This window comes from Antechinus flavipes, chromosome 3 (assembly GCF_016432865.1).
Source record: "Antechinus flavipes isolate AdamAnt ecotype Samford, QLD, Australia chromosome 3, AdamAnt_v2, whole genome shotgun sequence".
In the NCBI taxonomy this organism is placed as follows: Eukaryota; Metazoa; Chordata; class Mammalia; order Dasyuromorphia; family Dasyuridae; genus Antechinus; species Antechinus flavipes.
In genome coordinates, this window is record NC_067400.1 from 575779850 (window position 1) to 575851367 (window position 71518).

The 71518-nt window shown below is 40.7% G+C and overlaps 3 protein-coding genes across 3 annotated transcripts in view; 2 read left to right on the forward strand and 1 right to left on the reverse strand.

The window, feature by feature from the left end:
- Positions 1-4817: 4817 nt before the first annotated feature.
- On the reverse strand, positions 4818-8195 carry ATP5IF1 (ATP synthase inhibitory factor subunit 1). Its single transcript, XM_051988047.1, has 3 exons — positions 8033-8195; positions 7839-7945; positions 4818-5100 (listed from the first exon to the last, which is right to left on the reverse strand). Exons 1-3 carry the CDS (start codon positions 8129-8131, stop codon positions 4962-4964), a joined length of 345 nt encoding a protein of 114 aa, XP_051844007.1. The 5' UTR covers positions 8132-8195; the 3' UTR covers positions 4818-4961.
- A 7883-nt stretch (positions 8196-16078) lies between these two features.
- Positions 16079-45899, forward strand: DNAJC8 (DnaJ heat shock protein family (Hsp40) member C8). Its single transcript, XM_051988048.1, has 9 exons — positions 16079-16195; positions 20320-20421; positions 30878-30934; positions 36035-36101; positions 37031-37125; positions 38444-38515; positions 39988-40079; positions 42992-43067; positions 45095-45899. Exons 1-9 carry the CDS (start codon positions 16121-16123, stop codon positions 45215-45217), a joined length of 759 nt encoding a protein of 252 aa, XP_051844008.1. The 5' UTR covers positions 16079-16120; the 3' UTR covers positions 45218-45899.
- Positions 45900-56227: 10328 nt separating this feature from the next.
- The window catches only part of PTAFR (platelet activating factor receptor), a 21254-nt gene continuing 5963 nt past the window's right edge, over positions 56228-71518 (forward strand). The window contains exon 1 of the mRNA XM_051991374.1: positions 56228-56425. The gene's annotated coding sequence lies outside the window, so the exon portion shown is untranslated. The remainder of the gene's footprint in view (positions 56426-71518) is intronic.

Below are 71518 nucleotides of genomic sequence, written 5' to 3' on the forward strand. Positions count from 1 at the left end.
TTCTGGGTACCAGTTGCTTCCTTTATCCTAACATTCCCTTCCTTATTCTATCTTACTCTTCTAGCTTGGGGCCTTCAGTTCCTAGCATTGGCAGGATTATTCACCTGGGGATCACTTACACTTGTTTTCACTTACAATAACTTTTGAGCTTTAACAAGGCTGGGACTGATTTTGACAAGATAGAAAAAAAGGTAAAGGAAATGAAACAGAGGAAAGGGAGAATTGAACAGAACAGAATCACTCTTTAAGTGATTCTACCTATCTTGCCAATTGTCTTACTATGATACATTATGGCATACCTCACTAATTGGACTATTCACTTTTCCTAAATTCAGTTTGTCAACTAGCATTTATCAAGTGCCTACCTGTGTCAGATATTGTTCTAAGTGTTGGGGAGGCAAAGAAATGCAAACAAATACAGAATACAGTCAAATGGCAAAAACAGCTTGTAAACAATTATGTACAAAGTATATATAAGATGAAGTGAGAGTAGTCTCAGAAGAAGGAGGGCTGGAAAAGTCTTCTTGAAAAGGGGGGAAGGCCTTTAGCTAAGACTTGAACAATGTCAGAGTAGGTGGAAAGGTTTCTAGGCATGGGAGACAGTAACGTTTCTTAGGGTAAGGAGATGGAGTGTCTTGTTTAAGAACCACAAGGTGGCCAGTGTCATTGGATATAAGGCATATATGGCTGGGAGTAGTAATAATGGTGAGAAAGAGACTAGGATGTAGGAAGAAACCAGGTTACAAAGAGTTTTTAAAACCAAATGAAGGAGGAAGGGTTACTGAATAAGAGGGTGAGTCAGAACTACACTTGAAAGATGACTTTGACAATAGAATGGACGATGGCTTGAAGTGTGAAGAGTGTGAAGAGAGACCAACCAGTAGTGATGAGAGCCTGCACTATCTACAGTGATGACTGTCAGAGAAGGGGACATGTCATATATTTTACAAAGGCAGAACTTTTAAAAGATCTTTAATAACAGATTGGATGGGGCAGCTAGGTGGCGCAGTGGATAGAGCACCAGCCCTGAAGTCAGGAGGACCTGAGTTCAAATCTGGTCTCAGACACTGTCTAACTGTGTGACCCTGGGCAAGTCACTTAACCCCAATTGCCTAAAAAAAAAAAAAAAAATAACAGATTGGATGAGGGCTCTGTCTATGTGTGTGAAAATGACAACTCCAGGAAGAGAATTAATTTGGAACTTGGATAAGTCAAGAGAATAATAATACACTCAAAAGAATTTGGAAGTTAGGAGAGAGTTTAGAGGGAAAGAAAATTAGTCCAACTTTTGACATAATGTTTACTTAATATCCAATTCAAGATGTCCAAAAGGCTATTAGAGATGTGTGTCAGGGAAGCTTAGGGCTATACAAGTAGAACTGATATCTTGTCAGCACAGAAAGTCACCAAGGAAATAGTCTAGTTGGAGAAAAGGGCCCCAGACAAAGTCTTGAAGGACACTGACAGTTAGAAAGCATGACTTGGATGAAGATGCATAGGATACAGAAGAGAAGTATCAGGATAGTTACATCATAAAAACCCAGAGTATAACATTAAGAAGCAAAGGATGAATGATATCAGTGACTATAGTGGTCAGGAAGGATAAACATTGGCAATTAAGAAATCATTAGTGATTTTGGAGAAAAGTTTTGATTGAATACTGAGGTAGGAACAAATACTACAAAGAGGAAAGGACCTAAGCCAGGAGTCCTCAAACTCCGGCCTGCAGGCCAGATGCAGCAGCTGAGAACGATTATCCCCCTCACCCAGGGTTATGAAGTTTTTTTATTTAAAGGCCCACAAAACAAAGTTTTTGTTTTTACTCTAGTCCGGCCCTCCAACAGTCTGAGGGACAGTGAACTGGCCCCCTATTTAAAAAGTTTGAGTACCCCTGACTTAGGCCATCTCAATAAGGGCGATATGGGATAATAGAGCACATTACTGAGGATTTTTGGAGAATGGAGGGAGACATAAGCCTATTTGTATATAGCGGAAAAGCAGTCAGTACGACAGAGATATTGAATAATTGGAGAAGTAGAGTTTATAAAAGGTGTGATCTACTAAAAACTAGATGGGATGTGATCACTCAAATATGTAGAATTTTCCATGGTAAGAGGGACTACCTCTTTGCATTTTTTTTTTTTTAAGATATTTGATAAGAAAATGGAAGGAATGATTTATGAATGGCTTCAACAGTAAAATGAGTCAAGTTCTTAGCTCAGAGGGTGGAAATTCTGGAAGTCAAGATTTGAAAAGCCATTGTAGGAGTGGGATAGTGGTAATTAGGGAGATGTAAAAAGACTGCTTTGTCCTGTGAGGGCTCAGCAGCCCAGATTATGTAACATAATTTGTAATGAAACCAGCCAGTATCAGTTTCGTGATTTTCTCCAAATTTATTCAGTAAGTAGGAGTGAAGGCAGCAGATGGTGTAAGTAATCCAGGTTAGGGTTTGGCAGGCCAAGATCTTTGACAGCATAAAAAGGGACAAGGGATTTAAGAGGACAATGTAGAGATCAACTACTTCATAAAGGATCGAAAGGGCAAAAGAGAGGGGAAACAGTGCAAAGTCAATAGTTGGAGAACTGAGGTGGTAGATTACTTGGGGATCAATGAAGATGAAAAACAGGTAAGGAAGAGGAAGATGATGAATGATAAAAGGAAAATGTGATCAGTTAAGATAATTAAGAGTTCATAAATATGCACATGGAACACATTAGTAAGATCAAGGGTATGATAATTTTCTATGTGTGGCTATCTGAAGCACAATAGGCCACCATGGGAAATGAGTTATTGAGTTGAGAAGTTAAGGTTAATTTATTGGAATAGCACTATGTATATTGTAGCCCTCTAGTTTAAGGGTAAATCAACTCTGATATGAGGGCTAAAAGTACCTCAGACCTTGAGTTCACTGGCTCCTTGGTACTCTGGTAAATAAGGAATTGAGACATCGCAGAAAACCATTTTGTGGTTTGTGGTAAGACTGTTGACTTGGGCAAACTTTTATTATCCAATGACACAAAAGGACCTTGTTTGTACTAGAAACAAGTCAGGTGACTTAAGTGTTTGAAGTAATTTTGGGGTATTCTAATGACTTGCCTAAAAGATAAACCATTCCATCATTTTTACTGGCCATCAATTAGAAAACAGGATTCTTCTATTCCATGTCCTACTTTGCCTTCTCCAGGAGTTAGTAAATTGAGATTGTAGAGGACTGGGCAATCAAAGATTTAGAGGATTTAAATATAGTATGATTCTGGAAATGGCCCAAAAAAGAAAAATCCTCTTTCCTTAGCTAAATTCCTTGAAAAAAAGCTTGTCTCTGCACTTGTACTTTCTCAGACACTCTGAAAAATCAAATGATTTCTCAGTTGTAAACATGGTCTTTTTTTGGTCCTCTTTGATCTGGCTCTGCCTAGTTTCTTCTCTTAAATCCATCTGTTCTCTTTTAGTCCCCTTTGTTAGTTCATTACCCCCGTCACATTCACTGACTTTGGTTGTATCCCAGTTTTATCCTGGGCCTTTTCTGTTTTGGTGATCTCATCTGTTCCCATGGGTTCCATTACCTCTATTTGGATTTTTCCCAGCTTTATCTTGTTTCCCAAACTATAGTTGCACATCATCAGGCATCTTAAAATTAATGTTCCATAAACTTCTCAAACCTGTCTTTGGATTTCTGAATTACCATCATTCTTCTAGTCACTTAGATTTTCAACGTTTCTTAGTCACACTTCTCAATTTGCATCTTGTAATTTCTACTTCCATAACATTATTAGGCATCACCCCCCTTTACCCACTGTATGGTCCAATTAATACTATACATCGAAGATTAAGGACATTTCAAATTCTTATGTTCTACAGGTATCTCAAAACATGTTTAAGACATTACCATTTCCCTAACCCATCCCTCTTCTAAATTGCTGGAGGACACCACACCCTCACAATCATCTTAGTGGTATCCTTGCATCTCCTGCCCGGTCAACTTCCAAGAGTTTTTACTGGTTTTGTTTTCTAAGGTAACCTAGTGATTGCTAGTGATTTTCCTAAAGCATAGCTTTGACCACATACCAACTCTCTTCAATAAACTCAAGTGTTTCCTACTAGGATCAAATATAATCTGCATAACCTTCTTCCATAACTTCTGTAGTCTTTAGTTTGGGTTTTAGCCCAGGCTATACTGGCCCACCTTCTCTGCTCATCTCCATTTTCTCACTAGCAGTACCTCATACTTGACACTCTTCTTCCTCATCTCCACCTCCTGGAATTCCTACTTTTAAAGGAAAGTAGATCAGAAACCAGCCACTTCCCAAAACTGTCATATTAATTTTGCATATATGTTATAAATCCTTCTACTTTTATATACAGTCTCCGCAGTCAAATCACCTCAATAAGCATATATGAAATGCCAACTAAGCACATGTCAGACACCATGCTAAAAGCTAAGCATACCAAAAAAAGGGGGCAAAAAGCATTACCTAGTCAAAAGGACTTTATAGTTCTTATAGGCAGAAAACATGAAGACAAGAAAGTTGGAGCTAATCTGTTGGAATCAAAGCTTGGGGGTAGAGACTTTTAAAACTTTTTATCATCAACACTTAGCACTGTACCAGATACACAGTAGGTGTTCAGTATTATTGCTCATTGCCCGAGTTAGCATACTTACCTTAATAGTCAATTCAAAAAGGAACGGTGGATTAAAGAATTTAGATAAGCAGGATTATTAGCACCACAGATAATTAATTCTCATCAAACCACCTAAAAGTATTTACTACCAGAGTAGCTGATCTTTCTTTGTGGTATAAGAAGGCACCTAGAAGAAATCAGTAATCATAGTTTATTACCATTTAATTGCAGTACACAGCAAAAGTATATCAAGCTAGGGAGTGTCACATCGGGCACACAAGTAGTGGACAATGATTCCATATATAGACCAAGGCTGACCACTGAACAAGAAGAAAATCAGCTTAATCATCTTTCAGCTTTTTCATCTGGTTCTTATGACGCTCAATTTCTTTCTGCAGGCGTTGTATCTCCTTCTCGTGGTGCATAATTTCCTCCTGATGATGTTTCCTCAGGGAAGCCAGTTGTTCTTTGCTCTTCTCTCTACAAGGACACACCACCTCCATGTTTGACCCAGTCTCCACCCCCATTGCCTCATCCCATAAGAGATAGCCTCAAGCACTTACACAGCAGAAGCAGGTCTGTCCCTTTTCTTGGATCTTCCTGTAGACTATTCTATTTGAAAAATCTCTCCAAACTCTAAAATACTATGGTTCTCGGATGCGGTGTTAAACACACACACAACGATTGCTATAGTTTTGGCTTGCTTTACCTTGTGATTTGAAGGACTCAAGAAATCTCAAGCATTTTCCTTATCCTGGTGTTCCCTTAAGGATCATTGATGGCATTGAAGTAATTCCTCCACCGATATAAGTTACAGTCTCTCCATGTCTTAAGAGATGGTCTTCATGAAAAGACCTCCAAAATCTTACAAAGTTTATCACTTGATGGCCAATTTTCAGTGAATGAACTAAGTTACTGGTCTTTAGGCAGTACAACCTTTAAATACTTCCCTATTTGGTTTGATCTATCCAAATGTAAGCACTGCTGAAATAGCATTCAAGAACTCATCTTATCACGACACAGAAGAGAATTATATTAACACATGGGGCATTTTTTAAAATTCTACCATAAAGGTTTCATTCTTTACACAGCCTTTATTAAGAGAGTAATAGGCCCAAGAGTGACATATCATTAAATCTTAGTGTAAGTAAATTTTGATGTAAAGAGTCTTTTAGAGGGGTAAAAGAGGAGGGATCACTGTAGTGAATAAAATAGCAACCAAAAAACACTTTAAAGTGAGATTATGAGGACTAGATCCAAAGAAGAGCAAACAAAAAATGATACAATCAGAGCTTGTGCTGTTAGAATCACTGAAGCACCCTGATAATCAGTTATCAGAGGACTTTAGTGGGAGTTATACACACATAAAAGATATATAACTTTCACAGGCCTATGGGAAAGGGATTCTCATTAATTGCCATTTTTTTTGATTTTTGATCAGTTGGTTTTTTGGTTAAAATCTGACTTTTTGTGAGTCCTGGATCCTGGAGTGGTTTGCCATTTCTTTCTTCAGTTTATTTTACAGATGAGGAAATTGAGTCAAACAGGATTGTGACCAGTCACCCTGTTAGTAAATGTCTGAGAATGAATTTGGGTTGAGAAAAATGAGCCTTCTGATTCCAAGCACAACATTCTATCTACTGTGCCACTTAGCTGCCTCACCTACGCCTCAGGATATGGAAATGTAAACCCTATTTGGACAGAAAACATTTGTGCACCTCAGTTTTGGGTGGGTTTTTTTTAGGGAGGTAAAATGGCGGTTCAGAAACTGGGGTCACTATTCTAGGAACTTCAAGTTAGGAGATTCTCTCTACCAATGTATAGTGGTAACTGTCCTGAAATTTATAGTGTTAGATCAGGGATTCTTGACCTTTTTTTGTCACGAATCCCTTTAGCAATTTGATAAAGTCTTTGGATACCTTCTCAAAATATTTTTAAATGTATGAGTTTAAAAATAGAAACCGATTTAGTCATTAAGATATTTTAAAAACACACCCATGAACCATAGATTGAAGAATCACTTCACATAGAATTGATAGGGTCACACACAGGTAGTTTATATCAGAGGCAGGACATGAAGCCCTCACTCTGAGGGTAGCTCCTTATCCATTATGTCACAAAGCTCCAGGTAAACTTTTAAAACTGTACCACTGTCTACTAGAGGCTTTAAGCTTTAATAAATTAACCCAAGAAATTTAGTTTATCACAAAATAAATACCTGCATGCTATGCAGAACAGATTCTTATGGCTATAATTAAAGAACATAGGTCTAACTCAACAGTGAGAAGGTATGATGGGACACAGCTAAAAGTAAAGATTCACTTTCCTTCTTTTGGGAAGAAAAGCTATGCACGTAAGCATGCCCGTAAGCTAGTTTAGCTTTAACCCTTAACCTACGTGGGCCTTGTTAGCAAAATAGAACGATTGGTCCAGCCCCCTCTCCATTTCTGAGTAGGCCTGCTGGAGAAGCCCTGTTTTTGTGCCTGAAGTGTTATCTTTACATAACTTATTGGGCAGTAGCTGACAGGGTGTGTAAGAAGCTAGCCAAAAGGGCCGTGGCAGAGGAGAACCACAACATCTAAAGACTAAAATCATTTGTTCAACCCTCTTAAGAAGTCTAGGGGTAATTTATTCAAGGTCACACACAGAGGAAGCAGCAGGACCAGGATTCAAAAGCTACTCTTTGGGTTCTACCTCCACTGTCCTTTCATGCTCATCAAACTGCCCCCCAAATTGAATCCATGGGCTTCCCAAGTTGGAGGACTTCATGGAGACCTGTAAAAGGGGCTTGCCACGAAAACCGGGAGGCCCCGCCCTCCAAGGAGGTTCAGCCTCTGCACGGGCGGGGCCGAGGAAGTGGAGGCCAAAGTCAGACTGCTAGAAAAGCTGAAGGGAAAGGATCGGGGGCTCATCCCCACAGGTTCTCCCACCCCCATTCAATGTTACCCCTGCAAGGCCATTACTTTGTATTCACTAGTCTGAGAACTGTTATCAATTCCACCCAGGGCAGCTTTGGGCTTCAGATCAGTCTCTTCTTTCAGGTCTGGGTCACACGAAAAACTCCCCCCGCCACCCCACCCCCTCCAGTGGCAAATTCAAAAGATGGGATAGAAGAGGCTCCTCTGGGCTACTGGCTGGGCTTGGTGATCTAGGGGGATTTGGGGGTGGCAGGTCGCCCCCGGTGGGAGGGGGAGAGGGGGTATGGGGTCTGCCCTCACCGGAAGTACCGGTCCTCCTCGGCCTTCTCCCTCTGGCCGAATGCCCCGCCAGCCTCCCGGATGGCACCGGCACTTCGGCCTACATCGTCACCAGGTTTGTTGCTGAACTGCGGAGACAAGAGGCGGAGAGAGGGGAGTGAGCTAGGCCGGCTCCAGCCGGGTCAAGCCGGACAGCTGGGGAAGGCTCGCAATACCTGGCGGGAGTACTCCAAGTTGTAGCCTCGGGCCTGCATGGTTCTCGCGCCCCACAGGCCGAGCCCGAGTCGCGTCGCTGCCACAGCCGTACACGCCATGCTCGCTGTTACAGGTAATACACCCACCGCCTCTGTACATACGCGAGACCTTCAACGAGGTCGGGCCTACGCGTTCACATCATTCTCCGGCGCGGCCGGCGTAGCCAATACCTTGCAAAGGGGTCGGAGTGCGCAGAAGAACAGCGAATCGGGATCGGGAAAGGGCGGGATCCAGGTAGGCAACAACGACTCCTAAGTGAGAGGTGGAGCCAACTTGCAGCCAATCACGAACAAGGGCCCTGCGGACAGAGCTCGGCTGGGGGGAGTTGTTGAAAAGGGGAGAGGCGGAGACCGATCGGGAGGGGAAGAACTGGGCGAGGCAGGTTGAGGCTGGGCGTTTGCACCCATCAGAACCCCGGGAGTCTTGGAGGGTGGAACCTCTGGTACTAGTTGAAAGCTGGGCATCTTTTTTTCTATTTCTTTCTTTCTTTCTTTTTTTTTTTTGTCTGAGCAATTGGGGGTTAAGTGACCTATCCAAGGTCACACAGCTAGGAAGTCTCAGATCACATTTGAACTCAAGTCCTCCTGACTTCAGAGCTGATGCTCTATCCACCGCGCCACCTAGCGGCCCCACTGGGCATCTTTATAATTTAAAAATATATATTAATAACTTTTGTGTTTATATTCTCCTTATTTCCAAACATTCCTTCCCTCTCCCCTTCCCCAGAGAGTCATCCGTGTGGAGAATAAAAGTCATCTCCCTTCCTTTCTCTAACGCATAGACCGCCAGTCCTGGAATCAGGAGTTCAAATCCAACCTCAGACACGCACTAGCTGTGTGACTGTGGACAAGTCATTTACCCCTGTTTGCTTTAATTCTCTGGGGAAGAAAATGGCAAACCATTCTAGCATCTTTGCCAAGAAAACCCATGGACAGCATTGACTTGGTAGGGTTCAGGCAGTCCCAAAGACTTGGAAATGCTGAACAAGGGGCCAGCTAGGTGGTGCAGTGGATACAGTACCAGCCCTGAAGTCAGGAGGACCTGGGTTCAAATCTTCCCGGATGTGTGACCCTGGGCAAGTCACTTAACCCTAAATGCCTCAGCAACAAATAAATAAATAAATACTGAACAACCCTCCCCCTTCTCTTTCTCTTTTATCCCTTCCTTTCCTTTCCTCTCTCTTTCCCTTCTTCCCTCTTCCTCCTCCCTCTCCCCAAATATACATAATATGGACCTCCAAATCAAAGACTTGGAAAACTCCAAATTGCTTTCCAGAATAGTTATTCCAATTCAGATACTGGTAACAGAATCATACCCATCTTTCTTCAAACTTTCCAATAGAGTTTCTCCATCTTTGGATAGTTGTTGTTCAGTTGTTTTTTGTTGTGCCACAGTTTCCCTAAATTGGTCTGCTTTGGTTTCCCTAAATTGTTCTGCCTCAGTTTCTTTAAATTGTTCTGCTTCTGTTTCCCTGAATTATCCTGCCTCAGTTTCCCCAATTGTTCTGCCTCGGTTCCTTGAATTGTTCTGCCTCAATACCCCTGGTTGCAACCCCACTTTTCTGCCCGTTAGAACAGAGATAATTTAGGCTGTGGAGATCTGGCGTTCCAAAAGATAAAACTCCAGATGTCCTATCTCAGATACCTAATTCGTATCTCTAAGTCCCAGACTTCCTGGCTCTAGTTGGACACCTCCTAAGTCCTCCCAATTTGTTAGAATTTATGGTCCTACCCTGAACCTGTCAGAACCGAGACACTGTTGATAGGAGGGCCTGATGTTCTATGATCTAAGGATCATGAAGAGTCAGACAGAACAAATGAAGAATGATTTTCTCTGTTCACCCTGCATTAGTTCATACAAGTTTCCCCAGGGTTTTTGAAACCACGTTCTTCATCATTTCTTACAGTACACTAGTAATCCATCACTAGTATACCACAACTTGTTCAGCCATTCCTCAATTAATAGGCACCCCCGTGTTTCCAATTCTTTGCAACCATTTGTTGCAGGTATGGATTATTTGCCTGTTGATCTCTGAGGTATGGAATTACTAGCAACATTGATGGGTCAAAGGCTTAATAGCTTTTTGGACATGGTACTGATGGGATGAATGTTCCTGTTAGCAATCTAATATCTATCTGAGTGGATCCCAATGAGGAGCAAGCTGACCCTGTAAACATTTCATACAGACAGAGCTATCCTGTCCTGATGTCCACAATTATCTTAGTACAATCTAGAGGCTATCTTGTATTAACAGGATGACCATGACCACCAATTGATTTACTGACATACACAATTAGCTGTTAGCATCCCCAGTTTTGGGTCCTTTCCCATAAAATATCCCTCACTGTCTTATTAATTTTGAGTTTATTAGAAACTTTGTCCTCTTTAAGGAGCCATAATAAAGCTTTGCCCCTTAACTTAGAAATGGTTTGGACCTGTGAATTCATTCCAGATGACTCCGCACCTGCATAACTTTGATGTAAACTGAGATCTTTTTGGGGAAAATGATGTAACTTCTAAGGGGGGGGGCTGGATGTAAACTGTGTGCCCTTTGGGGAGACTCTCAAACCCTGGGAAAAGCATACCTTTCCCAGACTAGTCCTTCCCAAGTTAAGTGGAGATCTTGGTATCACCCTCCATTGAAACTGAGATCTTTGTGGGTTGGGCAGATCCCCTTCAGGGAATTCCCAGACCCTGTGAAAAGCCTTCAAGCTCCCAGTTAAGTGATTTCATTCAATTGGAGGTCTGTCTGATGGTCTTCTATTGATTAGCCCAGACAGCTCCCAGCCCCAGGTCAACATTTATTCTCCCATATAACCCGGGGTCTGTTAACACACCTTTGCCAAACTCCTACTGAGGAGTTTTGCCTGCTAAGAAAGCTTCCTTCTTGGTGAACAATAAAAGTCCTCTTTTACCATACAGATTTTGGGTTTGGGAGTTATTTTGCATTGGATCTGCATGGACCAGAGGGGATTCCCCACCCCAATTTTCACACCTCTTCACTACCACTAGCCTCATCATTTACACCTCATCAACTTCTTGTACCTTATCAGTACTAAATTGTTTTCTAGAATGGCTAGACCAGTTTCATAGATTCACTAACAGCAAATTAATGTTCCTATTTACCCACAACTCCTTCAGCATTTATTTTCAGTTTTGTTAACTTTGCCAACTTGAAAGGTGTGATGTAGTATTTGAACTGATACTTCAGGGAGTCCAGGAGGTGAAGGTGAGAAGGTAGAACATTCTAGACATGGGGGACTGCCAGTGAAAATGTCCAAAGTAGGGAGATAGAATGTCTTATTTGAGGAAATCCAAATATGCCAGTGTCACCGAGTTGAAGAGTTATGTGGGAAGAGGAGGGTGTGAGGTACAAGAAGTTTAGAAAATTATCAGGGAGCAGGGGGAAGGAGAAATCAATCAAAGGATCTCTATTCTTACAAGTGCAGGAGCAGAATACATTTTATCTTTTTATTCTCAATGCCTCCTATGGGACCATCTTGTGCACTTTAGTGATTATTTTTTGGTTCTAAAACTGTAACTTTATTCATGCAGCAAACTTTTTGTGAAGAAGCTACATCACACAAATTTGTAGCTCTTCTCCTTTTTCAGTCTTCTAGAGTTGCAGGTGGATGTGGAGATAGTGGCACTGACAGAGCAAGTGATTTGTTTAGAATTGATGCGGGAAAGATTCCTATCTTTCTGATTCCCAACCCCCCCAGTTAATGTAATTACCCTTTAACTCACAAATCCTGGTCCCTTTGTATTGCAATAGAAGATCCGGACCTGTCCCAGCGCCCACCTGGATTTGAGCCAATTTTGGGGCTACATCCAAAGGCCCCTCCAGCTAAATCTTCCATTATAAAAGGGCCACACTGGGACCCCCTCTTTGCAGAGGTCCCAAACATGCTAGCCATGTCAGGACTCTCTGTCCACTGGACCCTCTGTCCAGTGTCGTCCTTATCTCTGCCTTCGCCTATTTCCTTAACTGCTTTAACCTTGCTACCAAACCCAATAATAAACCTCTTGTATCAATCTAGCTTTCGGGCCGATAAATACCTTTATTGGGGAGTCAGTGCCGCTCCTAGACCTCATTTACACCGTATCTTTGCGCCCGAGTCCAAGGGGGTTGCAGGGGAGCTCTGCTTGACTCCCTGTATCCCAAACCTGCCACTAGACCTCAATTAAACCCTAATTTCATTTGGGCACCCCAAATCTAGACCTCATCAGAGTCAAGCCAAGTGCCAGAGATGGGGCTCACTCAGGCCAGATCTTCTGGTCTCACACACAGTTTTTCAACTACTATGTTAGGTTTGGTTAAGTGCAAACTTCAGTTTCAATAACAATAATTATCAAACCAAATTCTTACTGTATATAGAGCCCTGAACCTGGGGAAGTAGAGATGCAAAGTTTAAATAAATAAAAGTCCCTCATGAAATTTACAGTATAATGGTCAACAAGACATTATTATTTATCAAGCTCCTACTGTGTCCCATGCATTTTATCCCCACTAAGTGCTGAGAATAAAGGTAAAAGACAATTTCTGCTCTCTAGAAGTACCCAATTTAATGAAGTAGAAAGCATGCATAGGTACATTTATAAACCAAGTATAGACAGAATAGATTGGAGGTATTCTCAGAGGGAAAGCATTAGCTTTAAGGGGAGATTTGCAAAATGTGAGATTTGAAGCTGGAATTTGAAGACAACCAGGAGACAGATATGAGGGAGAACATTGAAAGCATGAGGATAGCAGGAAAATCCCTGGGGAAGAAGGATGGAGTAATTTGACCAGCACAGAGGCTTGTATCATCCCAGAGTATTTGGAAGGGAAGAAGGTGTAAGAAGCCTGGAAAAGCAGGAAGGGAACAGGTTACAAAGGACTTTAAAAGCCAAACAGAGGATTTTATATTTGATCCTGGACATACTAGGGAACTATTGGACTTAACTGAATGTGTGGAAATGGATTGGGGATGAAATGGTCAGATCTGTCACTGATCACTGATAGATAAATAGAAGATGGAATGTAGTGGGGAGATACCTGAGGCAGGAAGACCAAATAAATAAGTATAGTAAGATATGAAATAAGAGATAGTAAGATGAATGATATTACATGAGAGTAATATTTCTTATGACTAAATAAAATAATACTTTCTCACAGTAGTATTTTTCATTTAAATTTAATATTTTTTATTTTTCCCTCAATTTTAGGTAACATTTTTTTTCTTCAAATTTTGAGCTCCAAATTCTTGATGTCTCATTGAGGCATTCACTTCCATTTTTCAGTTAATTATTTTTTTCAGTTGGCTTTTTTACCTCCTTTTGCATTTGACCAATTGAACTGGAGCCGTTTTGCTCACTGGATTTTTTTTCCATTTCACCAATTTTATTTTTTGAGGAGCTGTTCTCCTTTTTCATTTCAGCAATTTTATTTTTTAAGGCGTTGTTCTCTTTTTTCATTTCATCAATTCTATTTTTTAAGGCGTTGTTCTCTTTTTTCATTTCACCAATTTTATTTTTTAAGTTGTTGTTCTCTTTTTCCATTTCATCAATTTTATTCTTCAAGGAGTTGTTTTCTTTTTCCATTTCTTCAATTTTATTTTTAAAGAAGTAGTTTTCTTCAATATATTTTTTCTCCATTTCACCAAATGTATTTCTTAAGATGTTGCTTTCTTCAGACAATTTTTGTGTTTTCTTTTTCAAAGCCCTCATTTCCTTTCCCCATTTTTTTTCTAACTCTCTTTTAAGGTCCTTTTTGAATTCTTCCAAGAAAGCTTTTTGAGATGGAGACCAACTCATGTTACCCTTTGAGGCTTCATCTGGAGGCGTTTTGCCTTTAGAGTCCTCCGGGGTTGAGGTGGGCTGTTTCCCGTCTCCATTAGAGCTCTCTGGAGCTGGAGCACTTAGAGCTTTTTTGCTCATTTTGAGGTCTGCTCCTAAGGCACAGAGAGATTATGCCGAGCTTCCTCCCTGGGGCTGGTGCTGCAGGCTTTTTCCCCAAACTGAGTGGGCGTGGCCAAGTCCTGCCTGATATGCTGGGGTTCAGGGGCTCCCTATTTGCTTTCTGCAGCAGTTGAGCAGGTCTCACAGCTAGTCTGCGAATTCACTTGCTTTTGAAGGAAGGCAGAATAGCTAATGCTGCTGTATTTTGGCTAGGAGCCTCCCGCTAGATTCCCCGCAGGCTAGGCCGACTGCCCTGGGCCTCTCTGCGTCACAGCTGGACTGGCCTGCGCCCCCTCCCCCTTGCCCGATAGAGACAGACCTTTCCCGAAGTCCTTCCAAGATATCTTCTGCTGGAAATTTGTTACTCTCCGAATCTTTGTGGGTTCTGTCACTCCAAAATCCGTTCAGACTTGATGTAGTGCTGATTTTGTGGGCAGCTAGGAAGAGCTCAGCAAAGTCCCATCCGCTCTCCACTCTCCGCCATCTTAGCTCCGCCCCCAGTCCCTCTCTCTTTCCCCCTCCCTTATTGAGAAGGCAAGCAATGTGACCTAAATTACAGCTCCCTGCAAAACATTTCCCTCTGAGTGTAATTCATGCTGTGAAAGAAAACATATGTTTTAAAAAAAGAAAGAAAAAAGAAAGAAAAAGTATGCTTCCAACCCGTACTCAGACTGTTAATTCTTTCCTTGGAGATTGATGGCACACAAAATTTTTTAAAAGTGTTAAATGAGATCAATGGAAAAACTGAGAGGATGGTACAAGGCTTCAGAAACATTCACGTTCCTATTAATATCCCGAACCTAGCCTAGGGCCTTGAACATGGCACTTAAATGTGAGTCAGAGAAGATAATAAAGTCTGACTTTTATATAGCAATTAAAATTTTGCAAACACTTTATATCTCATTTGAATTTCTTAATCACTTTATGAGGTAAGTGTTGTTTAGCTGTGTTTAATTCTGTGACTCCATGTGGGGTTTTCTTGGCAAAGCTACGGGAGTGATCTGCAATCTCCTTTTCCAGCTCATTTTACAGATGAGGAAACTGAGGCAGAGTTAAATGATTTGTCCACACAGAGGCTAGATCTGATGTGTCTCCTGACTTCAGACTGATTACTATATTCATTATGCTACCTAGCTGCTTTTTAGTGATTATTTTTATTATTAATACTAATTATTACAGTAGTTCTCCTATGACAGGTGGGTTAAGTTTAGGATAGGATGGGTTAAATGACTTATCCAGGATTACTTAGTTACTAAATATCTGATGTTGGCATTCATACCCAGGACTTCCAGGCTTCATTATAGTATCATTTCCTTTCTTAGTGATAATGACAGCATTTCTACAACACTAAGATTTGCAAAGCACTTTACATGTTCTCAGTTGTTCCTCACAGTAACTTAATAATTATTGGGGTAGTCAGAGGCCATAGTTGACATCTCTGCAGCAATTTGTATTTTGCACAGTTCTACAAATATTATTCCATTTGATTCTCACAACACTGGGAGGGAGGTACGACTATTTCCCCCATTTTACATCTGAGAAAACCAGCGAGAAGAGATAAGTATGGTCTCAGAGTCACACCCTAGTAACCAAATCATAATTTGAATTCAGGTTTTCCAGCCTCCAGGTCCCATGGACCTCTCATACGCCCCTATTAGGGACGAGGAAGTAACAGGCTAGCTAGATTACACACTATTTTATGAGTCATTGATCCAAGTCCTAGCTCATCGTGTCAGCGGTACCGCATACACGGTATATAGACCTGCAGATGTGGGGGTGAGGGTGTGTGCACGTGTCCACAGCTAAGGATACAAATAAAGGACGGACTGTGATGTTTTTGCTACTGTCAGGTCCATTGGTTGTTCAACTCCTGACCAGCCTCGTCCAGGGAGAGCTCTGCGGGGAGTTTCGGGTCCATATTATCAGTCCAAGAGTCACGCTGGAGCCCCGCCTATGTTTTGAGAAATCGAAATACTAGCAGTGTGTACTGGCCCTTTAAGAGGACGCCTCGGAACGCCGGGGGGCGGAGCCTCAGTCGACGCCAAGCCGCTGTCACGTGTGTCGACGTCTGTGGCTTCGGGGGTCACGTGGTGGCTAGGTTGGGGAAAATGGCGGCTTCGGGGGAAAGTGGGGCTTCCGGCGGCGGTAGCACCGAAGAGGCGTTTATGACCTTCTACAGCGAGGTGAGTTAGACAGCGAGCCCAGAAGCGGCGATGACTGCGCCCGGAGCTAGGCCCATGGCGGCAGTGGCGGCCCTGGCTTTCCAGCGAGGGTCCGAGGCCCGGTCAGGGTGCGCTGGCTGTGCCGGGCCTGGTGTCGCCGCCTCCTTCCCGGGCCTTAGGCCCGCCCTCCCCGGCTTCCCCCTCCCCCAAGGCTCTCTTCCTGACTTGCCCCTCCCTCGTGGGTACCCCCCTTTGCCTTTCTATCCACTTCCCGGGTTTCCCTCTCGCTCTTCTCGGCTCTCTTTCCTCTAGTCTCCCTTAATGCTCTCCCCTCGGGTTCTCCACTTACTTTTCTGTCTTTGGGTTTCTGCGCCCCTCCACCCCTTTCTCCTGGTCTGCTTTCCCGCCTCTTGTTGACCCTCTCCCTCCTTCCCTATGTCTCCCCCTTCTTTCGTCCTCCTGCTGTCTGCCTCCCTGCCCTCTCCTCTTCCTGCTCCCCTCTTCCTGCTGCCCCTTTCCTCATGCTGCTGCTGTCTCCCTCCTGTTTTCCTTCTTTTCATGCTGTTTCCCTTTCCTTCTCCTTGTTATCCCCTTCTTCCTCTGCTCCCCTCTGCTATTGCTTCCGGGAGCAGCTTCTACCTTATTAGTCCCTCTCTTCCTCTGGATCTCAGAGCTCTTCCCTCTGAAAGCAGAGAGGCTAAAGAGCAATGCCTCAGGTTGAGGCTCCTGGGTTTTCCACAAGTCCTGTCTAGCGTTCGAATTCACCTTGTTTTGACAGAGAAAGTAATAGCAGACATTCCTGAAGAGCTTTTGTCAGTGAACTCTGAAGGCCTGTCCTTATAGGAAAATGTCAGTTTCTTGAAGGCTAGGACTGTCTCAATCTTGTCTATTTTCAGCCTTTAGAAATGTGCCTGGCTTGTGATAAGGCTACTTATTGGTTCATCTCATTCGATCCTCAGGTGCTTTGGATTTTATAGATGAGGAAACTTCACAGATGAGGAAACTTAAGAAATAAAGTGACTTGCCCAAGGTTGAACTAATTATCAATGGCCAGGGTGAAATTCAAACCCAGTTCTTCTTGACTATAAGTCCAGATTTCCTACTCCATTTTATGCGTTTACTTTATTTTGAGAGGGGGAGATCACAGGCTCCACCTATTTGCCCAGAGAGTCCAGACTTTAAAAAAATATTAACAGCCTCAGCATTAACAGCCTCAGCACTATATCAAGTTTGCAGAGATTGTTGGGATCTTTTTTGGTGGATTAAAAGGGGAAGGAATTTGACTTCCACTCTTTTGCCTTCTGATACATAGCAGAGATTATGTTACTGCTCTCTTTTGTAGCTGTTTTCCATGGAGGAGGGTCGTGCAGCCCCACAAACACAGTATCACAATTTTGGATCTGGAAGATACTATTTGGCCCAATCTTCTCATTTCACAATGGAGGGAACTTAATAACAAATTGTAAATTTTTTGAATTTTTCACTGTCCTAAAAGTAGAAAAGTTCATGGTCCCTTAGTTAGAGGCTCAGTCTTTTCAGAAATGAATAAGATATTTTTTAGTACTATTATCTTACAAAGTTTAAAGATTCTTTTAGAAACACAGTTCCATGTTTCAGAGAACAGAATTCTCAAAATTTGTGTAATTCAGCTTTCAAATAAATATTGTCAACATTTCTGTAAGGTTGACTATGTTATAATATTGTCCTCTTTGCCTCTCTAGTTCTGATATCATAAAGCCTTGCTTCTTGGTATACAAACACTTGCTTCTGGTATAAGGAATTTTTTTTTGTAAGGAAGAAGGGGGAAAAGGAGAGTAGAAGGAACATTCCTGCAGGAGGACAGAAGAAAAATTAGAGGTTTGGAGGCCACAGAGTGGAAACCCATTTAAAACTCCTTGGGAGAAATTATTTTTCTGGAAATTGGCATTGGTATGGTAGCATTGAATTCCAAAGGAACAGTTGAAGAGAAATGGTATTTAGAAATGGAAAAGATCTGGGCTCAAGTCCCAGTGCTTTTCTTTCCTATCTGTGTGACCTTGTTCACTTCTTTGGGTCAGATTTCTTTCTCAAAAAATGAGGGAATTGGACTAGATCTGGAGTTCTTAACAGTGGATAAATTTCAAGGGTTTTTTATACTTGGATGGGGAATATAACTACATCTGTGTTTTTATTAACCTCTGACCAAAATTATCATTTCCTTCATTAATTTTAAAAACTTTGTTAGAAAAACCTTATGAATTCGTGGTCTAGATGCTCTCTACCTTTTATATCAAAATTCTGTGAAGTGACTTAGTCTGATCTTGAATGGAAGATAGGAGAGGGTAGGGTGCTGGTCTTGGAGTGAGATGAACAGAGGTCAAATCTTAACATCATTACTTTTATAATTCAGATTACTTAACCAGCCTCTACTTCCTCACTTTCAAAAATTGGAGGGGTTTGAATAAGTGATCTTTGAAATTGATTTCAGTTCTAAATTCTATTCCTTTAAGACTTTGACTCAAGGAGTAAAATTACTCTAGAGATACTGAACATACGAGGTAGAGATGATCAATAGTGTTTTGTCTCCAAAGCTATGTTTCATAGGAGGGTTGTTTTATTGGAGGACTTGGCATTAATACTTGCCTTTAAGTTAGGGATAATAACAGTAATTATCAAAGCTGATATTTATCTGTTACTACATATATTTATGTCATTTAATCTTCACAACAACTTGGGTAAGGTAAGAATTGCAAATATTATCTCCATTTATAAATAAAGGTCCCCCAAGATGGTAAGTGACGTACAGAATTGTCACACAATGAATAAATATCATTGGGTCTTTGCACATAACTTTCTTTATTTAAAAAAATTAATTAATTAATTTTATATATAACTTTTTATTGACAGAACCCATGCCAGGTTAATTTTTTTACAACATTATCCCTTGCACTCGCTTCTGTTCCGATTTTTCCCCTCCCTCCCTCCACCCCCTCTCCTAGATGGCAAGCAGTCCTATATATGTTAAATATGTTGCAGTATATCCTAGGTATAATATATGTTTGCAGAACCGAGCATGATTAATTAAAGTCTTGTGTACTGTCTACTTCTGTCCCTCTTTTTTTTTTTTTTTTGTCTTTTTTTTCTCTTTAAAATTCTGAATTTAAACTCCAAAAAACTAACATGTCTGTTCTACAATAGAAAAGAAAGAGAATTGCCTGTGAAACCAAGAATTTATGTGCATTTTACTTCTTAAATAACAGTCATAAATCCATCATGTTCATTTCAAAGTTGTCTTGTTTTTTTCCTTTTAAGTTTGTTTCTCTTCTGTGCATTTTAAATGCTTCAATGAACTGCTCTCTCCCTTTCTTTCTTGCTTTTTGGTATCACCATTGGTAGTTTCCCTTTCTTCCCACACTAATCTTCTGTCCAGTGAGGGGAAAAAAGAAAATCACAAACTTTATAACAAATAAGCATAGTTAAGCAAAACAAAAATCCATGTTTACCATATTCAAAAATTGTATGTTCATTACCTCTCAGGAGCTGTTTCATCTGTGGTAGAGTGCTTCCTTTCAAATCCTAAATCTTTCAAAGTTGTTTTCTTTATAATGTAGTTAGTATATAAATTGTTTTGCTGATTTTACTCATTTTAGCATTTATTATTTTGCATGTCTTAACTAGGTTTCTCTGAAACTCTTATGATTTTTTTTTATTTCTAAATAATATTCCATTACATTTGTGTATAATTTGGTAATTTCTCAGTTGATGAATGCCTCTCCCCCTTTTTCTTTGCTTCAAGAAGAGGAGCAGCTAATAATTATTTTTGTACAGAGGATACGTTCTTTCTTAGTATGTTTTCATTAGCTGTGTCTTCAGTATATATTGTATTATACCACACTGTCTCTTCAGGAATACACTGGGTGCATCACTGACTTTACTCTACTTCTCCTGACTCTAGTACTTAGTCCTGTAGCTATGGAGAAATCACTTCCACTCTTTGGCTTTCAAGACCCTCCTCTGTAAAGTACAGGTTATCATATTAAACTTCTATGTTGTGTGGAAAAGACTTTTTATAAATGTTGATTCATAGTATGGATATTAATATAATAAAGGATTAAAATATATGTTTCATCCCTTGAATTTAACTTATGAAATTTCTTTTATTCCAGGTGAAACAAATAGAAAAAAGAGATTCTGTTTTAACGTCAAAAAATCAGATTGAAAGACTTACCCGGCCTGGATCATCTTATTTTAACTTGAATCCATTTGAGGTAAGTTTGTTTTTTAATAGTTAGGGTAGTCCTGGCCTATTTTTTCACCATCTCTTCATATCAGTCACTTTCATAGAAGAGCATGCAGATGATTTATTTCTAAGTGGAATTTTGAAAACCTAATTGGACTTGCTTTGAGAACAAAATGGTATTGGGGAGGAGAAGCTTGTCGTTGAACTTAGATAGTTTGGTTGAAGGCCATGCTCTGAAATCCCAGGTTTCTTTTTCTTAGTATTTACCACTATTTTTCATCAACCAGAACTTTATTTAGTTATCCCTTCCACATTGCCACTTTTCCCATCACAGTTTCAATATATCATTGATTGACATAAGAAATTAAATGGGAATTTGGGGAAAGTTTTGCAGAAGCCATAGCAAATAACACAGAAAAAGTTTAGAAATTCAGAAATTCATGTATGTATCAACATATTTAAAGGGGAGAAATCAAAAAATTTTACAAAGATTTTCTAGATCACAGGGGTGTCATACCTTTAATTCCTGTATTATGGAAGGGATAACTAGTCACCTTGCAATTGGGATGCTTCCCAGTGACTTCATTGTTCTGTTTATTCAAAAACAATTTAATGTAATTTTATAAACTAGTTAATTTTTAAAAATGTTTTTGGAGAGCTACTTCCGTGGTTATGTTTTTATTGGAATAAATGGTATTAGTAGTAGTGATTAATGTCTTTTCCTGCAGTTACTTACATGGAGATAATCTCATGGCAGGAGATGATGGAGGATCTTTAAGGGATATTGTCAGTTATATATTTAATTTAAAGAAAAGAATTATGGTGTATATTTAAAGAAATTTAATTTTAATTTCAAATTTAAAGAAATATAAAAAAAATTATAGAAATTTAAATGTAAAGAATTGCAGCTGATTTTATATATAGGGAAAGATTATAGAAGGAAACCTGGAGGAGAACCTTGGGAAATATTTGTGTTTAAGGTTTAGGAGAAAGTTGGTAAAGAGAAATTCAGGAATGGTAAAGAGAAATAGTTTGAGAATCATGAGGGACTAATATTATTGAAGCCAAATAATAAGAAAGATACCAAGAAGAGTAGGGGGATGGAATGGAAATTCACTGTGTCCTATGCTTTGGAGGATGGGAACAGGAATGGAACTACTTGATGTAGTATTATTAGTGACTTTGGTGAGAATTGTTTCTGTCCAGTGGTAGGGAAGGAAGCGGGATTGCAGGGGAGTAAGATCTTAAGATGCCTGAAATATTCAGTCTGATTTTTTTTTTTAAAGGTTAAAAATTTCTCTTTTTGTTTTCATCTGGAATAAAGGAAAGAAAATTTAGTTAAATTCATAGGTGAAACATACATTTTAATCCTTTACAATAATATCTAAGCAGCAAATCAATGTTTATAAAAAGCTGTTTCCTCACAGTTTAGGTATGATTATTTATATTTTGTAGATGAGGATCTTGATAGAGAATTAAAATGCTTTTTTATTGCCAGAGGCCTACTAAGTATCAGTCAGGTCAATTGTGATAAAGTTAGTAATATGCTTAGCCCTAGAGAAGATACAGTATAGTGTAATTATCTGTATAGCAAGAGCAGAATCTAAAGAGAGTCTGAGAGACACAGGCATGGCTGAGTCACTACTGGCATCATGGGAAGGACTCATATTAGCAAAGTATTTGATTTGTTGAACATTTGGATACTATCTTGAGTGGGAAAAGTGATATCCTTGCTGTCATTTATTTATGTCTGGATCACTGCTTACCATTCTGGGTGCCACATTTAGAGATGGTAATCAGCTGGACAACACCTAACCTGGTGGTAGTGTCTTGAGATCATGCCATAGAGTAAGTTCAGTTGGAGGAACTAGAGTTTAATTTAGAGAAAACTAAACTTTGGGTAGGGGGAAGAGACATGATAGCTTTCTTTAAATATTTGAAAGTGTTATGTAGAAGAATTATAGGGCTCTTTCTTATTGGCCCTCAAGGACAATCTGAGAAAACCAGTGGATGGAAGCTTGCCAAGAGGCAGAACCAGGATAAATAGGAGGTAAAATTCTCAGAGTTGGAAGTAGTGAGTTCCCCTTTATTAGACCTCTCTAAGAAAAAACTGGACAACAACGTGGGCATGTTATATGTGGGATTCTCTTTTAGGTATGACTGATTCTGCATGGGAACTGAAAATTCTTCCAACTCCTAAGTTATGATTATAATAAGTGATAGTTAATATAACAATAAAAATAGGTAACTTTTTCTAGGAGTTGGCAGGAGAGAAAGAGATATAAGAGTTTCTACATTTCTAGCAGATTGTTAGCGGCTTATGAGGTCAAGACCAATTACCTTTATTGTGATCTCTGATCACAATAAAAAGCTATAGACTTTATTAACTACAGTTTGTAACCTGGATCAACAGACCTTAAAATGCAGGTAGAGATTGGTCCAGAGAATTTGTCTGGTTTGTCTGGTTTGTACTTATCCATAGTTATGCCTTTAAATTTTGCTGCTGCCACTGATCTATAGAGACTCATTACTTGGGAAAACTTAGAACATACATTCTGAATGTGGTTGGGCAATGATTTTCTCTTTGTATGAAAAACATAGGATTCCTTTAATCTTTATACAGGGCTTACTGGGTGTATGGCACATTAGAGGGACTCAGATTTGACATGAGATATCCCCTTACTTCAGACAATACAAGACATTTAATTCATCTTATGAAGCTGTATTCTCTTTATTATTATTATTCTGCACTTCATAGAATTATGGAACTAAAATCTCTGGGTGGGGAGTTGAGGGGAAGGTATGATTTATGACAAATGAAGGACTTGAGGCTAGGAAAGGGATTTATCAAGATTAGAAACAATTTCTCTTTATATCTCTGACACTGAGCCCTCTGATTTCCAGTTCAGCACAGCACTTTATTTTTCACTGGTCTTCCATTGTGAAATGTTTTCTAAACATAGCTCTTCTGATATAAATTTAAAAAAGAAAGTTTTAGTGCCTTTTATTTTTATACAAGTCATTTTCAGTTATACCCTCCTGACTGATAGTTAAAAACAGTGAAGCAAAATTGATAATGTATACAATGTTCCACATGCATATTCTCTCTCTTCTTTCCACCTCACTTCCCTACCAGAAGGAATGAGGTATATTTATTGTATGTTTTTTGAGTTTAAAAAGTTTGGTTCCTCTTACTTTGTTTTAGTCAGTGATTTAGTCTTGTAGTCTTGTAATTTTGAAAATGTTTTGTTTTAAAAATGAATTTTCATTGGCATATTTAATTTTTATGTCATCTGAATTTTTCTGTTTATTCCTCTCCCTTCTGGACAGCTATCTCTTATAACAGAATTTTTTAAAAGAAAAGAAGAAAGAGGAACAAGAGGAAAAAAAGTGTAGTTAAGCCACTCAGCACAATGAAAAATACTTGACATTTTCCGTGTATTTCCCCCTTTACAAGGGAGGGAAGGGATTGGGGAAATTGTCTTCTTTGAGGACCAAGTTTGTTCTTTATAATTTTGCAACATTCAATTTTGATTGTTTTATGGTTGGTTTTTTCCATTTATGTTGTGGTAGTCATGTGTATATTGTTTTCCTGGCTCTGGTTACTTTACTTTTCATCAGTTCATATAAATTTTTTGCTGCTTCTCTGTATCACATTTGTCTTTTTCTACAGGAGAGTAATATTCCATAACATTCTTGTACCATAGTTTCTTTACCCATTCTCCAATCAATCGTTTCTGATTCTTTGCTATCACAAAAAGTTCCACTACATATAGTATATATGGAGTTTTTCTTTTTTTTTTTTTTAATCAAAAACTTCCATTCCTAGTAATATAATTTGTGTCAAAGGATATGAGCATTTTACTTTATTTATATTTATATTATTTTGTTTACTTTCCAGAATAGATTTGCCACTTCATAGTTCCCAAAAGTGCATTTGTGTACTTAGCTTTCCACAAGGACTTCAAAATTAACTTCCATTTTTTTTTTCTTTTAACCATCTTTGCCAGTTTGCTGCCAACAATCTGTTTTTAATGATTGACTTTTTCCTGGTTGGGATCATAGATGCTCCATACATTGACTTGGTTTGAAATTGAATTATCATAAGTTTATATATCTTGGATTTCATCCTGTTCATTTTAGGCATGAGTTCCCAAGTTTTAGAATCTTACAGAGTCACATAATTAGAATTGGAAGGGACTTAAGAAATGATGTAATCCAATTTAGACCTCATTAAAGACCTTTGTATTTCATTGCCAACTAATAGCCATTCAGACTTTAAAGTTTGCAAAGTGGAGAGGCAGAGCCAAGATGGTGCTGCTGTTATTCACTCATTTCGGTTGTATCCGATTCTTCGTGACTGCAAAGATATTGGAGTGGTTTGCCATTTCCTTCTCCAGCTCATTTTAGAGATGAGGAAACTGAGGCAAATGGGATTAAGTGACTTGCCCAGGATCACACAAATAGTAAGTGTCTGAGGCTGCATTTGAACTCAGGAAGATGAGTGTACCTGACTCCAGGCCCAACTCTATCCATTGCTTCACTAGCTGCCTCAAGGTGGTGAAATATCAGGATAAAGGACAGCATGCTCATTCATACCATCCCCAGCTTTTCCAGGCACATTTAAAAAAATACATCAAACTGAATCCTGATTGGAGAATGTAGGGGGGTAAATCACAGTGAATCATTTTTCCAGCTCAAGTCCATTTAGGGAGACAGAATAACAGATCTCTGGCAACAGGACACAATTCAGTCAAAATTGACATGCAGAGCATCCGTCACAGGGGAGAGGCTGTGGGAAGACCAAGATCCCATTTCAAGCAGAGAGGGTCCTTTCCTGGTGTAGGGTTCAGGAACAGGTGCCAACTGGTGGCTTTACTGTTCACTTCCCAGTTCCAGGTCACAGATCCAGGGTGGATTGAGGAGAGGACCTTCCTGCCAGGGTGGCATTCCAGGGTTTCGGGCCCTAGGCTGTACCATGAGCAAGGAGCAAGTTCAGAAGCAGTCAGCAGTTGTGTGTCTCAGACCCCAGGAGTAGAACTGGATCTAAGTTCCAGTCCCCAGCCCTGTCTGAAGTCTACAGAGGAATAACCAGGGCAGGAATCCCAGACCAAAGGGAATCCTACAGTTCCATCACTTTGAACCAACAGAGCTTTCCAGATCTGCAGTCTGATATTGGCTGAATCCAGCAGCAGTCTACTGGAACTTCAAATGAGGTAAGCCCACAGGCGTGTTACTGAGACCCAAACCCAGGTTAGGAAATTGCAGAACTCAGATTGGGGGGAAGTGAATAGACTTGCCCTGGATCAATCACTTTGGGAGCACTGAAAACTTTCATGACCCCAGTCTCAGCTATCCATGAAATTCTGGAATAACACAATACTTAAATTACCCAAAGAAAGTAACCAAGAGACCAATTTAGGCATCCCTTCCAGAAATGTCAACTTTAATATCGCTTTCAAAGTTAAAAGTAGTCTGGGAAAATGGGCAAACAAAAAAAGGATCCTACAATTTAAAAAAAAAAAAAAAACTTATGCTGATGAGGATGCTTAAGACTTGAACCTAGAAGAAAAGAATGACTCCAAAATATTTACAAGCAAAATCTTGAAGAAAAACACAGCTGGGGCACAAATTCATCTAGAATTCAAGGAAGAGATGAAACAAGAGTTTAAAAAAGAGGTTAAAATGTTTCCATAAATAAGAGTTCTAGAGGAAAAAAAATGGAAAAGAAATGAGATCTATAGAAGAAAGAATTGGAAAGGGAATTAACAGCTTAGTACAGGAGGTACAAATGCTGCGCAAGCAACAAACTACTTGAAAATTAGAATGGAGCAAATAGAAGTTAATGATTCCATGATAAAACCTGAAATATTAAAATTAAAAGTATGAAGAAATAGAAGAATATATAAGATCTTTCATAGCAAAAACAACTGACCTGGAAAATAGACCAAGGAAAGAAAATTTAAGAATCGTTGGACTACTTGAACACATGGTCCCCTTTCCCCCCCAAAAAAATCTAGACATCATATTACAAGGAATCATAAAAGAAAACTGGCCAGATCTTTTAGAATCAAAGGGCAAAATAGCATAGAAAGGACCCACTAATCATCTCCTGAAAGAAAGCCCAAAATGAAAACTGCCAGGAACATCATAGTGAAATCCAGAGCTTTTTCAGGTCAAAGAAAAAAAATACTTCAAGCATTCAGAAAGAAAGAATTCAAGTACGGAGGAACCACAGTCAGGAGCACACATGATTTAGCAGATACCACTGTGAAAGGAGCAAAGAACATGGAATATGATGTTCCAGAAGGCAAAAGTTATAGGCTTACAACCAAGAATAACTTACCCAGCAAAACTGAATATAATCCTACAGGGGATTCTCTTTCATGACAGAGAGGATTTCCATACATTTCTGATGAAAAGATCAGAGTCTATAGGAACTTTGAAATTAAAAAGCTAAACAATCATAAAGAACTAAAACAAGGATAAATTGTTTACATTTTAATATGGGGAGATGACATATGTCCCCTTTGAATCCTATCATCATTAAGGCTCATAGAAAGAGGACTTGTGAGTAATTGATTCTGTTATGTTTTAATGATTTTAATAGAAGAATAGAAAAATGGGGAATATACAAGGGGGTTAAGGAAAGGGAGAGGAAGGAGGAGAGAGAAAATCATCTCCCTTATTTGTGGTACACAAAAAGAAGTCTTTATAAAAATAAGGAGGAAAATATAGGGGAATAGTTGACATTGGTATCTCACTCATCCTATCTGGTCAGAGGAGGGAAGAATACACACATATTTGGATGCAGAAGTACATTTTTAAACAGACATACAGGAGGGAGAGATGGGAATAAGGTGTGGTGTTCTCTTCTTTTTCTCTAAAATATGATGGTTCTCTGGGAGCAGGTTTCTTGGGGAGCTTTTCTGGAGGCAGCTTTAGTTTCAGTTCCAAGTAATAATCACCTCAAACGCAGCCAGCTGATAAAAGTTCAAATCTTTTATTGTCTCTTCCAGAATAGTCCAGTTAGCTTTCTTTGGTTCTGAGAGCTCTTTTTGCTAGCTTCAGCTTTCAGCTCTTTCTGAATCTTGGTTCTGCCCGACTGCAGATTAACTTCTCAATCTCCTTAATTGACCAACAGACTGACTGACTGAAGCTCTAAGAGCTTCTTATATATGATCTCTTAAAGGTGTGAACTCAAAGGTTGACTTCTCCTCTGAGAGAGTGGGATTATGGGAGGTGTGAATCTCAGACTTGTGAACTCTAATGTATAAACTCTTATGTAAACTCTCTTAAAGGTATGAGCTCCAAAGGTGTGAACCATAACCTTTGTTTCTATCAACTCTAATGACTTAATAGCTTGTAAGGATTCTAACAATAAGGAGTGTAGATTAAGGGCAGGAATAGTTCTAAACAAAATGAACTCTTTAAGGGCATACAAAAATATATAAAGCTCTTTTGGGGGTTACAAAGCATGGGAAATTGAGGGATTCCCATTAGTTGGGGAATGATTGAAGGAGTTCTTGTTTATAAATGTGATGGAACACTGTTGTAATCTTAAGGAATGATGAAAGTGATGGTTTCAGAGAAACCACTTGGGGAGATTTTAAGGAATTTCTGTAATAAGAAGTGAGTAGAACCAGAATGGTTTATATACCTTGACAGCACTATTTTAAAGACAGCTTTGAAAGACTTAGAAATTCTTTTTAGTATAATGATCAACCATGAATCTACAGGACTAATGATGAAATGTGTTATCCATCTCCTAATAGAGAGATTTAGGTTTTTTTTGGGGGAAACTACTTAAAAAAATATGGCTAATGTGGAAATTTGTTATAAGAGTGTTTTGTTTTTTTCCTTTTTCAATGGGCCAGTGAGAGGGTGAGAAGGTAGATTTTTGCAGACTGAAAATTTTTTTTCAATATAACACAGCAAAACAAATAGTTATCCATTCTGGTCTTGGGGATCTCGTTTGGGAAAACCCACTGCTTATTCTTCTTAGATCATCTTTCATGAATGTTAAAATATCTTCTCTTTAGCCTTAAATTTCCATATCATTAAAGAATTTTTTTTTTTCATGAGTCTCTTTGTTATGACTGGGATGGACTCTAATTTATTCTGGTAAATGTTACATATAATTCACTTATATAACACTTTGTGCTTTGCAAAATACTTTGCAATAGTTGTGGTAGGTAGATAATAAAAGTAATGTTTCTGTTTTACATATCAGAAAATTGAAGCTCAGAAATGTATGTAGGTGTTGCTCATAGTCTCACAACTAGTGTTAGAGCTGAAACATGAATCCAGATCTTCAAGACTCAATACCCTTTCCATTATACCCCATAACTTCTTTTATTATTATTATTATTATTATAGCTTTTTATATACAAAACATATGCATGGGTAATTTTTCAACATTGACCCTTGCAAAAACTTGTTTCAGCTTTTCCCCTCCTTTCCTCCACCCCCTCTCCTAGATGGCAGGCAGTCCCATACATGTTAAATATGTTAAGGTATATATTAAATACAATATATGTATACATATTTATACAGTTATCTTGTTGCACAAGAAAGATCAGATTTAGAAAGAAGATAAAAATAACCTGAGAGAAAAAAAACAAAAATGAAAGCAAACAATAACAAAAGTGGAAATGTTATGTTGTGATTCATACTCATTTCCCAGTCCTTTTTCTTTGTACCCCATAACTTCTGAGGATGATTACTATTGCCATTAATTTGTTTTAAAAAATTTTAAGTGTTTTATTGATGTTTTTATATTCTAATCATGTCTCAAAATTGGACACACGTATTCACAAATTGACCTTTCCCCTGTAACAAGGGAAAACTATTTAGAAAAATTTCAGAGAGAGGGACTGCGTGAGATAATGGATATGAGCTTCTGCCTAAGCAATATCACATGTCTCAGCTGATAGGTAGACTTAGCTGTCAGTGTTGGGGACCGCTGTTGAGTTTTCAGCTCTTCTGAACTTGTCTTTATGTTACATGATTTTTCATTGGCATCATCACGATCTCTGAGGTTGCCACCTTGTTGATCTTTCCTCAGATCACATTCATTCACACAGAAGCATGTATATGACACATCCTTTTGTAGGTCTAGATCCAGTAGGTTCCTGGAAACCTTTATTCCTTCTTCAAGTAGTTCTTGTCTCAGGAGATACTTATGAGTTGTCCCATCCATACTTTTTGGATCGACGTATTTGCCACTCCTTTCCTCTGTCAGAGATCATTGTGCTTCGAAGTGCTTTGTTTCTTGTCTATTATTCCAAATTGTGTTTTGGATGTGGGCCCATCATAGCTGTGTGGTAAATGTTGACTGTGGTGGTGATGATGTGTTTCTCTACCCTTTCTCTGTTCCCTGGCTTACAGCAATCCCTCCTCTTGGGGGGAGACTTAATAGGAGCAGGAATAGAGGATATGCCAGTGCTTTGTCAGTAGTAGCCATTTGTGCCTGAAGGTCTCTGTTGGAACTTGGTGAAGTTTTGTGGAGTCTTCATTTTTTTATTCCTTTCCTTTCCTCATTCCATAACCATTATATCTTTTCCCTTGCAGACTCATTGCTGATGTGACTTCTTGTGCTTCCATAAATAACCAATCCTCTTTCACAGACCTAAAATATTCTGATGCAGTGGAGAGAGTATTAGATTTGGAGTCTGATCACCTGGTTGCAAATCTCTAGTCTATCTCTTATAACCTGTTTGGCCCTGAGCTAGTCCTTTGTCTTTTCTTGGCCTTTTTTCTTATCTGTAAAGAGAGGGCCTTGATCTTTGAGGTGCCATCTAACTCTGCATCTGGGGCCTTGTGATCATCCACAAGTACCATCCTTCCTTCTGATCCTTTGTCGTTCACCACCAGGGCTGTGCTGAAAAGGTTGGAAATCTTCCTTCTTTCAGAAAATAACATCACTTTGGGGATGCTGATCATTGTCCATCTTGGTGGACATTCTCTATTCCTCACAAAATTACTGGTTTGAGAGAAACTGGAGTTGATGAGGTCAGGATTTATATATACTCTCTGGGCCTTTGGTTTGGGGTAACCAGAGGAGTGTGCATGTCAGACGTTTGGCTATCACTGCTCCCATCTACTGTTGAAGTGAAGCCTTGCAGTCCAGTCCCAGCTCTCGGCCTGGTCAGTGTTGGCAGGCAGAGGTGAGATTTGGAATCTTAAAAGATGCCTAAGAACATATTTCTCCATTTGCACAGCTGCTTAAACATGTATGGTTTTTCTGCATTGATGGAGGAAGGATACACGGGGTAGGGAAAGTAACATTGAGGTGGTTGGAAATGTGACTGCAGTACAAGGTGAGTGCCTTTTCCTGGTAAATGGAGAAATGACTTAAGAAAGAATAATTGCCCTAGAGGAGTGCCTCCACTGATCATTTTGCTCAAGAAAACACATAGTATATTTTTATTTTTGGAAATCCTTTTTTATTGCTTTAACCTAATTATTGTTGTTGTTTATAGGTTCTCCAGATAGACCCCGAAGTGACAGATGAAGAAATCAAGAAGCGGTTCAGGCAGGTAAGCCTTCATTTTTGTGCTGTCAGTGGCATCTGAGGTCTGTGTGAAGTCTCAGACACATGTGCTTTGTCAGTAGTAGCCAGTGCTTCAGCCCTCTCTGTGCTGATGAGCTTAGGCAGGCATCATTTCAGGACTGTGTGAGCCAAGGTAGTCACCTTAAGCACAGTGATGTTCATAACCTTCTATTAACTGAAAGGGTTACACTTCAATTATTAGAACCACAGAGGACTCAAATTTTTTTTCACAATAAGAGCAAATCTCTTTAAGAGAGAGAGTTTGTGTGTGTGTGTGTGTGTGTGTGTGTGTGTGTGTGAAACACATCTTTCAGAAACAATTTAGGATGAATTTGAAATCTAAACATTTCTAGCTGGATTAGAGAGGTATTTAAACTGTCCTCTGTGCCTCTGAAATGACTCTCTGTTCTAAGACAATTTTAGGTAACATATGGAGGAATCCTGAAAAATACAGGTGTGTTAATATTCCAGAATAATTGGACAACCAAGTCACCATACCATTTCTTGAACTTCTCTCCTCAGTAGATCAATGGGAGATCAGTATAGAGGATATTTACTGACTAAGATGCAACAAAGGTGCCTCTCTTTCATTGTATTAGAGGGCACTTCTCTTGGGTGCCAAACACTTCTGAATTGGAAAGGCAAAGATCTCTGGATATGAATTCAGTTTGGGGCATCATTGCCTTTAATGCAGTTCTCTGAGGAAAGCCCATTTCCTAAAGGGAGAAGCCTTTTGTAGTCCTGAGAAATATTTTAAAATAATTCCAATGTATTTATTAAAAGGGTTTTTTAATCTGCCTCCCTATATCAAATGTGATTCTCCTCCCCCTCCCCCCTCCGCAAGTTCTTTCCCTTTCTTTTATTATTTATGAATTTAAATGAAAGGACTAGATAGCTTATGAAAAACTTTGTTCCTTCTTTAATCATAAACATAATCCTTGCTCTTACTCATTCTCATGCACAGTGGCTCTCATAGTTATGAATATTCATTTTATCAAAATCCTTCACCTCCTGGTTGATAGATTATCTTATCATTGTCTTCTTTAGACTGAAAAATTTGATTCCATCTAATCTTTTCTTGTATATCCATTTTTCATTCTCCTCTGGACCCTTTCTAACTTTTTCCTTTCTCTAAGAGCATCCAGTACTTTCAGAAAGGCCTAACTAGTACACTTTTCCCAGCTCTTAGATGTCATGTTTCAGGCATCTTTGCTTTTTTTAATATATTGCTGACTTATTTTATGATTAAGACAAACTTCTTCCATACTTGTTTATTTCCCATTGTGTGTGTGTGTGTGTGTGTGTGTGTGTGTGTGTGTGTGTGTGTGTGTTTTCCTGAGTGGTCCACTTTCTCCTTGTTTTCAAATCCAGCACTTTATTAAACTTGGACTTTTCCCTCTCCTCTGATAATTATTTTTATTTGGCACAAAAGGAGTTTAATCTGAAATGTAGACCCCTAAAAAATGTTAGCACATGGAGGGGGGGTCAGATGATTGAAATCCTAGGTCATAAAGACTAAAAAGATAAGAAAGAAGGGGGACCATTGCAGTTTTTATTTAAACTGGTTAAATTTAATGGCCACAGGACAACTGAGTGATGCAGTGGATAGAGCACAGACTTTGGAGTCTGGAGGACCTGAGTTCAAATCTAGCTTCAGACTCTTACTGTGTGACCTTGGGCAAGTCACTTAATCCCAATTGCTCTCCCTCCAAAAAAAAAAAAAAAAGATTAATGGATGTGCCATTAATATTAACTTGTTGATTACCCTATGGCAAGCTAAAATCTAGGGAAATGAAAATCTCAAAAGGAGGGAAATGTCAGTCATGTCTCAAATTTTTGGTAGCTGTTGTTATAAAAATAACTTACTGCCTTTTGACTTTAGTGAAGAAAATTTCAAGTGAGTATTATTTTTTCCTTTTTTTTTTTTTTTTTTACCATATCTCACTATAGCCTAATCATTGAACAAGCAGAATAGTTATGGATAAGATCCTCTTCATACCTTTTTGACCTTGGACAAATATGACTATATAACTGTAGTAAGAGTGTTTCTGTATTTTAAAGTTGTAATTGTGACAAAGAATGAGTAATAGTAGTTTTCATTAAAAACTACTTTGGAATAGCAAATGAAAGAAGCATATATTATAGATCATATTTTTCTCAGTTGTAGAATATTTCAGCTTGAGCTGCCAACTTCAGTGTTTTAGAATAAACAAATCATAACTGTGACCAGAATGAACCAATATACTATATAGAACTTGTGACAAGATGTTTCGTTGCACTCTGTCATCACCCTAAAGCAAGACATATTTGAAAATGTTGGGTTCTGGCTTTCCTGCAAGCCTGGACAGTACTTCCTTTAGTCCCAGATAGTATCTTTTTATGTCTTGTATACATTAGAAGGGATCTCTACATCAAGGGAGAGTGACCAAGGAAAACTAGCCATCCAATAGTGACCTCAGATGTCTCAACATAAATAGACAAACTATGGGTAGTAAGTGCAAATAGATATCAGAACATCCATATTTTCATTGTGATTTTGTTGTCAGAGGTATTCTCTCCATTGATATAAATGACAGTCAATCCATGTCTGCTAATGTTGGATGATTCTGCCCATATCTGTTCATGGTTAAGCTTGCCCTGTTTTGAGGTGTATGCCTTCAGACAGGTGCATTTCGAGAGGACCTCACTGCCCTTAAGGAATTGACCTTGGACTCTGGGCTGTAGCTGTTCATCAACAGTGGCAAGCCTCTTTAGCAAGTTTCTATAATTATGTTTTATGCCTCACCTGATGATTGTCAAATCAAGTTCTCTCTGTGTATCTTAAAGTATTGAATACTTTAAACCTAGGTATATCTTGCTAGAAGAGAACCTTGAAAGTGGCCTTTGGACTCATTGAATCAAAAAGGACAGAGTAACATTTTCTGTTATCTACATCTTTTAGTCAGCTTCTTTTAGGCTTTTCTTGAATCTTGTATTTGAAAGTCATATTTTCTATTCATCAGGAGTTCTTGCAAAATCCTCTATTTCATTGAATTTCCATTTTTTTCCTCTGAAGGATTATACTTAGTTTTACTGGTAGGTGATTGTTTTTGGCTGTATTCCTCCCTTCCTTGCTCTCTGGAATGTCATATTCCCAGATCTCCAATCTTTTAGTGTAGAAATAGCTAAATCTTGTGTTACCCTTATAGTGACTCCACGATACTTGAATTGTTTTTTTTCTGCTGCTTGCAATATTTTCTCCATAACCTGGGAGCCTGGAATTTGGCTAGAATATTCCCAGGAGTTTTCATATAGGATCTTTTTCAGATGTGATCAATGGATTCTTTCGATTTCTATTTTGCCTTCTGGTTCTGCAATAACAGGGCAATTTTCCTTGATAGTTTCTTGAAAGATGATGTCTAGGCTTTTTTTTTTTTTTTTTCTCATGGCTTTTAAGTAGTCCAATAATTGTAAAATTATCTCCTGGATCTATTTTCTAGGTCAGCCTGTGTTTGGGGGTGAGATATTCCACTTTGTCTTATATATATATATTTTTCCTTTCTTTTGGTTTTGTTTTATTGTTAATTGATTTCTCTTAAAGTCAATAACTTTCATTTGCTCATTTCTAATTTTAAGGAGAAGTGTGTTTATTATTCTCCTGGCCTATGCTCTGATCGGTGAGCAATCACAAGCAGTCTTTTCTGTCTTGGAACTGTGACAAGGGGCCCTGCTCCACTGTAGCCACAAGCTGTACAAGTGCTTCTCCTGGTGCTGAGACTGCCACCCAGGATTGTGACCCAGATCTGAATATAGGCAAAGCAACAAGTCCTGCCTCAGTGCTAGCAAAGAGACCCCTGTAATCTCTTTCTGACCAGCTAGCTGTTCAGGCCCTCAGATGTCTCATTTTGGGACTGAGAGCTCCAGATGCAGTTGTGGGCTGATTCAGTAGCTCCCAAGGCCCACTCCTAGTCTTCTGAGTCTGTGCTGGACTGTTTGCCATTCTTCCCCAGTTGTGAAAGACCTTTCCTGCCAATCTTCGAAGTTGTCTTTGACTGGAAAATTATTTCAACCTTCTCTTTTATGGGTTCTGCTACTCCACAAATTATTTTATGGCATTGCTTAAGATGTTAGAGGGAGAGCTTAGGCAAAGCACTGCCTTTTCTTCACCATCTGGTCCGCCCCAACTTAGACTTCTTTTTGCCTGATCATTTTGTATCTGAGTTACTGTTTTTATTTTAGGTGTTGGCTGTTTAAAAGGTACACTCAAATCTATACTTAGTAATAGGAGGTATAACTAATCTTTATATAGCATTTCTTTCTTAGCTCTAGTCCCTTATTACCAGTTATAATGTACATCTCAAGTTAGATGTGCCATGGCATAAGCTTCTCATACTTAACATGTGCAAAACAGCAATCAGTATCTTTGGCTCCCCCCCACTCCTCAGTCTCCATCACTGAACTTCCCTATTATTGATTCCTTTTGGTGACACTTACAGTCTTCTCAGTCACCTAGGTTCTCAAACCTTGGTATCTTTCATCATGTCACAAATCTTGCAATTTCTAAGTTCACATATATTTGGTGTCCAGCCCCTCTCCATCCACATAATGTCTATATTACTTCTCATCAGGACATTTGCAACAACTCACCAATTAGTCTGCTTGCCTTTTTTTCCCCTCACTCTGATCCTTGCACTTGTCTTCATATTTGTCAGTGATTTTCCCAAGATACAGCTCTACCCATGTCATTTCCCTGTTCAGTAAACTCCAGTTGTTCCCCATCTTCTGAGGAGAGGGGAGTGACACAGACGGACCTGTGCCTTAGCAAAAGCACTCTGCTTTATAGTTTCCAAGAGCTTTTGGTACTCTTTGTAGCCTCACCAGGTAGCTAGTACAAGTGTTCATCATCCTGTTTTGCAGACAAAGGAACTGAGTGGGACACACATCTGCTGAGGGGCAAGACCAAAACAAATCTGCAGTTTTCCTCCTGGGCCTCCTGGGGCCTTGGATTTCTGACTTCCCTGAATGGAGTGGGGGAAAGGGGCATGCTGCAGGGGAATCTTGGCACGTGTTTGGCTGAATTGAGTGACCTCTTCCCTTCTTGTTGCAGTTATCCATATTGGTGCATCCTGACAAGAACCAAGATGACGCAGAGAGAGCACAGAAAGCTTTTGAAGGTATCAGCGCCTATGTGCACTTGCTGCCTTTGGACCCCGGGGGTGATGCTGGTGACAGCTGGTCCCTTTGCTCACCCTGAATTCTCCCAGGGGCTCTCCATTCATTGCCTCCATGATGGCATCATCATCTGTCAGAAGGGCCCTGTTTCTTTAGTGCTTTCTGCATACAAAGCCCTTTCCTCATAGTCCTCTCAACTTAGCTGGGGGGAGGTGTGTGTCATAGGCCCATTTTATAGGTAAACAAACTGAACTTTGCCCAAGGCCACACAACCACTAAACCCAAGAGTTGTCCCTTCTCCCCCAGTTCATCTAGAATCTTTCCATTTCACCACTGCAAGCACCCTTCTACATTTCCAAAACAGATGGGCAAAAAGAGTCTTGATCTGCCCCAAACCCATCCCCCCTGACAGTTGTACTTGGCTTAGGACATTGTCCTAGTGTGTACAGGGCTACCAGGGAAAAAGAAGGAAGGTAGGTGAGCTCAGGCCAACTCATCTGACCACTTGAGGCAGAAAGCTACAAATCTGGAAGAGCCAGTGTACTGCTGACCACCTGCTACCTCCATTCCACAGATGCAAAAGCAAGTGGGCAGGGGAGTTCAGTGAATGCAGTGTGATACTTCCATGTTCTTCAGTCACTTTAACAATATTTAGATAAACCATGAAAATAGACTTGCTTCTGGCCACAGAAGTTTAGATTTTGTGAGAGCTGAGACTTCAGAGAGTGTTAGCAAACCTTTTTTTTTTTTTTAAATAATAACTTTATATTGACAGGATCCATGCCAGGGTAATTTTTTTTACATTATCCCTTGCACTCATTTCTGTTCCGATTTTTCCCCTCCCTCCCTCCACTCCCTCCCCTAGAAGGCAAGCAGTCCTATATATGTTAGATATGTTAGCAAACCTTTTAATTTCACTGTTTTGTACTAGCTGTTGACAAAGCCTACAAACTGCTCCTGGATCAGGAGCAGAAGAAGAGAGCCCTGGACGTCATTCAAGCAGGAAAAGAGTACGTGGAGCACACCGTGAGTGTCATGGGGTTTTGATGGCCTGGCGGGCTTTGTACCCCGGAGAAGGGACAGCTGAGGGGGGGAAGAGATGCCGATAGATGCCAAGATCACTTTCTTAACTTACCTACCTTCTCTGATGCCAGTTCTTTCCAAAGAGAATGCCCTGCCCACCACCCTCTCTTGCAAGATCAAATGGAAGATGTTCCCCACCATGAGTCAAGTGAAATGGCTCCTTTCCTTCACTGGATATCTTGTCCAAGGATTGGAGCTGGGACTTGAGGACACTGAGTTGGGTTGTTCTGTTTCCTAAAAAGAGTTATATAGCAATATTAAACTGTCTATTATTGAAACTTTCATGGATGATTTTGAGGGTTTTTTCCCTTAGTGCTATGACATCTTTAAATGGTGGGTAATGCTATGATTTCTTTGTAATTCTTTTTTTCTGTTTGGTAAAGTTCTCTGTGTCAGAAATGACCATGAACCTTTTATTTCAGATGTTATAATTTGAAAGAGTTCTGATGGTCATGATCTCTTCCTGGAAAAGCCTTAGTTGAACACACGAAATAAAAATCTATAGACAACCATAATGAATTTTTTTTTTTTTAATGTGGGAATAAGCAGATATAGGAGGGATCCCCAGGAGAAATCACTTCAGTGACAATTAATATTCTTGAAAAGGGACTTTCCTCCTGTTTCCTTCAAGGGAATCAGGTAATTAGAAGAGCTTTTCCTTACCAACCCTTCCGGTTAGCATCTTACAGATTAATAGAAACACATTTGGGCAGCCCTTCCTGGCAACTGGGTTCCAGCCTGTTGCAGATATTTGGAAAATAGGAGGGTTTTATCTTGTTTGACCACCAGGGGTCACTATTGCTGATTTCTGGCTGTTTTTTTGATAGTCATAGCATTTTTGAGGGGATAAGTGAATTGACAGTTCAGAGCTAAATGTTTTGTTTTTAGGCTCTCCCTTTTGGGGAGGGGTGGAAAAATAACAGGAATAACATTTTGTTTGATTTTTTTTGCGAGGGCTTTAAAACCCAACGTTGTTTTCATATAGATAGTTGATTATTGAGACTCCCATGTCCAGTTTTTGCCATTGCCAATGCTTTTGTCTGTCTGAATCCTCCCTGGCTTTTGAAAAAGAGGGGCTGGTAGACCTGGTAGTGAAGTGGCAATGACCTGTTTCATATCATTGATGGATCCTGAGGCAATGGACCTTGTGATGTTGAGGGCTGGTCCTTTGCTGGGCTGGACTGGAAAGAGAAGGCTACCCTCCTCTTTGTTCTCTTGTATGACTTGTGTCAGCTGCTTTTAACAAGCCCCCTATTTTTAGGTGAAAGAGCGAAAGAAACAGCTAAAGAAGGAAGGGAAGCCTACAAACGTGGAAGAAGATGACCCTGAATTGGTGAGTTTCAGGAAAAAAGTGTACATTTCTCCAGAGTTACATGGAATTGGGAGGTCCTGCCATTGCAGGTGGAGGTAAGACCCTGGATCCACCAGAGTCTTAGGGTCTCATGGTTTCAGAGAACTGAGAAGTACACAGGTTGATGCCTAAAGTCTCCCAGTTATTTCTCTGGCTTACTTGAAACACTTTAGAAGGGTAGTATGTGAGCTCCCTTCTTGTGACAACCCTCAGTAGCTTTAGGTACTTTCTTCCTACCACCTCTTCTTTAGGGACACTTCTTGCCCTCTGGACAGAATTCCAATTTCCTTTGCTTTCATAGTATATATCTCATTTTCTATTCTATAAACATTATCATTCCCTTGGATCCTATCCTAATTCTTCCATGTCACTCCTAAGTTATAGAATCTGGAACTTTTAAAGAAATAAAACATAGGTTAGAAAGGTCTGAAATCCCTAAAGCTTGCTCATTTTGTTCTCCTGACAATAATAGATCCAACTTATTTAGTATTGGTGTAAAAAAAGAGCCTTTAAAAACGAAGAGGACAAATTGAATTGTTCTCATTTTCTAGATGAGAAAACTGAGACACAGAAGGATCAGTGACTTGCCTGTGGTTACACAGGTATTGAGTTCCTCTCATAGCTTGGTACATGTCAGACCTGTTTGCACTTCAGCCAATATCCTTGGAATCCTGATTCCAGCCCTCTTACCAGTAGGTCATTATGTATTGGATACAGTCACTATTTTGGAGAAGAGGGAAATAGATCTTTTCCTGCTCTCCCTTCCCCTTTCCACTTTCTCTATACATTGCTGTCACTAAATATACAAACTCTGCTCTTGGGAGACAGATTTTTCTGTTATATTCTGCCAATGGTAGTTATTTGTATAGTTCCATCATCCTGTGGTATGTGGTGTCATGGTAAGAATGCTGGAAGTTCAGGGTTCTGATAGGGCAATTTGACTAGGCTCTCTTGTGTTATTGTATGCCTCCTTTCCCCTATTGGATTGTAAGTTTCTTAGGCAGGTTTGCCCTATTTCCTAGGTTTACTATAGTGCCCTGTGCTTATCAGTTCTTGTTAAAGAAATGATTGTGGGCCATGCTTTTCCCCTGACCTTTTTGGGGTTTTCTCTTTCTCTGTTTATAATGTCATTTAGAACCTCTAACCTGATGATGTGAAGATACATTTATCTTTGAAGGTACTTCAAAGCCAGGTGCTTCCCTGTGGGCCCCAGGTGTGTGGGAGGAGCGGGTGAGTGTCTGCATATGAGGAAGGTTCTGTTCTTTCTCCTGAGCCCTGTGTCTAAGCAGGAAGGTCATGTGTCTCCCTGGCACCAACAAGCTTTCTGGGGGACCCAGCATCAGAAAGACTTCTCTTTGTTTTAGAAGTTAAAATTTCCCTATTTTATTTAATCTGCTTTCCCTTGAACTTCGTCCTGTAATTAAATTCTCTTTTGCATTCCTATTTTCTTACAGTTCAAACAGGCAGTTTACAAACAGACAATGAAGCTTTTTGCTGAATTGGAAATAAAGAGGAAAGAGAGAGAAGCTAAAGAAATGCACGAAAGGTAAGTCTTGATGGCATCTAGGAAGTTAGTTTCCTTTGTTTTATATGTATTTCTTAATAAGTTCTATCCACTTCCTTTTTCTAAAATCAAAATGATGATTTATTTGGTCTGGATTCTCATCTGAATCTTTTGTGGATATAGAAAAAATTTTGTGGGTTTTTGTTGCTCTAAGAAAAGCTTTTCATCACTGTGTTTTTACAATGTTGGCATACTTCACTTGGATCTGTTTTGTGTTAGTCTTTCTATAGTTCTTGGTATTTATTTTTTTTTAAAAGGAGAAAAGGAACAAGTATTTTAATTACTTACGGTGCCTACATTGTGCTCAGCTCTTTATAAATATTGGTCCTCTCAACAGCCCTGGAAGTAGGTGCAGTTATTATCCACATTTTACAGTTGAGGAAACTGAGGCAGACAGATTCAGTGACTCGACAGGGTCATATAGCTAGTGAGTATTGAATACAGGATTTGACCTGGGTACACTCTTGTTCCCTCTAGTAGTCTCTGAGGACACAGGCCATTGTGTTAGTAACCCATTTATTTAACCATTCTCCATTATGGAGTATAGATTCTAGTCAGAGCTAATATTATGAATATTTTTGTGTTTCAGATTCTTTGTTCTTAATGATTCCTGAATGATTGTTTCTAGTAGTGGGTTTGTTGTTGTTGGTTTTTTTTTTTTTTTTAATTTTTATTTAATGATTACTTTATATTGACAGAATCCATGCCAGGGTAATTTTTTAGTAGTGGGTTTGTTGTGTCAAAGAGTAATAGATTTTTGGGGTGACTTTTATTGTGTATCTTTCACCAATCAGTCACACCAGCATTGTGATCAGAATCGTTTCAGAGTCAGGTCAGAATTATTGCTGGAGTCAGTTCAACAAACGTTTATTAAATTTTGTTATGTACATGTTTTCATAGAGATTTGAATGATCGAGGCTCTACCGCTCTCCTCAGCTTCTGGGCAAATTGGAACTCATCTGTTGTGCTAGCATAGGGGGAGGCACAGAGAGCTGTATGGACTCAGCAGTCCTATGGGAGATGCTAGGCCATTGCTCAGCTGCAAGATGAAGTAATAATACTAAGAATAGCTAGCTTTTGTATTACCATTTCAGCTTTGATCTTCACAGCCACATCAAGAGGCATGGACTATTATCTCCACTTTACAGTTGAGGAAACCAAAGCAGAGAGGTTAAGCGATCTGCCCATGTCATATAGCTAGTAAATGTCCAAGGCCAAATTGAACTTGGGTCTTCAAGTCCAGCCCCAGGACTCTGTGTACTTTGACACCTGCTAGTTCCGTGAAAGAAACTTTGCTGATTTCTTTAGTTCTCTAAAACCTTCCCTTGTTATTTCCTAAATAATCTCATTTTCCTAGACATTCAAGGCTTTTTGTAATCTTTCTCTCAACCCTCTCTCTGGCTTTTTTGCCTTTGTTCCTCCTAGATGCTTAGATAAATTGCCTTCATCTCTGCCTCTGGAAATCTTTCCCTTCTCAAAAGCCCAACTTAGGGTCTGTTGTTTTTTATGCGACACCTCTGTTACGACTAGTGGAAAGAGATCTCCCCTTTCCTGAAGTTTGTCTCATTTTGCTCAGGTTGGTTATTTGGATTGCTGTTTCACCCTATTTTGTGGGGTGGGAAGAACATTGAGTGAAGGATCAGAACTCTGGGTTCACATTCAGATCTATCTTTGAGACCCAGATATTGAGTGAGTCACTGAAGACCCTGCCTCCTGAGGTTATCATAAAGTACTTAGTCCAGTGCTTGGCACATAATAGGTGCTTAATAAATCTTTTTTGATTGACAGCAGATGATTGATAATTACCTGTTTAATGAATCATATTCTTCATGGCCCATCTTAATTGTCTTTTCCTCCTGAAAGCTTTAATTTTTATCTTCCCTTCTCTGAGCTCCTATAAAACACTCCTGACCATTATCATGGTAGACTTTGGAGTGTGAGTGATTAACAAACACGAAGCTTGGCTATAGCTGCTAGCCAAAGGCACTTTAGCTTTAGAGGCTCAAAATGATTGCCCAAGGTCAGCTGGGCCATCCTAGGTCCAGACTTATACCTTAGGACAGAGGTCTTCAAACTTTTTAAATAGGGGGCCGGACTATAGTAAAAACAAAAACTTTGTTTTATGGGCCTTTAGATAAAGAAACTTCATAGCCCTGGGTGAGGGGGATAATTGTTCTCAGCTGCCACATCTGGCCCGCGGGTCGTAGTTTGAGGACCCCTGCCTTAGGAGAACAGTATAAGCAGTTGTTCCAAAGACTCTGCTGCCTCTTCTTTCTGCAGCCTAGAAGGAAAACTATGAATTCAGCACCTGGCTTTCTTTGGTCTGTGTATTCTTCTACAGCTGAGTAAAAGTTACTTTGCAAACTCAGTTGCTTTCCTTCAAAGTACCATTTTTCTTTAAAATCATCAGAGCTCAATGGTTTTCCGTGTTTGCAGATATGTGGTAATACAATTGGTTGGTTTGGGCTGTGATGTCCAGTAAAGTAGGCTTACTTCAGGCCAGGAAGTGGCTGAGGAGATGTCCTGCCTTTTAGAGGCAGTGTCAGCTAGTTATCAAGCAGATAGAGCAAGGTTCTGACTTTCTCTGTAGTCAGAAATCAGTCTGTTCCTTGTTTTTCAGAGGGAGATGATGGCCCCTTCTTGCCTCCTCTTGATATGGAGAAGAGGAGTGGTATTAGCAGAAAGTTTTGAGCATTTGGGGAACTTTTCTTGCAACAAGATGGTGGTAACCTGATTTATGGGACCTTCATGGGCCCATAACACTGGCCTCCTTCCTCCTCAGCATGGCTGGACAGTCCTGGCAGCTCCTAGTACTTATGCTCTGAAATCAATGTTTAGCTCTGCTTTCACTGCTATTTATGCTCCACTCATCATGCATTTGGCTTTCCTTCTAGGAAGCGACAAAGAGAAGAAGAGATTGAAGCACAAGAAAAAGCAAAGAGAGAAAGAGAATGGCAGAAAAACTTTGAGGTAAAATTCAGATGGATCATGTGGGTCAAAAGGACAGAATGTCAGAGCAAGAAGACCCTTAAAGGTCCTACTTGCCCATCTGAGGCCTGGAGAAGGGAAGGGACATGCCCAAGGCGTCCTATCAAGTCATGGCAGAATGGGCCTCCATTCCACATGGTGCTTGCCTCCCAATCCAGGTTTTCTACCAAAAATTTTTTTTTTTTAACTGCAGTTAGCTTTTGAGTTAAGTGACTTATCTGGGATCACTAATGGTGGTCAAGTAAAGACTAGTAGCCAATTTCCCAGTTCTTAATATGTTTCTCTCTTCTTCAGAAGATAACTCAAATGCCTTTTTTTGGAGTTTTTTTCTGAATCTGGACACCCCCTTCCCCTCCCCTTCCCCCCAGCCCCTATTTTATGTGAACTTTTTGTTTTCTTTGTTCCCATAAGACTTTTGTACTTGACTTTTGCTCATAATCCTATATTTCCTTCAAAGTACCATTTTTCTTTGAAATAATCAGAGCTCAATGGTTTTCTGTGTTTGCAGATATGTGGTATCGTTTTTGATATCGTTTTTATGGAAGGAATGTTTAGCCAAAGGAGCTTGGGGTGACTCTGGTGGGAGGAAGCCCTTTTCTATTCCCCACAGCCTCAGATTGTTCTCTGCATGAGATCTGGGTTTAGCACCAATCTCCCCAGAGAGAGAAGATCGGTGGGCTCTGGGGGTAGCATGGGGACCCTGCCCTCACTTTCTCGCGTCCCTCTTCCATTTCCCCTTCCATTGTGGAGGAGCCAAAGACAATGTCTCAGCCTTCCTAACCTTGACCATCTGACTGGAAGCTGGTGTAAAGGGGTCTTTTCCATTTCTAACATTCCATGCTCTGATGTTTTCTGCAAAAGGCGCCCCCAGCTATGTTATGGGGGGAACATGGGCAGCAACAGCCTGCCTGCAGACAGCCACATCCCGGCCACATCTTCTAGACTCACTGGGCCCTTGAACCAGAAATGCTGTAATTCCCCGTGTATGTGATCCAAACCATATTGTGGTTTGAGGGGTCACACAAGATCAGCTGTCCCGAGTCTCCTTTGTTCATGTTTTTACATCATCTCCTGTGATTCTTTCCTGTGGGTCAGTCTTGTCTCCCCACCATCATGGTGAAATTCCCAGGGCCAAGGGTAGGGTGCTATCCCACTCAAACTTAGCACGGAACGAGGCATGCTGGGTGTGCAGCGAATCCTTTTTGTACTCCATGTCCTTCTCAGAGTGTCCCTGTTGGTAGTGTGGGAGACCAGGGCAAAGGAACAGCGCGCCGTGTCATGTTGGGCAAATCCACCGGGCCAAGTGGTTTTCTGGAGGAGACGGGAGCTGGTGCTGAGAGGAGCGGGGTGCTTAGCTAGGGGCATGATCCTGCCTGCCTTAATTAGGAAAGCAGCTTCTGTTTGGAGAGTAACTGTTGCTTATAGAGCAATTTTCCCTTGGTATTCCTGTGAGGATGGGGTCATGTCAATGCTGTCCTCATTTCATATATGCAGAAACAGGCTCAGAGGTGAAGGACTGGTGGAAGCCAGGTGTTCCTGCTCTCGGGCACAGCATGGCAGACGCAGCAGCACTTGGGACTGTGCGGTGGCCTCCCCTTTGAGATGTGTAGGGTGTGCGTGCGACTCAAACCCAGCATTCTAGAGGAGCTTGGCAGCCACCTCGGGCTCTTGTTTGGGAGCAGGCAAGAGCCGGAGCAACCTTGCTGCCCCCTCGTTGGTTCGGCAGGCCTTTTCTAACACACCTCTGTGGTCCTCCATCCCTCCGACATCTGCTCTTCCTGGGGAGACGGGGCTAGACCTCCTGGTTTGGGGAGGCTGCAGCCGGGCCATGGGGGTGATGCCCAGTGAATGGGTGGGCCTTGGGGACAGGGCTTCTTTCTTTCTGTGAAAACTGACAGATGGACACTGAGGAGGAGGCCCTGCACCCCTTGGGTGGGAGTGACCAGCCCACAGGTAAAGCCTCTCCCTTTTACTGGCAACCCTTTGAGTCTGAAACTCTTTATCCTCAGGAAAGTCGAGATGGGCGTGTGGACAGTTGGAGAAATTTCCAGGCAAACACAAAGGGAAAGAAAGAGAAGAAAAACCGGACCTTCCTGAGGCCGCCCAAAGTAAAAATGGAGCAGCGCGAGTGATGTCTGGGGCTGCAGCAACAGAGTCTTTCCCTCCTTCCGCTCCCCCCCTTCCTGCTTTGAAGGACTTCTCCCCCACATAGAATAGTATTGGCTTTGTAGTCCATTGGTTTTCAGTATAATTTAATATTGATCAGAGTCATTCTTTTGTACATGGAAACAAGAGGCCTGGTTTAATAGCAGCCTGGCCTAGTCCCTGCCACTGTGGAGGGCGTGGGGGGGGGGGCGCCGCCCACCTCTGTTGCTGTTTGTAATTTAATGTTTTGTACTTCACTGAATTGTGACCTTTATGAACTTTATGTAGCGTGTGTGGAAATCATCTCATTAAACCAGTTGCTTAAAATGGTGTCGGTGACTTAGGAGGAGTCTGCCTTTAGAAAAGTCATCGGTTCCTTCAAATGCCCGTCCCCGGGTGAGTGTCCAGCCCTTGTATCTCCTGGTTGGATGGTAAAGGAAGCAGCGTCTGGGTGGAGCGGTCATGTCGCACCCCAACTCCTGCCGACTGTGCTCAGAATCAGCCCTTGCCCCTCGAGTGGCTAATGTTGTGTCGAGACCAGAGCCACCATCGCCTGTTTGATTTCCAAAGAGCTTGCTGCCCTCTTCCATCTAGCACAACTCTGTCCTAGCTTGTTTATCTCTAGTTAGTGGCTATTCTGTATGTATAATAAATTTTTCTACCAAAACACTGGTGTGTTCTCCCTCAGCCATTATTTTAAAGGCCTTTCTCTTTCTGGCCTGTCTGGGCCAGCTCTGAGCTAGCTTGGGATGTACTTTTGTCTTCTAGGGTAGCACAAATCACATAACTGTCAAGGAATTTCGCACTTAGGAATGCGAATTACTAGAAATAATTTTAAAAATTAGAATAATGTTTGTATATTTCAGCTCCTAATTGAAATGAAAAATTAATTAGTTGCTCTAACTCCCAGTATAGGTTTCTTGGAGGGGTGAGTTTAAATCTTGTAGCTTGTGGAGGCTGTGGTCAGTTGACTTTTGACCCTTGATTAGACCCCAGTGATTGGGTGGACCCACACAATCTTGCTTCTTCCTTCCTCTTTACCACTTGACTGCCATTAGCTGGAAAGCATGGGAGGGAACAAAAACTAGGAGCCCCACCCATTCTTGGTCACTGGGGTACTGAGGGGGGAGCTGTGTGGGCAGAGCAGGGCCCCTGGGCACTCCTACTCCAATAGGCCAGCAGCTAGAGAAGGACTGATATCAGCTGCTCGTGGGGCTGCGGAGGTGAGAAAAAGGGAAGTGGAATTGGCTGCATGTTTGTCTTTGAGGAGGCAGCTTGGGGGGCCATTGCTACTTGAAGTTATATTTATCTTTTAGGCTGTTTCTCCGGATCTCTTGCTGTTTGTTTCCTCGTGTGTATGTGTGCACGCACGCACAAGTACTAGTTTGTCTCTTCCTCTCCGACTGTTTGGATGTCAATGATAATATATTTTGTGTGCACTTTAGGGCTGAGGGAGAGCACGGTGTCCAGCTGCATGACCATCTGGCTAAATATGATGGGTATGCATTACTGCTGATACAAGTGGGTGGAATATAGGAGTGTCTGTGTCCAAAGTGTGCTGGAAAAGAATTTGGGAGGTGAACAGTCACAAGGTGGAAGAGGAATTCGTAGGTTTCTTCTAAGCTTTTCAATTACAGTATTATAGCTGGTTCAAGTCCTCCAGTTACGGGGGGGGGGAAACTGAGGCACGAGGCAGGAAGCGAGCTTGTCCAAGATCACAGTGCGGCCAGTGGCCACTCGGCCTCTTCCTTTCTCTGTCATACCACACTGCCCCCCACTTTATCCAGCTTTCATCCCAGCCCAGCCCACTTGTGCCAGAAGGTGGTAAGTCAGGCACTTGAGTCATAGCTGACACCAGTGGTTCTTAGATGCCTGATGCCAGCCGTGCACATCTGTCCATCCTACCCGACGCTCGGACCGCTCGGGACACGGTGAGGGGTCGTCATGATGAAGTCGTACGGGCCGGGACCCCAGGTCCGTCTGAGAAGCATGAAATGTGGGAAACTAGACGTGCCCGGGAGGCTTTCCCATTGGCACAAGGGGAGGCATTGTTTTCAGCAGTTGGAAATTTCACACTGGGACAGGAATGGGTTGGGAGAAGGGAAATTGTCACTTAGCTTCCAGGCAGGAAGAGGTGGCCCAATATTCTGCATGGATCTGAAAAGACCACTGGAAAGTGAAAGGTCAGGTTCTGCGGCCCCTTGCCCTCCCAGCCATGTGTGCATCACGGATAGAGCCACAGGCTGGCTTTGTTCTGCCCTTTCTTTGTTTAACTTCATGCTCAATAAAGGACACTGACCCCCATGCTGATCCTCAGGTGCTTCCTAGGGGAGATTTGTGATCAGTGGAGCTATGGCAGGGGGTGGGTTTCTAAGGGTTAGCTACCCTTCTCAGGAAGGCCCAGCTTATAACCAATCAGAAACTGCTGGTTTCTGACTCTAATAGCTGTGTGAAGTTGGGCAAGTCATTTAACAGCCTCAGTTTTGCCATCTCTACAGTGGGATTCCTGTACTAGTGACATCACTAAGTGGGAGACTTACTTATGTAAAACACCAACTCTGTGCCAGATCTGAGTGCCCCCTCAGTAAAAGTAAAGTAACCTTTATATGAGGTTAGAAATTATTAAAAAGTGGCAGTTGGCACATATTTTCTAGGAAATTAATACACATCTTTGTTAAATTAGCGTACATCTCCAAACCCAGAGATCTAACTTGACGGATCAGTAATTTATGGAAATAAGTGAATGAGAGAGGGAATTTCTGGGGCCTGGGGCTGGCTCCCTGGGTGGGCCGGGCCGGGCTGGGAAACATGGATGTTTAGAGCTGGGGTTCTTCCATGGCATTCCTGTCCTAGAACTGGTACTCGGGATGGGAGGTGAGAGGAGGAAGAGATACTATCTAGCATTAGAGAGCTCTACAGAGTCTGCGAAGTGCCGCCTTCTGGGGTGATGAGGGCCTGCACCAGGCGGCTTTGTCGGAGGAGAGAGCACAGAAGTTGTTACGGAGGTGCTGCTCACTTGTTCTGTTATGTCTGACTCTTCGTGACCCTGTTTGCGGTTTTCTGGGTAAAAATATCACAATGCTTTGTCATTTCCTTCAGGTCCCTTTACAGAGGAGGAAACAGGAAAACAGGGTGAGGTGACTTGCTCAGGGACATACAGCTAGTAAATGATTGAGGCTATATTTGAACTCGGCGCCTCCTGACGCCAGGCCCTGTGCCCTGCTGCGCTATCGAGCTGTGCCCATAAACTTGGGAAGGTGGGGGTACCTTGACAGGATATGGGGAGTTAGAAAGAGGGGAATATTTAAGGGAGAGAGAATGAGCTCAGTTTGGGACATGATCAATTTTAGATTTCTACAAGACCTCCAGGATGAGATATCTGAAGACCAGGAGACCTGGGTCCACCTGCCCCTGACTTTAACCTTGGTGGGCTTGGACAAGTTACTATGGTTGTGTCCAGTGCTGGGTCTATAACTCTCTGATCCTATGAACTTCCCTGTGATTTACTTTAGGGATGGGAAAAGAATTGAGAAATTCCTGACAGGGACCTGGAGCTCAAATGAGTTTTCTACATTTTGCTACAGCTCAACTCAGTGGTCTAGTCAGGGGATGTGATTGTCCTTTTCATGAACAGTTCTAGGATTCTTCTCCCAACCTCCTAATCCAGTGGGGCAGGAGGAGTAGAGAATTAAACATGGCCTTCCAAGGAAACCAGGGCAGAGCAGATACCATCCCAGGCTCAAGAATCATTAGACTTGGAACTGACTTGGCCCTCCTGCCAAATCAGAAGACCACACAAGATGATCCCCAGCTCCCTCCCAGCTCTGACCTCTCAGGTTCTAAGGGCCCTCCCAGCTCTGACCTCCTGAGTTCTAAGGGTCCTCCCAGCTCTGACATCCCGGGTTCTAAGGCCCCTCCCAGCTCTGACATCCCTTGTTCTTAGGGCCCTCCCAGCGCTGACATTTGGGTTCTAGGGGCCCTCCCAGCTGTGACCTCCTGGGTTCTAAGGCCCCTCCCAGCTCTGACATCCCAGGTTCTAAGGGCCCTCCCAGCTTTGACCTCCTGGGTTCTAAGGGCCCTCCCAGCTTTGACCTCCTGGGTTCTAAGGGCTCTCCCAGCTCTTACATCCTATGTTCTAAGAGTCATCCCAGCTCTGTCATTCTGTGCTCTAGGGAACCTCCTGGCTTCTTCCAGTTCTGACATTCTATAGTCTTTGTTTTTATTTCTCCCCATATTTACCTCTCACCCTTCAAGAACTTCAGGTATCTATCTCATTTATTATGGAACCTAGATTTCATGAACTCAGCAAACTTGCTACTATTGTAACAGGGAAGAACAAACCACCAACTCAGAAGAAGACAAAATGCCTACATTCAAGATCTCAAACAGGATATGAATTGATCTCAAGCCCAAAGAACCTTCTTGGAAGAGCTCAAAAAAAGATTTTAAATATCAAGAGAGGTAGAAGAAAAAGTGGGAAAAGAAATGAGAGGTATGCAAGAGAGATTCCACCGTTTGGAAAAGGCAGGACAAAAATTGACTAAAGAAAATAGTTCCTTAAAAAATGCAATTGGCCAAATGAAAAAAAAAAAAATCCACTGAAGAAAACAACCCTTTTAAAAGTGGAATTAGCCAAATAGTTAAAAACTAGAATTGGGCAAATAGAAGCTGATGATTCTATAAGATATGAAGTAAGATAAAAAGAAAGAAAAAATAGAAGAAAAAGTAAAATATCTCAATTGAAAAAAGACTGACCTAGAAATAGATAAAGGAGAGATAATTGAAGAATTATTGGACTACGTGAAAGCCATAATCAAAAAAGAGCCTGGACAGCCTCTTTCTTTTTTCTTTTTTTTTTTTTTTAATAGCTTTTTATTTACAAAATATATGCATGGATAATTTTTTAGCATTGACAATTGCAAAACCTTTTGTTACAATTTTTCTCCTCCTTCCCCCACTCCCTCTCCCAGATGGCAGGTTGACCAATACATGTTATATATGCTAAAGTATATGTTAATTACAATATATGTATACATTGGACAACCTTTTTCAAAAAAATCATCAAAGAAAACTGCTCTGATATCCAAGAATCAGAGAACAAAACAGTCTAAGAATCCATCTATCATTTCCTGAAAGAGATCCTACAAAGAAAAACTCCAAGAAATAGTGTGGCTAAATCCCAGAATTATAAGATTAAGGAGAAAATACTGCAAGCTGCCAGAAAGAAACAATTCAAGTATCAAGGAACTACAGTCAGATTACTGAGAATCTAGCAGCTTTTACATTAAAGGAGTGAAAGAGCTGGAATATGATATTCTGGAGGGCAAAGAAACTTGGATTATAACCAAGAATCAAGTATCCAGCAAAACTGAGTGTAATCTTTCAGGGAAAGAGATGGATATTATATGAAGTAGGGGACTTCTAGTCATTTTGATGAAAAGACCAGAACTAAAGAGAAAATGCAATCTTCAAATACAAGATTCAAGAGAAGCATAAAAAGGTAAACAGGAAAGAACATAAAAGCATGTTTATTTAAAGGTTAAACTATTATATCTCTCCATGGAAAGATGATACTTGCAATTCTTGAGAACTGTATCTTTATTAGGGGTTAGAAGGAGTATACATGGACAGAGGATATGGGCAGAAGTTGACTTTCATGTCATAATATAATAAGATATTAAGGCATGGAAAAAAGATTGTCCTGGGAGGTAGGCAAAATGGGGCAAATCAGATCACATGAAGAATCACAAAAGACTTATTACAATAGAGGAAAAGAAAGGAGGGAATGAGCATTATTTGAAGCTTAATTTCATCAGATTTGGCTCAAAGGGGGAATAACATATATATTCAGCTGAGTATTGAATTGGTTTTACCTTATAGAGAAGTAGGACAAAAGGAGTGTTCTAGATTGTATTGAAATTTTAAAAAAACACACAAAAGCTCTGTACAATTAAAAACTATACTTAAAAAGAAATTGATTGGGAGATATAGCAAATATGAAAACCAACTTGACATTTAAAATATAAAAGGAATTAAAAAAAAAAAAAAACTAATTACACCAAATCTACAATGTGTAATGTGACTAATAGGCTTTAAGAGGAAATGCAAATTATTTGAAAAAAATTTCAGCATCAGTAATAATGAAAGCAAATAAAATCAAAACCACTTTAAGATCCTATCTCAGACCTATATGACTGGCAAAAAATCATAAAAAGCAATGAAACTCGGTGTTGGAGGGGCTGTAACAAAACAAGTCATTCAATGCTTCTGGAATGTCCACTGGTAGCAGCTTTCTGGAGAGCCATCTAGCAACATGTAGTCAGTCACCAAAATAATCATGCTAGAAAACTTCCTTTTCTCCAGCTCTAGGCTTCTGTTCATCTTCTCAGAAGTAAGGCTCCTCTTCCAGTCTCTCTCCTGGACTCAGTGGCCTAATCTGCAATCTACTGAGCTTTTTCCCTTCTGATTTATTTAGAGGACTAATTTATTCCTCAAAAAGAGATCACTCAACTAGCTCAAAGCTGTGTTATCTTCCCTTTTTTTATTATTGGGTGGCAGGCTTTCAAAGACCACTCCTTTAGATTAAAGCATTTCTCTTTACTCACTTTTACTAATCAGGGCACTTCACTTTCTTCAGAACCATCCAGTAATTCCTCTTAGGAATAGTCTGAGATAGTTGTTAAAATAAACAAAAAGATCTCTCCACTCAAAAGATCTTCCTACTAGCATTATGTGGAATTTCATAAAAGTTCCGGAAGCCTCCTAAATGGCCAGCACCAGGGAAGTGATTAAATGAATTATAGTACATTAATGTACTCTCTAGTGACAAGCTTTTGGGAAAGGAAGGAAGGAAGAAGTAGAGGAAAGAAGAAGAAAAAGAAGGAAAAAAGGAGGGAGGGAAAGAAGGAAGAAAAGGGACGATTTCTGGTTTGGGGGCTCAGACATTAACCTCTCAGCATTTTCTGGATAGATGCTACAGACTTAGCATGGAAAGTCAGAGGCAGCTGGGGGTTCAGAGAACGTTGAACTTAGTGAGTTTAAATTGTGCCTCAGACACTTAAAATTTGTTTGAAGCTGGGCAAATTACTTAATCTCCACTTGCCTCATTTTCCTCATCTGTAAAATGGGGATAATACCAGCACCCACCTTCTGAGGGTTCTTGGAAGCATCCAATGGGATAGTTTTTATCAAGTGCTGGATACAGTTCCTGGCTGTGTAAATACTTGGTCATTTGATTTGAACCATATTTTGCCTTGAATTTCCAGAATGGATGGACACATTTGGGTCTAATATGCCTGACATTGACATCTGGATATGAAAGGGGGAAAGGCAAGGTAAGAGCGATAAAGAGAGCAGCAGATTATATATAATGAGTGCTATTCATAACTAAGACTTTAAGGCCCTGACTACAGAAATGTGTTCTAGGATACTAACTCAGACTATAATCCCATTTTTATGTTATGATCCCTCAGCACTAGGGCTCTTCCTTTGTATTGGGTTTTGCTACTGAGAGAAATTGGGGTTCACTCTGGAATGGATTGGAAATCTGGATATTAGCTAAAGACAGACCAAAATTGCTAGGTGGCAAGATCCCTCTTCCCTGCAAACAACCTTCAGGCACAGAAGGTTCCTCACTTTGATATCCCATAAGAAGCTCACCCAGGAACCTTCAATTCCTCTCTTTAGTGATACAGGTAGGGAAGGGAGCATTCATTGGCCTTAGAATGGATGGAATTTTTAATTACTACTTGGGCAAGTCACTTGACCTTGACAATTCTGCTTCTTCCTCTTAAAATGTGGATGATAATACTTTCTGTAGAAAGAGAAGTGCCTGAATAAGTACAAGTCAGTAAAGGGAAATGCTTTCGTCTAAGGGAGTGATCTTTGAAAGCTTGCCACCCAATAATAGAAAAGGGAAGCCAACAAGGCATTGAAATTCTGCTAGTTGAAATTCAGCTAGCTCTCTTGAGGTATAAATTAGTCCCCTGAATAAATTAGAAAGGAAAAGACTCAATAGATGAAAAATTAGGTCACTGAGTGCAGGAGAGAGACTGGAAGAAGAGCCTTGCTTCTGATAGGAATGGAAGCCTAGAGCTAGAAAAAAAGAAGGCTTTTTAAGAAGGGAGAAAGCCATATAAAATAGAAGGGAGGGGAACAGCAGGCAGAAGCACGATGCAAAGAAAGGGGCCAGGTCTTTTTGAGTGAGGTTCCTTGGATAGATTAAGTAGAGACAAAGTGCTGTTGAATTCCCCTCCATCCCCAACTACAGACCTAAAGGAGATAATCCTCTCTTTTTTCCTTTTTTTTTTTTTTTTTTTTTTTTGCTGAGGCAATTGGGGTTAAATGACTTGCCCAGGGTCACATAGCTAGGAAGTGTTACATGTGGTCTTTCTAACTTCAGGGCTGATCTGCCCTTCTTTTTTCCCTTCTTCATGGGAATTAGAAGCTTTTTTCTTTGGGCTATAAGTAGTGGGTGGTGAAAGAGGTGGGAGGGAGTTTGATTTATCCTTTTAAATATTTACTTGGTCTTTACAAACTGTAGTGACCTCTGACAATTGCCATCTTGGTTCAACTTATTGGAAATTGTTTGTCCTTCGTGCTGGAAGAAGACCATGACATCAAGGAAGGGATGCCATGACATGCAAAAGAGTTGAATTTAAGTGAGGGGGTGCTGTACAAAGTCATCAGCCTCACTTTCTCCCCCAGAGCCATCTGTGTCCAGTGGCAAAATATAGATGACAGTGACTAAAGATGGTCCTGGATGTAGTTGGAAAGGAGCCATTAGGGGAAGAAAACATTCTCAGGTAATAGATAGATATAGCTATCTAACACTGTGATATTGTGACATAAGCATCTCCTGGTGGGGACTCTGAGCTAATACAAAAGTAAAGAGAATTATAGGTCCCTCTTTATGTGGTACATTTATTCGGGAAAAAACTTTTGGGCAAGGAGTTAGTAATAGAATGAGGGGTAAATAGAAGTGGTTGAACAACCCTGATCACCATACCTTGCCGTTAGCACTGCTGCACATGAAATGTGACTATCATGCTATTATAATTGGAAAAGAGTTGGACTTAGATTCCTGGTTCTGACACTTTACTAGCTATGTGACTCTGGGTAAATTACTATGCTTTTCTGAGTTTCAGCTTCCTAGGGTAATATTTGTGCTATCTAGCTTTTAGAGAAATGATAGTATTCTTAGAGATGTGAGAGATTGTTATTAGCATTAATAATTGTTTCAAAAAGCAACACAGTGTGAACTGCAAATAAAAGACTAGTATCAGAATCAGGAAGATATGAATTCAAATCCTGCCTTGTGTGATCAATTGTGTGATCTTGATTACTACAAAAGGTTCCCCTCCCCCCCCCCGAGGCAATTGGGGTTAAGTGACTTGCCCAGGGTCACACAGCCAGGAAGTGCTAAATGACTGAGACCAGATTTGAACTCAGGTCTTCTGACTTGAGAGCTGGTGCTCTATCCACTGTACCACCTAGCTGCCCCTATTACCACAATAGTTTTGAGAATAAGAAAGGTCCCAAGAATGAGCAAGAGAGATGCTGGCAGCAGATACATCATTTTTAGGACTCTTGGTATTGGGCAAGTATGAGTCCTGAGCTGTATATCATAATATTTCTGTTAGGTATATAGAACAATTTCTTCATATGTAAAATTGGACTAAGAAATGAAGCCCAAATAATTCAAGTGACCTGTCTCAGGTCAAGAAGTAGGTAAAATTTCGTAACATAGCTAAAACTGTTGTGACTAGATTCATGATTAATTCAAATTTCTTTACTCTAGAAGATACAATTCCTGCCCTCAGGGAACTATTGGGGAAAGACTGGGAGAACCTGAAGAAGAGACTTAAGGAAGGAAAGGTGGTTATAAAGACCTTAGGAATTTGGGGATGGGGTGGGGAAGACTGGGAGGAGCCATGAAGCAGGTAGGGACTGGTAAGTTGTCCAGAATTGAAACATTGAAGACATCATAGAGACCATTTTCTCCGCCCGCCTATTCAGGTTGTAGCAGGGGGTCTCCTGGCTGTTACCAGGGAAACAGAAGGCTGAGACTGGGAGCGCCAGAGTCCCAGGCGGAGAGCGTTCAAAGCCACATCCAATCTGAGACCACTTGCTGAATTAAGCCCAGTGCCAGATTTTTGTTGGCAGCAGATTTTCCTTCCTAGTGTGTGGTGCTGAAGCTTCTACTAAAGGATGTTTATATTGTTTGAGCAAACACTGGCTCTCACAGAGTTGATGTGTTAGGTTTATTTTGTTTTGTTTTATTTTCTTGGGAGAGTAGTGCATGGGAAATAGCATTGGCAAAGAAGGACAGAATAGAGAAGTCAAGATTCATGATGTAGAATGGGTTACTAATGCTCAAATGTATAGAGGCAGACCTATTGGTGAGGGGTTGGACCAGGCAAGAAGCCAGCATTCTAGGATTTATCATCCTTAGCCTAGCTGCCTTGCTTCTGGACTGGAAGTCTGGAAAAAACTGGGTCCTTGGAGCTCTTTCCTACTCCTGAGACACTCCCGAAACCCTCCCATGTCCCCACCCACATGGGTGCCAGGGGCTAAGGTCCACCTTGCCTCCTGGGGCACCTAGCCCAACTTGGGCTTTTTCTCCCTTTCTTTTCTTTCTCCTTAAAACTATTTTAATCTCTGCTCTTCCTGGTGTTCCTTTTCTTTTCTCTCGCATCCTTTCTTCTTCTCTTTCCCCTTCTATTTCTTACTTCCCCTCATTTCTCTTTCTCCCTCCCTCCCTTTTCCTCTCTTCTTCCTTTCTTCTGTCTCTTTTCTCTCTTCTCCCTTCTCTCCCGTTCTCTTTTCTCTCCACCTCCTCACCCTATCCTGATCTCTCAGGCTCTGCTGTCTTTTCTCTTTCTGCCTTTCTGTTTGTCTTCCTCCCGCCCACCCCCTTTCTAATATCCTGATCTCCCTGTCACCTTTGCTCCAGCACTAGGCTAGAAGAGGCTGTCTGTGGTGGAGCCAGCCATGAGCTGACAGCTCAGCCAGCTGTGCGGAGGCTCTCTAAGGTCACAGTGTTTCCTCACTGGAGATGACTTGGTCATGATACACTCTGTTTCCTCATTTCTACAGTTTTCAGCCTGAGTCTGAGCCTGGGCTGGGGCCACAGCTGACTGGCTGATAGGATACCAGGGACCTGAGTCTGCTCCTGCTCTGGGACAATAGTCCAGGTAAGAGGTAACTTGTTTGGGTTTTGAGTTTGGAAGGTGAAAGGAGAGGAAGGCTGGGATGACTCCAGTTCCAGATCCCTCAGGTTGATAGAGAATAATATGACCTTCATCTCACTGTCTCCAACCTAGTTCCCACCTTAGACCAATAACAACATCTGGAGCCATTGTCAGAAAGAACCTTGAATTACAAGGTTCCTCCACGAGGACCTAGTCGCTCTGGGTCTAAGTGGGTTAGGCTAGTGTTGGGTGTGGCTCCGGATCCCTGCTGAGACCCAAAGGAGGAGATCCTGAGGCATGAGGAGGATGTCTTTTTAGTCCCAGGGTGATGGAAATGAGGGGAAGGTGAGAGCAAATGAAAGGAGGTGGGACTGCTGGGCAGTGAGTCTTAGCTACCCTAATGTCTTTGTCCTAAATCCTCATGTGGTTGTTGTCTGGGAAAAGTAGGTACCAGCCTGTTTCAACAGGGGGGTGGGGCTACAGAAACTATAGGAACTATATATGTAAAATACATAACAATATGCTTTATATAATGGATAGGAATAGATGTTAATAAAAGGTCTGGGTGAAAGGCAGGATAAGAAATCTTGAGCTCCATCATAGATTTGTAGGAGCCACCATGATAGAGGCATATGCTAGGAAGGCTTTGAGTGGGATGTGGTGAAAAGAGTCCCAGATCCCAGGGGAATGTAGAGTCTGTTTTTCAGCTCAACCATCTACCTGGGCTACCTACTTCTAGGACCCTAAGCTGCAGCCACCATCTCTCACCCATTCTATGCCCCTATTTCTTTCTTTGCCATGAGCCCAACTCTCTTCTCTTGAAGTGTTGGCCCCATTTGTAGGAGCCACCACAAGACAGTCCCAAGCCACAGCTTCCCTCCTTGATCCATGGGACTTGGAGAGCCAACCCTTCTAAGAATAGAGTATTACATCTGAAAGGGATGGTCTTCCCAGATCACCCAGCCCAACCCTTCACTTTGCATAGGAAGCTTAGAGAGATGGCTTGCTTAATTAGGGTTACTCAGTGGCAGACCCAGGACTAGAACCCAGGGATTCTGGTTCCCAGGTTCATATACTGTCTGGCACATAGTAAGGCTTAAATAAACTATTAAATAATTGATAGAATCTCATTGTTTCTCGAGTCCCCTACCAGAGGAAAAATAGTATTGGCTGAGAGCCACCAGTTTAACATGGGATATATCAGTGATGGGTTCACTCAACCCAAGACACTGTTCATTCTCCCTTCCACAGGAAACCTGTTAGGGCTGGCTCAGTGGTTCGACTGAAACAGCCTGGTCACTGGTTACCAAGGGGCAAAGCAGCCAGTAGTGACAGCTTAGTTTTCAGGAGCTCTTTTCAGTAAAATCTAATCTCTAATTTAGTACTGGGAGGAGGGAGAAAGGACACTCAAATCCCTGCTTTTGAAGAAGTGAGCCTCCAGTATGGGAAAGAGAATATGGCTTATGCTAGGAAGGCTTTGGGTGGAATGTGGTGAAAAGAGTCCCAGATCGCAGGAGGAACATAGAATCTGCTCTCAGTGCAGCCATCAAAGTTGTGAGACCTTGGATATATCCCTTCTCCCTTCTCCTGGCCTCAACTTCCCTATATATAACAAGAAGGGGTTAAACAGGATGATTTCTAAAAACCCATCCAGTTTATGAAATGGTTTGAAAGGTCCCCCCGCTATCCAAGTCCAGGAAGCCAAGTGTTCCCCAATGTGAAACAGTGCATGAAAACTACTCACTCACAGCCTTCCAGTCAAAGGGTTATTCTCAGGAATAGCCTTTCTAGCTGTTCTGGTAATTAACTCACAGAGGGAGCAGCAGTGAATTAAGCCCCACAACCTGAGAGAACCTTTCAGAGGGTCAGTGGAAAGGAATAGTCCTCCTTTTCCCAGAAGCCTTGTATCAGTGGCCATAATTCAGAAAGTATTAGAACTGTAAGGATCCTTAGAACATAAGATATAAGAGCTCAAAAGGATTTTGGAACACAGAATATAAGAGCTAGAAAGAATCTTAGAAGAGAATGTTAGAACTGGGATGGTCCTTATGTATGACAGAATGTCATAGGTAAAGAACCTTAGAATTCAGAATGTCATACTTGGAAAAAATCTTAGAATATAGAATGTCATAGCTGGGATGGCCTTTACAATATAGAATGTCATGGTGAAAGGACTCGTAAAAAAATATCAGAACTAAATGGAATTTTGGAACACAGCATGTCGAAGCAGGAATGACCCTTAGAACACAGAATGTCAGAGCTGGAAGGAACCTTAGAACACAAGTTGTGGAGGCAATGTAGTAAAGTAGGGAGGGTGCTGGGCTTGTAACAGGACGGTCCTGTGTTTGAATCCCTACAATCAGACACTAGCAGTGTGGTTTTGGACATAGCACTTAACCTTTCTGAACCTCAGTTGTCCTCATCTATAAAATGGAAATCAAAATACCACCTAACTCCCAGGGTTGCTATGAAGATCAAATGAGCTAATGGTTATAAAGCATTTTGCAAACCATAAGTAACTCTTTAAATGTTGCTCACTACTTTTATTTTACATTTTTAAATTTTCAGTTATACTTATTATTAACACAGAATATCAGAACTGGAAGGGACCTTAAAGGGCCATTGTCTTTAAAGAAAGAAACTGAGACTTGGGGGAGGAAGTGCCAAAGTCAAACAGAGTTAGAATCCTCCCTTGAGATCAGTCAGAGGTCTTTAGAACTTTGGCTTCTTGGAGAAACAATATTTCCAATCCTGCTGGCCTTGGGGTCCTTGCTCCTGAGAGTCCAAGATAGATAGGTCCAGGGCACTAACTTGACTCAGTCCCAAAGAGTGATGGTAAGAGATGGAGGAGATCGATGCGGCTCATAACAAATGGGCTGGCTCTCATCCTGCTGGTGCAGTGAACAGTTTGACTTAATTGCTAGAGAGTGAAACAAAGGTGAAAAGGAAAGATCTCAGAAGGAGGAGGTTCTCAGGGTTCTGAGAAGAATGCCTGAACAGCCTAAGTTGTGGAGGAGATAAGGTGATAGGGGATGTTTGTGGTTTCTGTGGTCCCTTCCTTTTCAGGGAGCCTCTCATCAATAAGAAAATAGTGATACTAAGGAGTATGTCCACCCTGCCCTACCTCCCCAGTCCCCAGCATTCTCCATCATCCCAGACTGGGGGCCTTCCTAACTGAGAATTCTGGTTTTTAAGATGGTAGTAAAAATAACCATAGTTACCATTTATAAAGCATTTTCAAGTTTGCAGAGCGCTTTATAAACATCACCTCATTTGATTTTTACAACAGCTTAGAAAGCAGGTACTATTATTTTCCTCTTTTTCTAGTTGAGGAAACTGAGGTAGAGTTCAATAACTTTTACAGGATCCACAGCTTTGTAGTTTAGTGATCCTTTCCCAGGGTATCTCTCACCAGCAAGACAGCTAGAGATACTAAAGTGAATGCACATCTTCAGTCTCCCGCCTTCTGCCTCCTTCCCCCTTCCATCGAAACCCTCTTCCATTGAACTTCTGTCTTCCTATTGGCAGGCTGGGCTCACCACTTTTTAGCAGATCAGAAGGGAACTCTTTCAGCAAAGTTTGCTATGGGGTGGAGTGGGGAGATGCACCATTTGAACTTTGAACTGCTGGTGAAGAATAATGTTAGAACAGAAAGCATGAAGCAGATTTGATTCCTCCATCCTTTTCCTTGATCACTTGGATATCCCAAAAGGGAGGTAGCAACTCCTCAGTGGACTGATTTAGGAGAGAAGAATGAGATATCCTAGATAGAGAGTAGAGATGGACTGAGGCTGGTCCAGGAGGTCTGGATGTATACTTAGAAAACCATTCCTTAGCAGCCTTGGAAGTGGCCTGGATATGTGGAATATGGATATCAAAGGACTTTAGAATACAGACAGATAATCTAAGCTAACATGTGGAAAAAGAAAATGGACTGAAAATTTCTGCTCTTTTCTCTGGGAAAATGCAGAGCCATGTAAGAGGGCATAGTCCTAGCTCTGAGAGCAATTAGTAACAGTCATCAGAGTTCTCAAGAGCCCAGATGAAAGCAATGTCATTATTTCTGAGCCTCTTCCTTCATAATAAAAATTCTATTTACTCACTTTCTAGTTATGGGTTATAAAGCATTGTCCTCACAACATATCTGTGAGGCAGTATCATTATTCCCCATTTTATAGAAGGAAAAACTGAGATTTGGAGCGTTAAAACCTAGGTTCTAGAATTAATGGGACTCCTACCCATCCTTCTTCCAGTTCTGGGTCCAAGGCTCTTCATTCTACAAGACATCGATTCTCTCTCTCTTTTTAAACTATTCCATTCTAATTAAGTTCCTAAGAAAAATATTTGAAAGATCCACAATTTATAATATGGCAAATGAACCAAGTGTATTATGCTTTGGTTCCTGTCTATATATCTCCAGTCTGGCATCATTAATTTGAAATATAAGAATCTGACAGGCAGAGGTAGCTAGGTGGTGCAGTGGATAGAGCACCAGCCCTGAATTCAGGAGGACCTGAATTCAAATCTGGTTTCAAACACTTAACACTTCCTAGCTGTCTGACTCTGGGCAAGTCACTTAACCCTAACTGCTCAGGAAAAAAAAAATCTGACAGTCTTTGGAGTCAGGAGGACCTGAGTTCAAATCTGACCTCAGACACTAGCTCTTTGATCCTGAACAAATCACAACCCTATTTGCCTCAAAACAAAGAAATATAAGAATTTGTAAATACATTGAGGTGAAGGATGTATCTCCAGTTTGATCAAAGATAGTACTTTTTTTTTTTTTTTTTTGCATTTGCATTTGCAAGATACCAATTCTCTCCCATAGAGTTCCCTCCATTTCCCACTCAGAAGAGATCAAACCTGGAGATGGGCTAAGGAAAAAGGCTTTTTTTCTTTTCCAGGATCAGAGAAAGAGGGAGATTTTTCCACTCTTCTGAGCTCCCCCAAGTTCTGTGCCTCTACTCTCCACCATGACAAAGACTAGAGAGCCTCAACTGGCTGGATCAGACTCCATAGAAGGGAGAGAAGATGCTTCTTAAACCCACCTCTCAGTTTTTCCCTCAGGGTTACTGTGCAAAGCAGCATAGATCATTTATAACACCATCTGCCAACTTCTTGTTATCAGGGACTTCTTGTCAGGGACCCTGAAGAGGGGATAGCCAGCCATATATCTGGGAACTGATTCCAAGCTGGAGTCTTTTAAGATATAAAGGGGTTCCTTCTAAGCTTTCTTTATTAAATATAGAGAGTGGGTATGATTGGTCCACCCAGATACTGTGATACAATGGAAAGAGAATCTTCGGAGTTGGAGGACTTGGATTCAAATCCTACCACTGACATTTACTGTCTGGATAATCTTGAGTAACTTACCTAATCAACTTGGGTCCTGATTTTCTTCTCTATAAAAATGAGAGAGTTGGACTTAGTGACCTGCAAGATTTTTTCTGGCTCTAGATTAGTGACTCTATGGTTCTATAAAGGCCATTGGGCTGGGTATCCCAAGGGAGGAGGAGATGCTGGGATGAAGGGGGAAGAGACTGTAGTTGCAAAGAATAATAATGAGCTCACCTTTCTATATTGATTTACAATCTTCAGAGCAATAAAAAATGTTTTATTGGGGCAGTGGATAGAGCACTGGCTCTTGAGTCAGGAGGACCTGAGTTCAAATACAGCCTCAGACATTTAACATTTACTGGCTGTGTGACCCTGAAAAAAATTATTAATTTTTAAAAATACCATGTATAATCATTTTCTGATATGTTCTTCCCTTCCATCATATTGAACTCTTTTTATTTAAAAAAATGTTTTTGAACCCTTTTTTGTAACAAAAACCCCCCAGTAAAGCATAACTCACCAACAAAGCCACTGAAAGAATCTGAAAAATCTGAAAGAATATATATCAAGTTGTCACGGGAGTCCCTTAACTCTCTATAGACAAGGTTACAGGATCATAATTTTGGAGAAGGATGGGACCTTAGAATTCATCTAATCCAGCCCTTGCCCTATTTTTAGTAGTCAAGATTGGACCTGGTACTTCATTAAAGTCCCATTATTATCTTTTTAGTGTTTTCATTTAAAGGGTTGTGGGTTTTGTTAGGTAGATTAGTGCTGGACCTAGAATCAGAATCAACTCTTTCTGAGTTCAAATCAGGTTTTAGACAGTTTCTAGCTGTGTGATTCTAAGTCACTTAATCCTGTTTGCCTCAATTTTCTCATCTACAAAATGAACTGGAGAAAGAAATGGCAAACCACTCCAGTGTCTTTGCCAAGTGGGACATGCAAAATCAAACATGAGTGAACAACAACAATTACAACAGTTTTTGTTTCCAAAATACTTTCCTTAGGACCATACGATGACAGTACTAGTACAGATGGCATTATCTTAGAAAGATTGCTGAATCTTGAATCCAAGGAGCCGAGTTTGAATCTAACCTTTTTATTTCATAAGTGCTATTTGTGTGACTTTGGACAAATTATTTTGCTTCTCTCTCTTTATTAAAATGAAGGTTTTAGACCAGACCTGCAGGTTTGTTTCACGGACCCCTTTGCATGGAGATGGAGCCTGTGGACCCCTGAGAATGACTTTTTAAAAAAAATGCATAAAATAAAATAAATCAGATAACAAAGGAAACCAGTTCTATTAAAATAGTTTAAAAAACAAAATAATTCATGAACCTGGGGCTAAGAACTCCTGCATTAGATGGATTCTAAGCTCCCTTCTAGGAAGAAAAGCCAGGAGAAGCAAGGGACTGAACCACAAGCACAGGGCAGAGTGAGGTCTCTTATGGAGTTCAGTGCCCTCTGATGTAAAACTTAGGTCCCTAAACTCCCAGTTCCTCATGCCCTTCAGACACAAGAACCACATGAATCAGACAGATAACGGGCTATTGGCAGAAAGGGACCTGGGAACTGTTAAGGAGATAAAATCAGTTCTTGGAGTATCCTATGGCCTCTGATTCTGAGGCTGGTGGCAGGCCTCATTAGCAGCAGGAAATTTGATTAGTCCAGGGACATTTCAGTGGGGATCTTCCACTCTTTCAAAGTCCTTGAATGCATAGTGGTTGAGTGGGCCTGTGGCTCTGGAATCTCCATCTCTCTGTTTCCTCATTATAAAGCTTTTCCCTCTCAGCCTAAGGAGAAAAGCAGTGTAAGTATTATAATACTTATATTAGACATTATATATATACACACATACACACACAGAGACACATTAGACAGAAGGGCAAGCCAAGGCATAAGGTGATAAGACAATTTGTTCAAGAACACACACTTAACAAAGGATGGAAATTAGAAACTAGGCAGCTGATTCTAAGGCTACTTTCTCCAGGAAGGAGGCTGTCTCCTTGACTCTTCCCAGTTTGCTCTAAGTGCCTCGTTAAAAATCTCTTCCCCCTCCCCACCTCCACCTCTCCTATCTCCATAGAGGGACCTGAATGCCTCTCAAGCACATTGGTCAAAGGAAGGAATAAAAATTTGGAGGTGGAGCCCTCCCCATTCCTATCTCCATTCTCCAGATAGAAAATTTTACAATTTTACAATTTTACAGGCTGTATTCTATCTCTATTCTGTGACTACTCTATCCATTAGCTCTGGCATCTGAATTCAAATCCCTCCTCTGACTGGACCTTGTGTGACTTGAAACAGCTCAGCTGACCTCCCCTGGTCCTCAGTTTACTCATCTGTTAAATGGCAGAGGGGTTGAACTAGATGACTTCTAAGGTCTCTTCCAGCTCTAGATCCAAAGGCCCCAATTCCTCCATCTGCTTCCAATGGATACTGGGTCTTTCTACAAATGTTCTGGAATCATTAGACTTCAGAAGGAACTTGAGATATTATCTAGTTCAAATCATACCAAATTGATTGTGCAGCATGGCTGTGCACTATCCCCTGTGCAACATACCTCACTTTTACTTATCCAGATTTCACTTGCATACCCACAGTGATGGGGGGAAATCATTACCCAAAGCAACCCATCCCATTTGGTCCCTAATGTTTGTCTCACTTCCCTTCCCCCTTCCATATCAAATCTTTTTTGGGCTAATCTGTCCCTATTCAGGATTACCATTGGTCTCCCCAATCAACTCTGAAGGTAGTTTCAGTACCTTGCTCTACTTTAACCCTGTATTTAGAATCAGCATCCTGATGTCTATTCATTTGTAAAAGAAAGAAGCAAAGAGCTGGGGATATAGAGTAGGAAAAAATGTACCAAGTATTGCTTTCCTGAGGGAAAAAAATGATGCTGCTGATACTGCAGAGTTGCTTGAACATCATTCTAATTTTCCATTAATATTTATGAGGCCCTGATGAGTGGTGGACTGAGAGTTGAGAGTCTGGTGAATTTGGTCCAGCAGGAAAAGCCTCCTTGTGTTAAGCTGAGTGCTGTGGGCTGCCCCTCCTTGCCCGGCTCTGTTTAAAGTGATTACTGGCATTGGACCTGGACCCTCCCTATAGCCCTGGGATTCTGGGGAATAAGGAAATGAGGATTCTGGGGCTAACTCTTGGCTGCCGGGCTGGCCACACGACCCCACTGTCAGACTACTTATGGGGTCTTCTACAGCTCCATCTTTCCCTCTGGCTTCCCCATGAATGGGGAAAGCCCATTCTTCCCCATCTCCCTCAGGGTACAGACCCCACATCACCCCTGTTCCCTTTTCCTGCTGATATGCTCCACCCTTCTAACTTAGCCTTTTCCTGGCCTATCAATCAATCCTTCAAACTAGAGCTCAGGCATCCATGATTCATGAAACTTCCCCTGATCCTCCCCTCCCGCATTAGGCCTGACCTCTCTTCTGTGAGATCAGAGAACTTTATATTCCTCTTTTGTACTTATGTTTTTTGTGATAAAATTAAGGTTGTTATTGTTATTGTTTTTTAACATCACCAAAATTTCCCCTAGGATCCCTCCCTGTTCTCTTCCCAGAAAGCTATTCTCTATAATAAATAGTATTTCTTTCAAAGACAAAAAAAGGAAAAATTAGTATGACAAATCAATACATTGAAAAAAAATGAAAATGTGTGCAATGTATAACACTAAAGGACGCCTACTACCTCTGCCAAGGGATGGGTGGGGGTCTCTTCTACATCTTGACTTTGGGGCTATGTTCTCTACAATGCTACAACATTAATTCTTTTTTTTTTTTTAGTGGCTTGTATTCTAATTTTTGTTGCATTTGACCAATGCAATAAAGTGCACTTATTTAATTTTATTACATTTATTTGCATTTATCTTACCTGACTTGTGTCAGAGCGGTATGACACAGGAGGTAAAGAATGGCTCTTGGACCCAAGAAAACCTAGGGTTGATGGATGGGGGAAGACAGGAGACTATGAGAAGGTACATATTCTTTAGTGTCTACAATTCTCTTGCTGGTGAGAGGTTTTTAGGTAAGGAAAGGACCACCAAGCCACAGAGCTCTGTTTGACTCTGGGCAACTCTGAGAATACAAATTAAAGAGAAGGTTGCCTTCCTGCATGAATGAAGGGAATTTCCTCATCTAGGACTTTGCCACATCAATGAAATCAAGTGCAGCCCTTCTCCCTTTTTCCTTTGAATTGTTTCTCACTGCTCTGCAAACATTGTAGATAGTAAATTGTAAACATCGTATGTTATAAATAGTAACTGTAGATTATAAATCGTAAACATTGTAGATTTTAAGTTGCAAACATTGTAGATAGTAAATTAGAAACATTGTAGATTATAAATTATGAATATTGTAGATTATAAATTGCAAACACTGTAGATTTTAATTGCAAATACTGTAGGTCATAAATTGTAAACATTGTAGATGTAACCCACAAATATTGTAGATTGTAAACTCTTTGACAGCCACGAACTTGGCTGTCTTTTCATCCTGCAGTGTCCAGAACTGCCCTCAGAACCTAATAGGTATTTACTATATTTCCATTGAGTGAATAAATAACCTGATCTGGGTCTCCCTACCTATCACAGGACCACTTTCCTGAGGAGCTCTTGCCCAGCTAGTCTTTGCTATGGCAGAACATCTCATCAGTCAGCAATACTTATCACCCAGAAGGAGAAATCTAGACTCCTCCTAACCTCAACAGGATCACTACCCCTAAAATGAGAAGAACTGTCAGCCTATGAACTTGTTTACAAACATTATCTCATTTGAGCCTTGCACTAACCCAGGGAGAAAAGCAATCCAAGTGTTATGATCCCCATTTTACAAATGAGGAAGATAATGTTTGGAGAGCTTGTGACTGATTCATGCTCACACAGATGGGAAGTGTTGGAAACAAGATTTAAAGTCAGGTCTGGGACCCTGACCACTAAGGACCACCACCCTCCCCTTCCATAGATGATAGGAAGTGAGACAGCAAAGGGATTTGGAAATAAAAGTACCATTGCAATACAGGATAAAGTTTCACTCATAAGTCCTGCTAGGAAATAGGTTCTCAGAAATTTACTGGGAAGCCTGAAAACTTGGGTTCTTTTTCTGAAGAATAATTATAGCTAGCAATTTTATAGCACTTTAAGATTTGTGAAGTGCTTTACAGAATTATTTCATTTTATCCTCACAATCACCCTGGGAGGTAGATGATATTATTAATAATACCCATTTTATGGATAAGAAAACTGAGGCAGATTAGGGTTCATTGACTTCTCCAGAATCATGTAGCTAGTAAGTGACTGAGGCCACATTTGAACTCAGGACTTTCTGATTCCAGGACCAGTGCTCTATCCACTATACCACCTACACACACACACACACACACACACACACACACACACATAATGCATATTTTAATAGATCCCTGCTTTTCTTAATGCAGGTATACCCTCCAATGATGCAGATTGTAGCCCCTCCATTTGGGTAGTAGCTGTGACCCAAAATAACCATTGCCTAGTGTCAGTCCTCTGGTGTGGTTCTTGGACAACTCAGTTGCCAGGCCTATGAGCAAAAGTCTTTTCAGCTTGTCAGAACCATTAAGGGTTGTTTACCAGAGGAGATTGTTATTACAATTCTAAATCCTGACTTCTAACCTCAGTTACCCAGAGAATAAATAATATTGTTCCTTCAAGGAAGAGGCAACATAGTAAGATGTAAAGAAGTAAGGAAATAAGCATTCATCAAGCTCCTACTAAGTGCTGGTCTCCTTGCTAAGTGCTTTTTAGTTATTATCTCAGTTGATGCTCACAATAACCATGGGGAGTAAGTGATATTATTATTCCCATTTTGTAGTTGAGGAAATTGAGGCTGACAGATTAAGTGATTTTGCCCAGAGACACAGAACTAATTGTTAGTCAATAATAAACATTTACTAAGCACCTACTGTGTACCAGGAACTGTGCTAAACACTGGGGATACCAAAAAAGGCAAAAGGCAAGTCCTGGTCTTCAAGGAGTTTACAATCTAATTGGGTGACACAACACATAAAAAGAAGCTAAAAGATGGGGGAGAAGATAGGAAAGATAGGTGGAATAATAATATCCAGAGGAGTGCAGAGGATGCTAAATGATAAGATGGTTGACCTGGATGACCCTCTTAAATGGAAGGCCTGGGAGGAGCTCTCTCTCCATTGTCCACCCTCCACCTTCCACTTTCTCCAGTCAGAGGGAGGGAGGGGCCTCCAGGGTAGAAGGTACAAGGAGGTGTGAGTTTCAGGATGGGATCTTGTTGCATGATGGAATTCTGATAGTCTAAGTCTAAGTTCTGTCTAAGATTGGGTTTGAACTCAGATTTTCCAGATTCTAGCACTAGTATTCTATCCCCTATACCTTCTAGAATATATAATTGCAAGTAAGAAACTTGGGTTCAATCGTGGTGATCTGTGTAATCTCAAATGACATAAACAATCTGGTACAGTGGAAAGAGGGCTGGTTTAGGAGTAAGAGCGTCTGAGTTCAAATCCTGATTTATTACCTTTGTAAGCTTAGGCAAGGGTCTCTAGCTTTCTGAACCTCAGGGGTTATTCAACTGTAAAATGGGGAGAGATAGATAGTCTTCAAGGTTCCTGGAGTTATAGTCCCTGGGTATGGGTAAGTGGGAGGAAGCCATTCTTGTGCCCCATTGTGGGATTCTCCAGACAATAATAAAAATAACCTCAGCCGGCACATGAACATGAATATGTTTTTTAAAAATGACTGACACAAATTCCAGAAGGCTGGTGCTGAAACTTAACTCTTGACTCTGGAATTAAAAAGGACCAAAGCTGAAATCTTGCTTTAGACATTGTCTACCTGTATGATTCTAAGCAAGTCACTTAACCTCTGTCTGCCTCAGTTTACTCAACTGTAAATAGGGATAATAATAGCACTTACCTCTCAAGATTTTTATGAGGAGCAAATGCAATAATATATGAGAGGTGTTTTGGGGGAGGAAAGATGGGGTATGCTTGTCAAACCTGAAAATGACATGAGGCTGGGGAATATAGCCAATATATTGAATGACAGCCAGAACTTAAGCTGGGGAATGCTAAGATACAACAAGTGGGCAAAATTAATAAGATTAGATTTAATGGGGATAAATGTCTGTTTACATGGGAGTTTAGAAAAATCAAAAGCACAATTATAGATTGGGAGAGATGTAACTAGAGGAGAATCTGTAGGGAAAAGGGGTGGAAAATTTTGTGGCCTATGACATATCCAGAAACCAGTGAGAGATGGAAATAAAAATGGCTTGGGTGACCTCAGACAATTATCAACACCCCAGTCACCACCCTCTGTTCTGCTTTGCTCACATCTGCAGTTGTTATGAGCACTTCATTTTAGGAAAGACATTGACTAATTGGAGACTTACTTGGAATTAAATCCTATTTCTTTTTGTTTGTTTGTTTGTTTGTTTTTTAAACTTTTTATTGACAGAACCCATGCCAGGGTAATTTTTTACAACATTATCCCTTGCATTCACTTCTGTTCTGATTTTTCCCCTCCCTCCCTCTACCTCCTCCCCCAGATGGCAAGCAGTCCTTTATATGGTAAATAGGTTACAGTATATCCTAGATACAATATGTGTGTGTGCAGAATCGAACAGTTCTCTTGTTGCACAAGGAGAATTGGATTCAGAAGGTATAAACAACCCGAGAAGAAAAACAAAAATGCAAGCAGTTTATATTCATTTCCCCGTGTTCTTTCTTTGGGTGTAGCTGCTTCTGTCCATCCTTGATCAATTGAAACTGAATTAGCTGTCTTTATCGAAGAGATCCACTTCCATCAGAATATATCCTCAAACAGTATCATTGTTGAGGTATATCATGATCTCCTGGCTCATTTCACTTAGCATCAGTTCATGTAAGTCTCGCCAGTCCTCTCTATATTTATCCTGCTGGTCATTTTTTACAGAACAATAATATTAAATCCTATTTCTAATGACTTATGTGACTTTATGATTACATAATGATGATGATAGAAATAATAACCATAATCATCCTCATAAGTAGCTTGCATTTATTTAGCCTTTTAAGGTTTGCAAGAGACTTCACATATTATTTCATTTGATCCTTCAGATATCCTGGGAGGCAGGTGCTATTATTATTCCCATTTTACAGCTGGGGAAAGTGAGAAAAGTAGAGGAAGTGACTTGACCAGGGTCACACAGCTAGGCCATGTCTAAAGTATGATTCAATTTCTGGTCCTTCATCACTCCAGAGTAGAGAACATGTTTCAGCATCAGCCTTCTAGAATTAGTGTTGGTCTTTTTTTTCAAAACCTGAGTTCATGTACTTTTGGGGTTATTTTCATGTGCATTATTGTAATTATTGTATATATTATTCTTCTAGTTGTGCTTTCTCTCTATGTAACTTCAAATAAGTTTTCTCATAATTCCTTGAATCTTGCAAATGGCCTGGGATCAAGGAAGATTCAAATATGTTATTTTTATTGCCTGAAATAGTATTCATATGAATATTTTTGACATATTTATTTGACCTCTTTGGGATATGTGCCTAGAAGTGAGATCATAGGGTCACAAGATGTGAATAATTTTCTAATTTCTTACTTAATTGTAAATTAATTTCCAGAACAGGCAAATGAACTCCCAGCTTTATTCTTAGTATATCTGAATTTCTTGTCTTCTCAATGTCCCTCCCCTACCATTTTTGTCTTTTCTCATCTGAAAAGTCAGATAACACAGGCAAAGCACTTACTAAACCCAAAAAGTCAGATAGCATAGGCAAAATACTTACTAAAACCCTAACATGTTCAGAAAGGTTAGCTAACATCATCCTTAGTTACTCCTAGATATAGTGGTGAGTCAGAAGCACAGGACTGCAAGTGGGGCAAAACAAAAGTTGAGAGGGAGCTTTTGTAGTCTGGATTTTAATACAACCTAATAATTTACTTTTTTAGTTGGTAGATCACACTGTGGACTCATAGGCCACCAGAACTTTCTCATCTTTTCCAGATTAGTCCAAGCACATACCTTTCCCATTGTGTTTTTAAAAGTTCCAAGTGGAATTTTGAAAAACCCAAATTTCCAAGTTAGATATGGCTTGGTGCATTTTAAAGTTAGTTAAGTTCTGACATTCTCTATCCTAAGGCCCCATCCCAAGCTACTCTGGCTTCTCTTCTAAAGACTTTTCCACTTCTGACATTCTCTGATTTCTACAGTTTGTCTCAGCTTTGACATTCTGTATTCTAAGGTCTCTCCTGTAATATTCTCTTTAAACTGTAATGTTCTCTGTTGAGGTTTTCTTGGGGTCGCTGGAGCAGACTTCGTTTCAGTTCAGTAATCACCACAGGAGTAGCCAGGGTTTAAAGTCCAAATCCTTTATTGTCTCTTTCCAAGTCTTGTCTCCTTTCCTGGGGCCCGGTTAGCTTTCTTAGAGGCCTAGCTCTCTCCTTGGTTCCGAGAGCTTGAGCTCCTGCCTCCTCCTCTGCCCTCTGAATCTCTCTGGATCCAAAGGTTTGTGCTTCAGTCTGCAGCCACCACAAAAGTGTCTCAGCATCTGAGAGCATCTAGTGTGCCTGTCTTTTCTGACCCTGAGAGCTTCTCCTTATATGTTCCACATTGAGTACAAACCAATCATTATATAATTAGGAAACCATTATTTGTTGTAGGATTAAATCAATGCTAAACTAGATTTAACCATTGTCTCCTCAATTTTACTTAGTACCTTGTTTCAAGTTCTGGC

Coding starts and splice junctions, on each gene's coding strand:
- ATP5IF1 (XM_051988047.1), bottom strand. CDS start 8,131: ATGGCGTGTACGGCTGTGGCAGCGACGCGACTCGGGCTCGGCCTGTGG. Junction 7,946..8,032: donor ACTTGGAGTACTCCCGCCAG/GTATTGCGAGCC, acceptor TTGTCTCCGCAG/TTCAGCAACAAACCTGGTGA. Junction 5,101..7,838: donor GAGGAGGACCGGTACTTCCG/GTGAGGGCAGAC, acceptor GTGTCCTTGTAG/AGAGAAGAGCAAAGAACAAC.
- DNAJC8 (XM_051988048.1), top strand. CDS start 16,121: ATGGCGGCTTCGGGGGAAAGTGGGGCTTCCGGCGGCGGTAGCACCGAA. Junction 37,126..38,443: donor AAGAGTACGTGGAGCACACC/GTGAGTGTCATG, acceptor CCCTATTTTTAG/GTGAAAGAGCGAAAGAAACA. Junction 38,516..39,987: donor AAGAAGATGACCCTGAATTG/GTGAGTTTCAGG, acceptor ATTTTCTTACAG/TTCAAACAGGCAGTTTACAA.